Here is a 72,089-nt window from a genome sequence, read left to right as displayed (position 1 = left end):
TATCCATAAATTACTCTCTCAAAATTTTGTCCGGAGAGCCTAGGTCACTTTCATCCTTTGTGATTGATTCTATGAATCTGTGTTCTGATTTCAGTTTGGGCGGATGCGGATACTTGGTTTGAGCGGCAGCAGCAAGAAGAGGAAATGCGTCGTATTGAGGCAGAAAATCGAGCTGCTATGCAGGCTGCAAGATATACACAGAAACAAACGGCCCAGGAGCGAGAAGGAGAAAGGAAGAGGAAATTGACATCAAGGATGATCCCATGGCAAAGGCTGAAGCAGAGGCTCTGAAGCAAAATGGTTCTTAACTAATAACTAAGGAATTCAGTTGATGAAGAAACCCTGCTTTTTATTAATTTTCAACGTCAGCTATAATGTGTGATAACCTTCATATAAGTGGTCACAACTTTCTATTGATTCAGAAATAGGGTAGGCAGGGAACTAATGGGTCTTATCTTTCATCTTTGTTCATTTGTTTGTCTCACTTGTATGAAGAGAATTTTGAGACAAGTGCTGGGTTCTGCTCAATTTTGTGGTTTATCTTGTAACTGTTTGATACCTTCATGAATTCTGGCTGTATTGATGTAATAGTAGACTCTGCTTTGCGCTGATAATATTACAGATACCTTTTTGATGTTCAATAAAATCTCACTCATTAATTAGTTATAACATGGGCCAAACTTTCTTGCCACTTCATTTTACAGTCTACAAAGTAAGCACGGTGTTGGAAATTGAGTTTGCAAGTCACCATGCAAAGTATGTGTAACTGAACAACTGGCTGCAGCATCAATTGGTCAAATTGAACCATTCTCTAATTAAGATGTTGCTCTACCATATCCGTATACAGTTATGCATCCAAGGGCTGTGCAATTAGCAATACTAATGCTTCATACGCCTTGGGGTGATAGGATAATGATGGAGTCATTCCTACTTGTGCGGGACAGAATGAGGTGTCTGAAGCCATTTAGTTGTCAAATGTCCCATGAAATTTCAGCGTGGCAGAATGATATTCATTGCGTCTGCATGGAATAGTATGTTGAAAAACTGCCATCCCGCCCAACGAGATGATAAAAATGCACCCAAAAAAAAAAAAAGATAAGAAAATGATCGAGTGCTAAGTTACAGGCATGCTCTTGATAACAGTGATCATGTTACAAAAATGTTGAACCAAGTTGAAATAAAAGAGATAAATTTAAGGACTGAGTTGATAATAGCACGTTTATGATCTAGCTACAAATATTGTCAAACACTCAATACTTCCACCCCAAGATACTTCAAAACTTAGTTATGCATCCAAGGGCTGTGCAATTAGCAATACTAATGCTTCATACGCCTGGGGTGATAGGATAATGATGGAGTCATTCCACTTGTGCGGGACAGAATGAGGTGTCTGAAGCCATTTAGTTGTCAAATGTCCCATGAAATTTCAGCGTGGCAGAATGATATTCATTGCGTCTGCATGGAATAGTATGTTGAAAACTGCCATCCCGCCCAACGAGATGATAAAAATGCACCCAAAAAAAAAAAAAAAAAGATAAGAAAATGATCGAGTGCTAAGTTACAGGCATGCTCTTGATAACAGTGATCATGTTACAAAAATGTTGAACCAAGTTGAAATAAAAGAGATAAATTTAAGGACTGAGTTGATAATAGCACGTTTATGATCTAGCTACAAATATTGTCAAACACTCAATACTTCCCCCCCAAGATACTTCAAACTTTCTGCTCTATGGCAACGTTCAGTCGTCTCTTTGGACTAGCAAGTAGCGTCACTGAGAATGCTAGCGTCGGAAACAAAAACTAGATCATTGCCTGCATTTTGCGTGATGACTTCTCTGTCTCTGAATTGCATTGCAGAGCTTCACAGCATCTAGGTTGTCTCTAACATTATGCACCCTTACAATGTCTGCCCCCCACCAAGACACCAGCTGTGACACAAGCAACTGTTGCGGGATCTCTCTCATCTGCAGCCGGTCGAGAGCAAATTTCACGTAGAAAACTCTTTCTTGAAGGTCCAATTAGCAAAGGAGCATGAGAGATGGCCAAGCTTTTTCTGGCAATCTCTGCTCTGACATCAGATAGTCCCATGAGAATGTCTAAATTATCTTCAGTTTTCTTTGAGAATCCAATACCAGGATCAATGATCATCCTCCATGCTGGGATGCCTGAGAGTTCTGCCTCTCTAACTCGCGAATATAATTCAGAGGCTACTTGCTTACAAACATCATCATATTGCAGGTTCTCAGCATTCTGCATAGTAGAAGGGTCCCCCCTCATGTGCATTGCAACATAAGGGACTTCAAGATCCGCAATGACCTTGAACATATTAGGATCTAATTGTCCGGCAGATACATCATTTATAAGATGAACCAACCCCTCTACTAACTGCTTCTGAAGCAACTTCAGAGTAGAAAGTATCAACAGATATAAACTTTCCTATTGACTCAGGTATGGCCAGAACAGCTTCTAGGACAGGAACTAGTCTATCCAATTCTTCTTGAACAGAGATCCTGGTGGCTTTTGGCCTTGTAGACTGAGCTCCAATGTCAATCATATCTGCCCCCTCGGCAATCATTTTGCGGAACTGTGAAACAGCACAATCTACGGATTGAAATTGTACCCCCATCACTGAAACTGTCCGTGTCAAATTAAGAATGCCCATTACAGAAGTTCTCTGTGACCAGTTTAGCAAGCCACCTGCAATAGGCAAGACTCTTTTCAAGCCTTCCTCTCCAATAAGGGATTCACCACCTAATCTCTCCCATGCTTCAGCAAATCCACCAGAATGGCCTGAAAAGGAATGCCAGCAAGCAACTGTGTCACTGTCCACGGCTGATCCCAGCAAATCCATCAAAGGAGCTACCACAATGGTCGTTCCAAATTCTTTCATGAGGTACAGTCAGAAGGTTGGAGCTTACCTTGTATTTTCCAAAATAAAATATCCAAGTCAATTAGCCTTGGACCATACCTTATACCACCATCCTTACGGCCCAAGTCCTTCTCAATTTTTTGAGTTCAGCCAATAACTCATGGGGCCCAAGTTTAGTAACTGCTCTAACTGCTGAGTTTAAAAAGTAAGGTTGATCAGTCACATATGCTGGTGCACTCTCATACAAACAAGCATGCCTTGTGATGTTTATGCCTGACTTCCTCATTAACTTCAAGGCCTCCTTGAAGTTCTGTAGCCTATCGCCTACATTACTTCCCAAAGCGATCACAACTTCCTGATCTTCCGAGTGAAGTTCCACTGACGAATTAGAGGCAGTGTGGAGAGCAGAAAAACCCAATGCTGCAATGAAAATTCAAAACAGAGTCAGGTAATTTGGTTTGATCAATTATCCAGAAGTAAAGAGTCTAGAAAGATAAAGGATTTATCTCTAAACCATTAAGCAGTATGCATAACGTTTCAGAACAACCATTGTATCAGCACATCTTTATCCCTAAATATCAATTCTGTGGTCTAAGCAACCACTTCCGGTAAGAAAAACTCAATTCACTGTTAGAGGACTGATGGAACACCAAAGGCCAAAAAAGGTCCATCCGAGTGACTATTAAACATCCCATAAAAGAAAATTCATATTCATAGTATTCTAGTAATAAGAGTCTCTTTTGTGTTTTTTCCCCCATTTTAACACCAAATTTACCTTCAAAGTTCTTTCTGATAGGAAGAAGCTGTTGTCTGGGGGACCGTAGATACTTCAACAGGGTATTCATCATATGAGCAGCTTCTTTGCCAAGTGCAACCCCTATTCCACCCAAGCACTATTTGGTATCCTAGCCATTCTTCAAGATAGAAACAGAAACAATTGACATTTTCTATCACAGTGAACAAAAAGTGATTTCACACCATAGCCTTTGAAATTAAATATTAAATAATATAAGAAAAACTTGCAATTGAGAATTTCAGGTCATATAAGAAAATTAAATCTTAAAATTATTTTACAAGAATCAAATACTAAAAATCTATTCTATGCAAAGGAAATTATATTGAGATTTTTTAAAACAAAAAATTGTAAAAAATAACAATTTTTTTTTTCTAGTATCAAAGTATCAACCAATTTTTGGAGAGCCTATAAATATCTTTGATTCAAAGTCTTTAATAATAATAATAATTCTTTTCCAATATACAATCAACATCAAGGATTCATGGCTAAAGCTCATATGTTTTCACATCATTTTTTTCTTTCAAGACAATAACATGTTTTCACATAGTTGGATTTTGCTTACTTGAGGGGAAGACAAACAGACCAGTCTCTTCGGCATATCATCAAACACCTGGCGAGCGTGAGAAGCATGGAGGGATAGACTACTTACCTTAAGCATCTCTCAAATTGCCATTGCTAACTGATGCATATTGTGGGTATCTAAATTAGGAAATGATGAGAAAGAATTAAATTCAAGAACAAATTCTGATAAAAAAGCAGCCTCGGAAGCATCCACACAGTAGAGAAAAGAATCAGATGAGAGGGAAAGAGGGGAAGAGAGAGAGGGAGAGAAACAAAATTTGTTTTGTCCTAAACACGGCTATTATATCGTCACGCAAAAGGATGAAACGCCAAAAACCCTTGCCGTTTTGTACCATTTCTTTCTTAAACCTCGCAACTCAAGTCTAGCAAAACAGAGCATCATCTTGTTCCGCTAAGCTTTTGGCATGGCTAAACAAACTTGTTATTCTCATCAGTTTTTGTGACTTTGCTCTTTCTATGGCGTGCCTAGCCTACCTTCAGCTCCTCCCGCTTCCCAGGTTCTGTTTCTCTCTATCTATCTCTTTCTCAAGCTGGCTCTTAAAATTTATGTCCTTCTTGCGGTAAATTGAGGATACAAATTTTCTTGTTCTTGGTTTTATTTGCTACTACTGCTTCCTTTATGCTATTCATGAGTTAGTCATGAAATGGGGTTGTAGGAAGTCCCAAAATTACTGTGTCTGGGCTAAGAGCCCGAAATTTAGCTGCTCTTAACAATTCGCAATATTCTTATTTTGCTTACATATCGCTGTAGTGGTTGAATGTGAAGTCTCTAGTCTTTACAATTGCGCAGGTACCACTTGAAGTGGTCGTATTACGCTTCTTCGAACTTAGAGCAACTTCGAGAACTCAGGTCAGGCTGTAAATGGGGTCCTCTTGCTATGGCTAAAAAGGCAGCAGCTTCTCTAGGTTCGGTAGTAGAGGAATCCAATGAAAATGAGTCTGTATCGGGGAAGAAGAAAACTAGGTCAGCTAAAACAAAAAAGGCTGCCACAAAATCTAAGAAAAAATCAACCGATGAGTCCCTAGAAGAGAACGCAAATTTATTGGTAATTAGTGACGGTTCCATAGAAGAAAGTTCATCTGCCTCAAGTGATGATTCCAAGAAGAAATCTCGGAGGACTCGAAAAAAAGGTAATCCCTTGATTATTATGTGGATGCTTCATCGTCCTTTTTGGGTGATATATTTTGCTATTGAGTGCTGAACCCCCTTTTCTGAATAGATGCATCTAATGCTGCTAATGTGGAAGAAGAGAAGAAAAAGAAAAAGGTTAGGACACGAAAAATACCAAAGAAGGAGGTTGTAATTATAGAGCATAAGGGCAGTGAAGCTGAAATCAGTGACCAAGACGAGCCTTTAGTTATCGAAAATGCTGATGAGGAGATTGAGGACGACCTAGAACTGATAAAAGATGATGGAGAGGATATTAGCTTTACTTATGGTTGGCCTCCCCTTGTTTGTTGCTTTGGATCTGCACAGCATGGCTTTGTGCCTTCTGGGAGGCGGGCCAATAGGCTTATAAATTATGAAATCCATGAAAGCATGAAGGATGCCCTGTGGAGCCCAGAAAAATTTGTTAGGGCCCCCGGGGGCTCTGCGGGTAGTGTTGCTATTGCTCTCGCAAGTTTGGGTGGAAAGGTTGCTTTCATGGGGAAACTTGCGGATGATGATTATGGTCAAGCAATGCTGTACTATATGAATGTAAATAATGTTCAAACTCGATCAGTCCGTATTGATAGTAAAAGGGCAACAGCAGTATCATTAATGAAGATTGGAAAGAGGGGTCGATTGAGGATGAGTTGTGTCAAACCTTGTGCTGAAGATTGTTTAACAAGGTCCGAGATCAACATTGATGTGTTGAAGGAGGTATGCTACTTAAAACCTGAGTAAGAGACAAGTTTTAGAGAAGAGAATTTCTGCATCTTATAAGCTCTAGCCTGATTTTTGTTGATATAGCAGTATTGTCAAGCTTGAATTGTTGCATCAAAATGTTTGTCCTCTGTGGGGGACCAGTTTTCTTTAGTAGCAAATTGGAAGATCTAACCTATTTGAATAAATTTTGCAATCCAGATGTTCTTGTCTTTTATCATTCTCTAGTTTGTAACCATGCAGTTGTTCCATTGAATTAATGTATTGTGGGTTGACAAGTAGATTACAATTACAAACACCGAGTTCACCTGGGTAAAAACATGAATTACTTCATACTGGGTTTCACGTCAGGCATTGAGGCCTTTTAGTTTCTGTATATATCATGCTTCTTGCTTACTTAGGTCATCCTTTGATTTATTTAATTTTTGCTTCTTGAGTGACTAGACTAGTCCCATATGCTTGTTCAATGTTTTAAGAACATTTCTTTCAGGCAAAGATGTTCTACTTCAGCACACATTCTCTGCTTGATCGTAGCATGAGCTCCACTGCATTGCGAGCTATCAGAATTTCAAAGAGATTGGGAGGGGTTATTTTTTATGATCTGAATCTTCCTATGCCACTATGGCACTCTAGAGAAGAAACTAAGAATTTCATCCAGCAAGCGTGGAACCTTGCAGATATTATTGAGGTCACTAAGCAAGAATTAGAGTTTTTATGTGGGATCACTCCATCTGAAGAATTTGACACCAAAGATAATGACAGGTCTAAGTTTGTCCATTATGAACCTGAAGTGGTTGCACAATTATGGCATGAAAATCTTAAGGTTTTGTTTGTGACTAATGGGACTTCGAAGATACATTACTACACTAAGGAGTTTGATGGTGCTATTTTGGGGATGGAGGATGCCCCCCTTACCCCTTTTACTAGTGATATGTCAGCATCTGGAGATGGCATTGTTGCAGGTACATCATAGTGAGCTTATGGTGTTGCACTTCTATTATCCTATTTCACTTTTGCGCATGCATCACAATCAGTTGTATTCTTTTGAGATCAATGTTGTAAGGTTCACGACCTTGCATTTTTACCCAATTCAGCGCCAGTCCATTCAAACAATGCGAGCCTAGAAAAAGAAACTTAAGCATAACCTTATGAGATGTAGAAGAAATGCAGAGGCCTGGGATTTTATTGCTGTTTCCTTAGACTTCAAACGTGCTTGCTGTTGTCTTCATGTTTTGAAAATCTGCAAAAATATTCTAACAAACCATGGCATGTTTCAGATAGATGTTCTCAATTGTTTCTTTCGTTTGTTCCATATTCCAGTTAAGCCAGCTGCAAATTTTGGATTTTAGTTTGCATTAGATGAAGTTCTAGGATGAAAGGTGTAAAGTACTATACTTTGTTGCTGATAAAATGGCATCAGACAAAATTTATGTATGAAAACACTACTTTAAGATCATATGTAACCAAATGCAGGTTCGCATTAACACTACTTTAAGATCATATGTAACTAAATGCATGTTTGCATTGGTGTTGAGCTCCCCAACTTTATATCAAAAACAAGTTTGGATGCAGAAGCAACTCTAAAGCCATGTTATTCTGGTTGAACGTGATTCTTTGGGAAAACCAAATTTGGATGGCTTGAATGTCAAACAAATAACATGCACTAAATGGTTTCCCTTGTGAGACTTAATCCTTTAACCTTTAGCATGTATATATCTGTATTCTGGGGATGAATTTTTTTCAGGCTCTGATAACCTAAATAGGTTTCTGAATGTAGATTATTTTTTTTAATAATTTTGCTTCTTCCCCATATTATATATTTCTCAGTTCTTACTGTTTTTTTTTTTTCCAGCTATCATGCGAATGTTCTCAGTTCAGCCTGATCTGATAACTGATAAAGGATACATTGAGCATACCATTAAGTATGCAATTGATTGTGGAGTTATAGACCAATGGTTGCTTGGGCGACAGCGCGGCTTCCCTCCAACTGAAGATATGGAAGAAGTAACTCCTGATGAAAATGGTATAAGGTCAATTACAGAGACAGAACACCGCACGTTAATGCCCGTTAATTGATTGAGGTGATACAACTGGTTAAAATTTTTTTTGTACCCTAGATCTTAACAGCAAGTTTTAATCTCTGTACACAAAACTTAGTGCCTTGCTCTGTGTTTTTGTTTCCCCATTGCTAGAGGTATATATGCCGTAGAATTTTGTATCTTGAACTGTTATGCTACAAGAATGGCATCATAATTAAAGATTAAGAAATTCCATTTGACCTTCCTTTGCAACGATCCTATACTTCTATTAGTCTTGATATTTTTGACAATGACATAACTTCATTTTGAAGGGTTTGGTAAACCAAGGAAGTCAAAATTCTGCGACAATGTAGAGTTTGGATAATGACATGATGATGACATGAATATTTGATTTAAAGAGAGAAAATGCCCTTGCTTTCTTGGAGCATCTAGCTTCTTAATTTCTTACAAAACTCTCCATTTCAATTTCAGAGTGATTGAGAGATATTGAGAGAGATATGATGTTGTAGGACCCAATTGAGGAACCCACAGTGTGTCGTTCACTCTCCAAACCCACTGTCAATCTCAATCTGTTGCGGGATCACTCTTAAACCAGTGGCTTCAGGTCATAATGTTAACATTTTATTTTTTGTGCTCAAGTGTTTTCATTCACATCAACCTTTTGAAGTTTGATTTTGGCATCAAAAGATACCTGACTCTGTTCATGCCACAACCAAATTCCTAGTTCTTGATATTTCCCAGGCTCTTGTAAGGGGGGAAAAAAGGATCTTACCGAGAGCTTGACCATTTTGGTGTCGATCTATTTCACTTTCTTCAAAAGAACACAGTAAGTGATTGATTCCTCTACCGTGTGTAAATTCGAAATGCAATCAGGATACTAGAAATTGAAGAGTGTAATTCTGAAAGAAATGTGCGAGAAGCAGATTCGATTTCATGGGGAGATTGAGTATATTCATGGAAAAGTTTAGAGATTTGGGAGTTATTATTTAACATGATGAAAAAATTGATGAGAATATTGCACATAGAATATAAGTTGGGTAGTTAAATTGATGAAAGATTAAAAGAATTATTTGTGATTGCAAGGTACTTAATAAATTTAAAAGAAAATTTTATCAAACTACTACAAAATTAATTATGTTATGTGGTAGTAAATGTTGTACTTTAACAAAATAACAAGAGCATAATAGTGAAGTAGTAGAGATGCTAATGTTGAAATGAATGTGTGTGCATACACATAAAAATAAAATATAAATCGAGTATATAAAGAAAAAAAATAGATGTAGCATTCATTGAGAAAATAATAGTAGAAAATCATTTTAGATGATTTGAATATTCATGAAGAAGATTGTAGAAAGTATTCTAAGGAAAATGAAACGGACAATTTTGAGCTAATATTTTAATTGCCAATATTGTGTTGCCTGACTCTGTTCATACCAAAATCAAATGCTTAGTTCTTGATATTTCCCAGGCTCTTGTTGAATAATAATAATAATAATAATAATGAATGAATGAATGAATGAATGAATCTTACCGATAACTTGACCATTTTGCTGTCGATCTATTTCACTTTCATCAAAAGAACGCAACAAATGAGTGATTCCTCTACCGAGTGTAAATTCGAAATGCAATCATTATATTAGAAATTGAAGAGTATAACTCTAAAAGAAATGTGCGAGAAGCAGATTCGATCTCCTGGGAAGATTGAAGATAATCGTGGAAAGTTGTAAAGGAATATCCAAGAAAGTGCAGACTTACTTGTAGGGTTATAGAAAGGCTTGCCCCTTGCTAACAAGAATTCTATTTTTTTTATTCAATTTGTTTTTTGAGTAAATTACATATTTTCTAAAGATTTTATTGAAGAGTGTATACAGTTCTTTTTAATTTCAAAATACATCAAAACTCCTCATAAAATAAAGTTATCCTCTCTTTATTTTTGAAGTACAAGTTATTCTCTCTTTTAGTTTAACAAAATTAAATGTTACAAAGAATTTTAAACGAGTTAAAGTATTCATAATTTATTATTAATAGAATTTCTTACAGGATTTTATTAGACACTCTCTCCATGAAAAATTTTAAGGTATTTTTTATTAATTCATATTCCTAATAAATTAGTTAATGACATTAAAATTACAAATTCTTTTCACTTATTTAATATGATGTTTTAATTATAAAACTTTATTTAAAAACCCAAAATGCATATTACTTCAAAAAAATGTCTTATAATACTGAAAGATTGTGCATATGTGTATGTATAGATTACACTCACACTTTAATTTAATTAGATTTACTTTTAAGTTTAAAAAATGAGACTAAATTATTTCACTAGCACTAGTATTGGATAAGTTAAAGGTGATACCTTTTGTTTTAAAAATTATTATCTTTTATCAAAATTAAAGCTATGATCTTGAATATCAAAATTCATTGGTCAAGATGGGTAGAACTATATTAGTGGCAAAGCTCTTATAATGAGTATTTAATATAGCTGCATATTCAGTATCTAAACTTGATATCATTAGTTAAATTAGCACAATCTCTTACTAATTAAGCTACGTGTTCATTGGTAAAACACTTGTTTTGATGGGGAAAAAAAGCATTAAACCTATAAGCCTAAAAACCTTTTTTGTCCCCAGCTATACGTGTGTGTAAAAAGTTAATTGTTTATTTTGGTCAAAAAAGTTAAATGTTCATTAAAAAAATAAAAATTGAAGGAATAATAATTGCTTCAATAAAAAATCTCAAGGATAATTTGATAAAATGTTTAGAGATGTTAATGCCATCCATTGTTTTAATTCTTTTTTAAACTATGTTTGGCGTCCCTTTGATAGTATTTTATAAATAAAAATTTTCAAATATTCCGGCTAAAGTCATTCATTCAGTGCATATATTAACAATTACCAATTGGCCAAAAAAAAAAAAAAACAACAAATGGCGTCAAAGCTTAATTGGATGCTCCAATCCCAAGAAAAGGCTACTTATCCATGCTACTTAATTAATTATCATAAATAAAAAAAATATGGAAGAGTTAGCCCACCATCTTTTTCTATATAGACAACACAACATTGGCAATTAAAAGAGTGGTCTTTATAAATTATTTTTAATATGTTTTATTAAAATATATAAATTTATGAAGTTTTAAATTTTGTGAATATTAAATATAATATAAATGTATGTATCAGAATTTTTCTCACTAATTTAATATGTAGCAAATGGCAAGTTAAAAATTCTATTCATTATTAAATTTATGTTCAAATAAATATAATAAACATGTTTTGATTTAAAAATTTACAATTAAATTGTTAAACAATAATTTCACTTATCAAACCCTTTTAAAGCTAAATTTCACAATGAGATCCTTATAGATTTTAACTGAAAAAAATTAATATAATAATCAATCTCTTTTTAATAAATGAATGAACTGCCTATAATTCAAACTTTTTGACTAGCCATACCTAAACAATTCACAAGTGGATTGGTTCATTGACATTCTACCTAATAATCTAATAATCAATTCAGTTATATGTTTTTCCACAATGAATTAAGTTCTCACAGAATATCTAAACAAAATACAAATTACAACTGAATATTCCTCAAAAAGGGATTAAAAAAAATAATAACTTTAATATTTCATCAAGAGGGAGAGACAATAAATTAAGATTTCAAACAAACCATTTTAAATAACAAGAGACTTGGGGAGATATAAAGGAAACATAGAACCTGATTTGCCTTTCCGAATTGCTTACATGAAAAAGACCATCATCAGAACTTCAGTACTCTCTCTATAAGAAAATAGAACCATACTAAGGCACTTTCAATGACGCTCTCAAAAACTTTATTGGCCGCTTACCCAAAAAAAAAAAAAAAAAAAGGATCATCACACTTCTCCAAAAGACCCCAACGGGAGAAAGAAAGAGAAAGAAAAGGCTAAATGGAGATTTTTTTTTTTTTTTAACCTTTTTCATGGCAGAATCCAAGGATCCACAGTTGTCTTTTTCAAGTTCACTACATACAAACTTAAACCTCTCTACAAGGGACTTCCTCAAACTACTACTTGGACAAGTTGGAAGCTTCAAGTTTTGAGGCAGCCGGCTTATCCAAAAACCATGCCAACTTCCCCTTCCCAGGCTGGACCATCCTCGCCGGTATCAATGGGCTTTCAGGTCCAACATCATCTATTGCCAAGCGTACAGCCTCTGCTTTGCTGTCACCGGTGACTACCACGGCTACATTGGATGCAGAATTTATGACAGGCAATGTGAATGTGATTCTCTCAGGTGGAGGTTTTGGGGAATCAGTAATGAAAGTAACCCATTCTTCCCTCTCATTCAGTGCTGGGTGATTAGGAAACAGAGAGGCAACATGGCCATCTGGACCCAATCCAAGTAGTATGAGATCAAACTTTGGGCAGTCACTGATTTCAGACACGTTGACCACGCGGGTTTTCACCAACTGTCGGATGACAAATTCGTAGTCATCGGCAGCTTCTTCTGCTGACATTGAATCATTTATAGAATGCACATGACTGGGAACAATTGGTACCTGATATCATGACTTAACAGATGATGAGAGGAGGATAAAATAACTACTAACTAAGAAATAAAAATAACTAAACCAGGTACAATGTCTGGGTAATCTTATGAGACTGAAGAACATCATTTTACATCAATGCATAACATACAATTTGTATCCAGAGACTTCCCCTTGTTGACTTTTTTCTTTTTTTTACCTCAACAGTTAAATAACAAAGCAAAAACTGAATTACTTTAATTTTTAACTTTCCATTAATAAATTATTAATCAATAGCATCATTTATATCTTGTAACAAAAAAGGGTGTACAACTCATGATGTCCACAAGGTACATGCCATTAAAAGGTAAAACACACATACACAAAGAAGATGTGCCCTAACATATGAGGAAAATAAAAAGATCCTCTTTTTGTCATTTGGACCTTAAACAGCATATGAGACAGGACAACCTGAATACAGACAACACTAACAGCATGAGAGATGAGCTTGAGGCCTGAATAACGGACATGTCACATGCTCACATGTCAATACACACTGGATTTTTTTCAAGCTACAAGGTACGCAAAGAGATTGAACAGCTTTATCATGTTAATAGGCATCTTAGGACATCTATTCCTGTTCTCTGTTTTAGGCATTTCTAGTATTTCCTGCTTTGAAAATATCTTGTCCTCCAGCAAGTTGCTGATTTCTCTGTTTCTAGTATAATTTCTTAGTCAATTAAAAAAAGATAATAAAAAAAGATAAATTGTGCCATCATGTACTCCCTCCAGTTTTATTTATAGGACAGAGAGAGAAGATTTTTTTTTTGTTCTATTTATAAGCCATTTTATTAAATTTTCAATATAAATTTTGTCTTTTACCCTCCATGGAATATCGGAGAGAGAAAATATATTGTTAAGGTATGTATATTTAATAAAGGCAAAATTGATAACTTACTAAATTTTAAGACAAAGTTAATGAGTCTTAAGGTTTTTTTTTTTTTTTTTTGGTTCTAATAAAACATGTTGGAAGTGACTTATATAAGAGCAAAGGAGTAATTGGCAGAAGATGACAAGAATTACACAGCATGAAGAATAATCCACTCACATCTTTTCTTTTCGGTTGTTTTGTTTTTCTTTTTTTGTAATCATTCGAAAATAACAGTTGGGATAAGAGATTCATCAAATAGCAAGTTTTATGAAAGATTCTACAATGCAATGTATGGCTGGTGCATACAGCTAAATGGGATTGCTCAAGATCAAGATTGCTAGCCCATGAAATTCTGTTATGCACCTCCAATTACCATCCCATCAATAAAGAGGAAAGTATTTTCTTACTTGGCAAAAAAATTTTCTTGATATTTTAAGCAATACATTTGGAAATCTCATAAAGTGCAGAGAACAGTCATGGGATAATCCATGATATCAGTTCGCCAAACAGTTAAATACAAGAAACAAGGGCAATTATGCTTTCCATATGACGTAGCAGATTTGGCACACTATTCCTTTTGGAACAAGTGCCTATCGCAGATTTTAGCTCAAAGTATCTTACAATCCCAAGCACAAATTGTTCATCTCAATTTGCAGGAGTTAGACAGACAGACTGCAAAAGAGTAGATTTTTCCCCTACATAACTAGGCACTCCTTCCTTCCCTAAATGTGCCAACCAACACAACAATCAAGAGAATTCACATTTCAACAAACCTAGAGCATGTAGTGAGCATAAACTTAACAACAGCCTGCCAATGCACAAGGTACTAAACTAACAATCTAGGAATGCATAAAAAAATGAGACTCTAGGAATGGTATTTGCAAAGTAACTAATCATGATTGAAATCAAAACAAGGAGATAATCAATTAACCAGCAAATCAAGGAATCTAATACCACAATATATATGGTTAAGATACCAGACCAGCCTCCTATTAGTCAAATGATTTAATATGCCAACGAGGGAAGCAAGTAAAGAAAAGATCATCAAGCATACAATACAACTGACACAGGACTGCTATAGATCTACCAATTTGCCTTGGATAAACAAGGGATTTTCCACTAATATTTTCGCAAAATAACCAACATGAAATTTGAATATATAATCCTGTCCTGTGTAAAAGAAACATTATGTGAATCAGCCTTTCGAATTCCATGCCCCCCCACCCCACCTTTTCCCCTTCTTCCCCCAAACTATTAACTTGAAAGGGTGAATAAAATATAACTCCCAGTGCAGCTCATAGTTATTATAATATTGAAGAGCCTCGCCGTCAAAATTTGTAACATAAATAACTATAAATAAAGGGAGCAGTGATGAACATGAAAAATTAAAATCAAGGGTGCAACCTTGGATAAAAGGCCATCCTTTGCAAGCTTATAATTGCTATCAGCATGGTTTTTAGCGACAACACGCTCATCGGCCCAGAAGATATACCATTTGGACCAGTCAACAGTCTTGTTATAAGGAGCTTCGCAGAGTTTTCTGTTTGCCAATATAATTTTAAACCAAAGACCAAATCATAAAAGTAAAGGAACATTATGTGGAAAAATACAAATCACTGATACCCCATTAAGCCAATGAGAGAACCACCAGATAAAGCAATGGCAAAGACTCCCCGTTCCTTCACAGATATCTCTGATATTTCAGCAATATAATCAGCCAAATCTGTCTTTAGTTCATCCAAACTCTCATGAATCCTCAACTCTCCTCTATCTTTGTGACCACCAGAGAGAGCCATGCTTCGAAGGAATAGCTCTTGCTTCAAAAATAAATAAATAAGGCAAAGAGGGCATCAGAGAATTCCAATAGAAGACATGTATGCTCCAAGAAAATCCATTCTTAGATTACTGCTATTAGCACTAAGCATATATATAGCTTTGACTTTACCCCGCCTAAACCTAGAAAATCAAATGCCAACCAAAAATTTCCAAGATCATGCTTCACGGATTGAAACAAAAATCTAAACAAAGGGGAACAATATGGACACAGATCCTTTTATGCCTGTGAATTATAAGACTCAGTTGAGTCACTGATAGTAGAATCTAAACATACTATAAACCTACCACCTGATTTGATTCAACCCAAATTTTTCAATTCGCAAGTGCAATCTTTGGGAGAAAAACAAGGCAATTTAACAAAAGGGTTATGTTCATCGTACCGCAAACGTCCAAGGATCGATGAAAAAAAAAAAAATACATATATACATACACAGACACACAAACACACACATACATACACAGGAATCAAAGTTTACACTCTACGATAGTGGAAAAAAAATTTTGACAGGCAGGGGGAAAAAATCAAACGCCTGCAGCGCAGATCATTGAATAAACTCAATTCTCATCCCCGTGAAGCAGAAAAAACGATATTATAAAACCACGAAGGTTAATCATAACCTCATGCAGTTTAAAATTACTGGCAGAACTTGAACCGAGACTGTAATAAAGAACGATCGAAAGGAAGAAGGAAATGCTCACAAGAACAGAGGAAGAGGTGATGGGTGGCAGAGAGAAGAAGCTGACGAAGGGGGAAGGTGGGTCAGAACACGAAATACATGTACACATATATACCCCGAAGACCACAATCCATTGATTTACTGAATCATACATAAAATTTCAAAGGGTAATATTATCTGAGAAGAAATTTTTACCTTGTGAGTTTCCACGTGCAACCAATGATCGTGACAGAACACACACAAACTCTCTCTCTCTCTCTCTCTCTCTACCCGGTAAACAACAGACAAAGAATTTAAAAAGATTAAATAAAACTATGAAGACTCTTTTCTTTATTTTTTTCCACTTGCATTTACGAATGCTGAGGAAATCCCAGGGTCCTAGATCTCCTGCTATGACATCTACGATATAAACAGAAAGATACCGGAGGAACGAATCATAAATTCATTTTTAACTCTTAATTATTGTTGTTGATTTGGATTATGGTCATAAATTAAAAAAAAAATTTAAACACAACTTCTAAGATTTTTTATTAGAATTTTCAATTAATCATTTTTCATATCAAGCGCCTTTTGATAAGATTTAAGTATTGTATGCTAAGTTGTCTTTCTTAACATTGATTCTTTTTCTGTTTATAAGAATATTTTTTTTTTTGCCAACGTAAGAATTAAATCCTAAACTTTACCTTAAAAATTAATTTTCTTTCATTTAAACTAATGATAATTAATAATTTCTAATTATTCAAATAATATTATTTTTAAATTAATATAGCACAAATAATATGACTTTAGGATAACTTCCTTTCTCTTATATCGAGATAAGAGTATTATTGGTTAGGGGGAAAATAATTTAGATTTGTATAGCCATAATAAGCATAGATAATAATTACTCTCTTCATTAAAAAATATAAATTTTTTTTGAAGAGTTAGATATTTAAAAATATAAGACATTTTTAATCTTTCGAGATATAATTATTATCTTTTTTTAAAAGTGTCCCTATTGATAATAATTTTATATTTATTATAGGGTATTTAATAAAGATAAATATAAAAATATAGGGTTAGTTTGAAAATAAATAACTATTTTACTGAAAGTTGATATTTAATTAAAAATACCTTACATTTTTTAACAGAAAGAGTATATATATTCTCCCTCTGTTTAAAACAGGATTACACCTGCCCTCAATATAAAAAAATATAAGTTTTTTAGATTATATCTTAAAAATATAAGAATTTTTTTAATGTATTATTAATGATTTTTTTAAAAAATATTCTTCATGATTAATCTTGATGGTTTTTTTGGGGAAAAGACCAATGCTGTTGGTGTGGGATTGATCTATAGGAATGAATTTGGTGTTTTTTAGGAGGTAAGGGGAAGAAGGTCCAATCTAGTTCTGCTTTTATGACAGTGTTTGGCATTAAAGGAGGCTCTTTTGGTTTCTTCAAAGTTTGTGGGTACTAAAGATTGCTTGGAGATGGATTGTGAGTTCTTATTCATGATGATTTTGAATAATTCTTTGAAGGGTTGTGATTGGAGATGCAAGAATTTGGTGCAGGATATTTTGGAGTTGAAGGCTTCATTGAGTGATATTTCCTTTTACTTGGTTCGAGAGAAGGTAACAGGGTTGCTGATTTTTTAGCAGTTGGTGCTGTAAGGGAGATGTACCATGCTGAATGGCTGGTGTCTGTACCATCTCCTTTGGTTACAGTGTTGCGTGAGGATTGCTTGGGCTGTTCAAGCAGATGTTTTAATAGGAATGGTATTGGTTAGTTTGTTTTACAATTTTTTGCATTGTTCTGGTTTTTTGTTTTTGTTCTGTTGTTTGTATTTTTTTCGATTACTGGTGTGTTAGGTTGTATCTAGATTTTTTTGAGTATTTTTTTGGCTTTGGCTATTAGTATTTGTATTTCTTTCTTTTATTAATAAAATTTTCTTTTTGGCCAAAAAAAATATTTTTCATAAATAAATCACCTTACTTTTTAAATTTTAGTAAAACATCCAATTAAATAACAATAAATATAATCTAAGTGAGTATGGCACAGATAATAGTAATCTCAACCTCTCAAATATCATTTCAAAATTTAATTTTTTAAAATATGTATGGAGGGCATGGAGATGATAAACCTTTAAATGGTAATCAATTTGGAGAGATTGATCTTATGAAAATACTATAAGAAATTAAAAAAATAACACCAAACATAGAAAGTTGTGTGAATTTAAAAATAATTAATTAATTTATTAAAAGATGATATTTTTTAAAATATATTTTAAATAGAGGAAATATATATAATTGAAAAAGAAAATACGATATAAATTTTGAGGAGGGAAAGAGGGAAAATAACCAACGAGGAATATGGGTGTACTTTGGCATTTATGCAGAAAGAGGAAAAAAAATGATAAAGATGAAAGTACAGTCAAAAAGAGGAAATCAAACAGCTGTCCAAATCAAATGCTGACAAATGTACAAAATTCAAACCTTGTTGTGTCTTCCGCCAATTCCACACTGTATTTCACCCATTTCACGGAAGGAGATCCTCTCCGCCGCGCTTCTCTGCATGTCCCTCCACGGCGAAGATTTTCTTTTTTCTTTTTTCATTATTTTTCACTCAGACTAATTTAGATTCTCGCTAGCTATATGAAAGTCATACCCAATCTCATTACTATTTCAAAAACATCTTTATCATATTTATTTAAACGTAACTGCATATTCTTAAACCCAAATTTAAGGTCGCTTAACTTTCTTAATTAGTTAAACTGTTAAAATTTAACTACATAATTTATGAGTGCAATAATATAAATAAAAATTTTTAATTGTAGAAGGTCTATTTAAATAATATTTTAGCAAATTCATTTGGTCGTATTTATAAATCGCAGTATACCTTTTTAAGTAATATTTTAAAATTATCATTCATGAGTGAAAAAAATAATATAATATTAGTTTTAAAATTTGTTATATGAGGGACATATTTAAAATTTTATTTATTTTTATTTTTTATATTTTTTTTATATTGATACTGACAAAGATGGATCCACGTTGTGTATGGAGGGTGCCTTGGCCCCCCCCCCCCCCAACTCTTTCTTTTTTTCTCCTGCAATGCAATAATAGGACATGGAGCTGCATAAACTTGACCGAATGGGTTGATAATGAGATAGCTGATTGGGCAAGCAAAAGAGTGAATCAAAATAACGTCAACATCTTCCTCACTCGATTCCTCTCCTTCTCCAGCAATTTCACACTACTTCTCTCATGCCTCTCTCTGACAATAGATTCTTCTTTTTTTAATTCCAAGTTCCAACACATACACATGATCCTTTGTTTGTGTAAATTTGATGAATATATGTTTGCTCATTATTGATATTTTCATTCCTTACATTCGTTCAATGTTGCACTTATGCTTCAAATGAGTAGAGCTTCCCATATTAGTTAGATATGCATCACATATTCCCACACTTGTATAATTTTTTTACTAATCCAGATATGCCCCAAAACAAAATAAACAGGAGAAGAATTTGCATAATTTCCTACGTATTCATTTTGGGATTTAGGTGATATATGTGGTTAGCAACTCTAACTTTAGCCCCCTTGTAATCCAAAGCTAGGTCCACCCCTGAATATTGATGAAATTGATAGAAATAACTTATAAATAAGATCAAAGGAGTACATTTGTGAATTGTACAAGTTGAATTTTAACAGTTTAAGTTTATTTATTTTTTTAATAAGATATAAAATAATTAAATCTGTTGGTAAAAAAAATTAAATCTCAATTATTGATTTTATTATTTGAAGGTGGAGATGAGATGAGGAGAAGAAAAAGAGAATGAGGATAAGGAGAGGATGCAGACCCTTCGCACCTGATTTCACTTCCCATGCCCCCATTCCCAACCCAATTCAATCCTACTTTTTTTTTTTAACGAAAAGACATGGTCAAGACCGTGCTAGGGTTACAAAAGTTAGGACATATCAGAGTTCAAAATATTCTTACATCCCATAGGCAAAATGTTATAAATAGAGAGGTCGTAGTTGTCATGCGAAGTTTCCTGTGTGAGCAAATCAGCACATTTGTTTGCCTCTCTAAAAACGTGATCAAAAATAACCGTCTAGTTGCTTATAATAAGCTCCCTTATTTTCTTGATGGTTGCCACTAGAGGATGGCTAATTCAATCCTACTTTCAAGCTTGCAAAGTGATGATGGCTCACTTTGGGAAGCTCTTCAATATTGTAATGTAAAAATATTGTATTTTATTAATAAAAAAATTAATCTAGTGGGTAAACATTTTTTATTAAGTAATTATGTCATATTAAAATATTATCAAATTTAATTACAAATAATTATTTCAAAAAAAAATTTATACATTTACACGAACCTGAACTCAATACTTCATATTTGAGCTACTACAATTTCTTCTATTAAGACTAATGCCAATTTGTAGTAAGTTGTTTCATAACCCATAAAAATTGTAAGTTTCAATTTTTTTGTCTGTCTTTGTAATGTCAATATGGTGAGTTATCAATAAATATTTGGATAAGACTTATGTATTTAATTTTATATACTTTAAAACATTTTTATTTGAAGATAAATTGGCTCATTGGTAAAAAAAAAAAAAGAAAAGAAAGAAATATTGTGCCTAAAACATATGGACCAAATTTTTAAAAATTTAAGAATGTGATTAATTTATATGGATATACAAGAGGTTTATCATTGATATATAACAGTATATTATTAATAAATATAATAAATAGGTCATAATGCAAAATATAATAAATGTTAGATTATTTGTTTGGTTTGATATATGAAAAACCCTTTTATTCATTCAAATCATGACAAGTGAACTTTTATGTATTAATAATATTAATAATAAAAATTTATTATAAAATAAATAATATATAAAAATATCCATATGTCTTAACTTAATTGTAAGTAAGTACTTTAAATATATAAATTTTTCCTTAAATATTTCCATAAACATTCTCAACAAAGAAGCGCACGCTAACCTTGATAACTTCTCCGACACAGTTACCAAATTTTTTTTTAAAAAAAAAAACCTCACCAAAACTTTTTGGCAACAAAAAAAATTATATTATTAAATCATACTTAACCCATTAAACTTGGGATTGCTTTCTTAAATTTTTTTATTTAATAGTTTCGACTTTTCTTAATTTAATATAATATTTTAAATGATTTATTTATACGTACATAATTAAAAAATATATAAGGGGATTATGTGCGTATACTAATTATTAAAGAGTTATCTATCAAAAAAAGGGTTTTAGAAATACATTATCAGTAATTTATAAATATATGTTAATTCTTTTGGCCAATATAAATATCCGTTAATAAAATATTAGACTAATTAATAAACCAAAAATAATAGACTAACTAATGGCCCGGTTTATAAAAAAAAAGTTGGAAGTTTAAGGAAAAAAGGACAGCCTAAATAATAGAGTTACTTTCAATTTTTGTTTTTATTTTATTCTTGTCCCAAACCATGATCCACATATATTAGCTGAATTATGGGAGAATGACGACTAAGCTCCAATGCAACTAATTTATTCAATCAAAGTTCTAAGTAATTTCAGAATATCAAATAAGTTTTTGTGGTTCTTAAGTGACCTTTTAATGTATTGGAAGAAGTCTAAAACACCCTTGGTGACTTAGGTGAAAATTCCATAATTTTAAAATTTATTATGATAAATTTATAATTTATTTTCTCAATTTTAAAAAGAAATATAATTTGCAAGTGTTTTGCAATTTATAATTGATGAATTATAATTTGCTTTTAAATTTTAAGAGGGAACATATATGTTAATATTTAAAGTTGAAAAATAATAAAGCCATTATTCTAAGAGTTTTAAAAATTTACAAGTTTGGCTCCTAATTTTATAATTTAAAATTGCTGAATTTGTAATTTATTTTTTAAATTTTAATCACATATATTTAACTTAAGGATATTTAAGTCAGTTAATTTATAGCCAAATTTGTCAAAAAAAAAAGCATGAGATTTTGTTAGTATTCTAAAATTGGCTTGAACTTAAATTAATTTGATTGGTTCCATTAGGACTTGGTTATCATTCTCCTTTAATCATCTTGATCCGAGTCAAATTACACCAGTTTTCTATATTATAGATTGTTCTTATTTATGGATTAGGTCAAGGAAAAATACTTGATCTAACCAATCAAGTGAATATGGCACAAATAATAGTGGTTTGAATCCCTTAAGTATTACTAGAGTTTGATTTTTGGAGATGTATATGGAAAAGCATTAATTAAAAAAGGATAACTCTTTAAATAATATTTAAATTTTTAAAAAAATTAATCTCATAGTTGCCAAATGTGAAAATACTTTAAAAACCCAAGATAAAAAATTGATCTAACCAAATCGAATTTATGAATGCCCTTACCTACAGTTGCTATCCAACCCTAGTTTAATAGCTTGCCATTATTTTTCTTTTTTGAGATAATAATAATTGGCATTTAGGGCTTGACTTTCACACAAGTTGCTTGAATGGACAGCTGACGGTATTTGAACGCAGAGGAAGGAATGGTTAAACAAAAATGTAAACAAAATTCTACCAAAAAAATAATAATAATGTAAGCAAAAACTTTATGTCATGCATGTTATTTCATAAAAAAATAATAATAAAATCTATTTAAATTATATAAATAATAATTTAATTCCTCAAATATTATAATACTAATAAAGTCTTTAATAATTTTTTTTGTCATCAAGAAATTAATATAAATGACTAGATTATTTTAGTTCAAATATCAATTATCATTCACAAGTTTTGTTTTAAGATTCATAATTTTTTTCTTAAAAATGTAAAAATTCAACAGCAATTCACAAGTTTATATTTGAGATCCTAATATTCCTCAAGTATTTTAAATATTAAGCTATTGATAAGTTTTGTTTTAAGATTTATAACTTTTCTTCTTAAAATCGTAAGAATATAACAGTAATTTGCAAGCGAAAAAAGAAATGAATTTATTATCTTTATTAACAATTAATAATAATGAAAGGACTTTCTTTTTTCAGAAGAAGACTGATTTACATCGAATTGATAAAAATCTTTCATCGGTAAATTCACTAGTATAAATTATAAAAGTGTCTTTTGAGGAATGGGCTAAACCCGATCATTTCCCAAGAACAATAGCTAAAGGACCTGATATTACTACTTGGATCTGGAACCTACATGCATCCATTCAAAATTCTGAACTAAGGGTAATTTGATTATTTAATTAATTTCTTAATGATAAAAAAGTTTTTAAAAACTTTATTGATACTATAACATTTTAAGAAATTAAATTATCATTTATATAATTTTAAAAAATTATTATTATTTTTTCTTATTTTATTGTGTTGCCATTTAAAGGTATACCATGTACCCATCATTTTCTCGAGTTCCTCTCCAAACTCTGAGTCTTCTCCACCAATGAAACCAGAAATGGATCACCTTATCAACGTTTTAAAAAAATAAAAAATAATCTCTAGATATTTATTTGGTAAATTTTGTAATTTTTTTCCTTACATTTTATTAAAGTTATGTGGATTTATTTATTAATTCTTAAAATTAATAAAAAATATCTTTTGAATTAATTAAACCAACTTAATTAGCCATTTGAGATTATCTAAAATGGTAAGATGGGATGAGAGGTGGATAAAATTCTCAGGATAATGGATTAAACCTTTTGGATATACCAAACAACGAACTACTTTTCATTTATTTTTAGTGTGTACACACACATATTTTTCTTGAAGTAAAGTATGAATTAGATGACCTCTGATTCACTTTCAAGATATACACAAATGACCTGTGTGATTTTGATAAATGTAAATAAAATTATATGCAATTTTTTTTGTTGGAAAGAACTGGTAGAAATTTTGAAAAAATAAAAGAGATCTCTATGTAACTTCAGCAAAATTAAAAGAGTATGTATAATTTTTATAATTTAAAGAAAATTTGTTTTTACTCTTATTTGATACAGTCAATATTTTATTCTAGCTCTTAGAAAGTGAAATAATTTTCGTTGATAACAAAATGTTACTTTCTTTATATATATATATATATATATATATATATAATGTTAATGTTAGATTTTTTTGGCCAACTGTCAATGTTAGATTAAACTAAAAGAAGTGTTGGAAATCCCACAACCAAAAAATCAAGGCCCCACATTTATGTCAGATGAGATGATTGAGACTTGGCTTTGCCCTTTTTGAGGAATCTTGGGATTTTTTTTTTCAATTATAAAAAAAAATTAAGGCTAAAATGTTGAATTCTTTATTTATATATATATATATATATATATAAAGTTATCTGTACTTACATATACATAGGATGAATTTTCTATTGGTTCACAAAAATCTTGTATTTCAGAAAACATAAATTAAATTTTTAAAAATTTAAAAATATAATCAATTCATATTGATATATAAAGAGTTTATTATTGATATATTAAGGGTTTATTATTAGACATTTAAAGATTTAAAAATAATTTATTATTAATATACAATGATATATCATTGATAAATACAATAACTTGATTATAATACAAAATATAATAAATATTTAGTTGTTTATTTAGTTTAATCATATAATATAGGTTATACCTACAAAAGTCTCTTAAATTTGTAATTATAGTGAATCTAGTAAATGGACCCTCTAAGTTTATTTTGTTAGTAAAAATAATATTTTTTTAATAAAGTAACTAACTTAAATTATACTATCCATGTTTCAAATTTACAAATTCTAAGTAAACTCAAACGAAAACAACGAATTATACGTTGATATGTTAGTGTGACCTACTCAAAACTATAATCAACTTAATTAACTTGTACATAAAATTTATAAAAAAAAACAATTAGGTTATTAGACATATATATTATATATATATGCATATATTAATATGAAAAATAAAAAATTTATCTTTTGAGAATTTAAGTAAAATTCATTAAACTTTCTACGGGTTTGTTAACATTTCTAAGACATCACTTCTATTTTAAAAGCATATATAGGCTTGTATTAAAATTAAAAATTATACCATATAGATATTTTTACTATTTTTAAATTACAAAAATACATTTAATTTATATTTTAAATTAAATTATATGTTTTAAAATGAGAAAATCTAATTCTGCCAAAATAGAAGGGAAGTTAATAAATTTCATCATTTTTTAGAGCAACAAAACTAAAAAAATTACTATAAATTACAAATTAGATCAAATGGGCTTTTTAGGCATCTAAAAGTAGATATTATCTCAAGTTGATCCTTTAGGCCTTCCTGGACATAAAAAATCAGTGAGGAGTCATTAAAAATATAGAGGTATAAAAAGGGAATTTTTGTTTCTGAATTATGGATGATTTACCAGTCAAGAAGTTGAGTTTTTAATATATTAAAGTTTTTATAAAAATTATTGATAAAAAGCTAAATAAAAAATTATATAGTAAAAACATTAAAAGCAAAGTCAATATACAGCGTTTAATCAATACGTCATACCCTTTTTTTTTTTGTATAAATCAATGCACAATACTAAAATAGAATAAATATGAACTTGTTGGTTAAAAAAAAGAATAAAATATGTAGTTTAGATTTACGGTGGAATCAGTATTTATTTTACTTAAAGTTGCATCCCAAACCATGCAAATAAATTTTAATAACCCTACAAGGGCCTTTCCTTAGTTATTATCATGCATAGTATAAAAAACTGAGTAAATCCAATCTATTGAATTGGTAAATCGTTTAATTAGTATTTTGATTAATATGATAAAATGTTTTGTTTATGATTAATTTAATTACAGTTTAATTGTAATTTTGATTATTAATTTTTAAACCAGCATCTTCACTATTAGTAACATTTTTTTGTTTAAAAATTTCTTTTTCTAATTCTAATTTATTACATAAAAATCATTTGTTGGGCCAAAGGTTACAGAAAAATTATTCTAGTTATGTAAAGTTGTCAATAATTCACAACTCGATGATGAAAAAGAGTAAAAGGAGTGACCCGACATTATTAATTATTACGTTATATGTCATTTTGTAGTTTAGCAACCAATCCTTTTACTTAAATTCAAAACTCTCATTTGAAAATTACATGTATCCATACACATGAACACCAAATTAGAATTTTTTATATATTTTATAATGAGTTTTCCATTCAAATATATGCAATAAAAGGTAGATTTTTTTTTTACCAAAGAAAAAGGTTACACAAATTTAACTTGGAATAGCATTTTACATGTAACAAATACAACTTAGTTGGTCAGGATGGAATGGGATGTACTAAAAGATTTATAATTTAAATCTTCTTAAACAATATATTATAATCATCAAATTATATTATTTACGCAAATTATATTTTTTACAGTAAAAATTATTATAAATTTACTATTCGCCTGAATTATGGTACGGGGAACCTTTTTTCCCCCTTTCCATCTTTCAAAAGTATAGTCATTTAAATTTAAGTTTCATGCGTTATACACATGGACGGCGCTATGTGTATTTTTTTTTGGGGGGGGGAGCAAAATGATTATATATTTTATTATTTTACACTTTTTAGTTTAAATATTTTTCACCTTTTAACCCATTTTCAAAGATGTCTGAGTTTCAAAAAATTTTTAAATATGTTCAATTGAAGTTTAAAAAAAGGTTGCACCCTCTGATTCAGGATCCTAATACTGCCACTGATTATGCAAATAACATATTATATGCTATGTATTAAAATAATAGTGTAAATTATTACATTTGTAATGTTGGTATATATTATTCTTTTTGAAATGCATGCTTTTTTCTCAAAGGGGTTTAACGACCCCTGTAGAGAGTACAAGGGTAATGTAATTTAAACTTCTAAAAATAAGTAAAAATGTAATTATATAAATGAAATTTAGTGTGCACTATTATATATTCTCATCATATATAAATTAAGACCGTATTATTGGCGAAAAATTGTTAAAAAGGTGCTATTTTGATAATTTAAATAATTTAAAATATAATTTATTTTAATTTAGAATTTATACTTGAAAATTTATTTTTTTATAATTTTTTTATCTTTTTTAAAATAATTTTTAAATTTTGTAGATCAACTATAAATAATTTCAATTTATGTATAATTAATTATTTAAATTTTATATCCTAAAATGTTTGGGCAGAAAAGACAAAAAGTAGTAGTTGAATGTGAAAAATCACGTGGCAGACCTAACTTGATGAGTGACAATCATGTCTAGTCCAGTCTTATTCTTTAAATTCAGACAATATTTTCATTTATTTTCTGTCACTTATCCAAAAACAAAAAAAAATAATATAAAATAATCTTTGGGGGAATAAAAAGTATAAAAGTATATAGTAATAATAATTATAATGACGGGTTGGCAAAAAAAAAAAAAAAATATATATATATATATAATGACTACGTAAACATCTACATAGTTTAAGAAAGCAGGCAATTTTTTGTTAACCACGAACATTTTGGAGCAAATTCTTACGAATCCAATTCATAGTAGTTTTTTCGACCAAAAAAGTAATTAATAATATTTTTGGCCAATAATTAATAATAGGTTATATTTCATGTAATTAAATGAAAGAAAAATGACAATCAAATCCCTCTAAAATATATAAATGATAATTTAGTCTCTCAAAATGTTATAATTCTCCTAAAATCTCAAGAGACTTTTCTATTATTAATGAATTTATATAAATTATAAAATTCTCTTTGTTGAAAATAAATGATTCACAAATTTTATTTAAATATTTACAACTTTTTGTTTTATATACGCAACAATGTAATATCAAATTACAACTTTACATGTTAAATTTTTTATTTGTTGTTGCATTGTTGCAAATATAAAAAAATTTATAAATATTTAAACAAAAATTATGAGTCATTTATTTTTAATAAGGATAATTCAATAATTTATATAAATTTATTAATAATAGAAAAGTTTTTAAGGATTTTAAAAAAATTATGATATTTTAAAGGATCAAATTATTATTTATTTATTTTAAAGAGATTTATTGTCATTTTTCCTTAAATGAAAGACCATGCTCTTACATATACGTACATATATATATAATCGATATAAATAATAAAATATTAAAAGAAGTATCAACTTTAAATAAAGTATGTTTGTAGCATTTACTTCACACACATGGCATAGTTGAATAATTCAACTCTCAAATGAATGATATCTAGAGCTGATAAATGGGTAGGCTCGACCTTTTAAGAGCTCAAGCCTTTAAGATTGATTTTTTTAAAATACCTCATTTTTTAAAGTTCGACCCTTATATAAAAGGTTTAAAGCCAGACTCGTAAGCCTTTATTATTATTTTTTATTTTTTGAAATTTTTAAAAATTAAAATTTTTAATTTTAATATTTCATATATTTTTAAAAAATACAAATTATAATGTTTAAAAATAAAACATAAATAATAAAAATTCTAATTTTAAAGTTTAAATTCAATTTAAAAATTAAAAATAATTTATTTTTTAATGGAAAAATAAAAATGGGCTTAAAAGAGCCGCCCGAGCCTAAGCCTGATCCTGTTTTTAAGGCCTATCAGAGCCAGGCTTGAAAGCTTGATTTTCTTGAAAAATGTCATTTTTTCAACCCCTAACTCTAATAAAAATGGATTTAAATGGGCGACCTTTCAGGTCTGATCCTTATTCCATAATTCTTGCAATTCTATAAAATAATAATGCAAAAGGATATAGGTGTATATGGATTTTATTTTTTCTCTTTAAATTATTTTTATCCATATAATAACACTAAAAGAACATAATCACTTAAAATTGATATGAGTGATAGGTGTTCCCATCATTCTCTCAGTACTTCAAGGAAGATATACTTGACTGTCAGTGGAGCATATTTCTTATACTTAAAAAAAATAGCATATTCCAAGCCAACATAATTAATAGTATTAAGCCAATTATACATAATATTTTAATTTTGGATAACGTTAACGTGTGGATAACTTGTTTTTGTTTTCAATACATAATGATAAATCCTCTAAAATTTTTAAACTTCTAAAAGCAAGCAACTTGTATTATTAATTATCTACTCCCTTTTTTTCAAATAGAAGAAAAAAAATAACCAACTAACACTATTTAAGAACGTTAATTAATCATAATAATTATATCTGAAATAAAAAATTTTGGACTAAATATTCTTATAATTATTGTTTACTTTTTTCTCTAATTTAATGATATATCCATTTATGAGGGGTAATTTAAAAAAATATAATGAATGACTCTTGAAATTTATGTTTTGCCTTATAAAAAAACAATGAAGTACTCTTCCAGTTTAGAATATACTAATATTTTTTCTCTCATTAATCTTGATGCAAAATATAAACATCTTAATATTTGTAAAATTGTTTTTCCATTTTACTGGCCCCTTGTATTTATTAAATCTAGTTTCTTGTGTCATTGAATTTATAATCTTCTTCTTACTCATTATAAATAGAAACTAAAAGTAAAATGAAAAACAATATATATTTTTTATGAGAATAAAAATTTTATTGATATACAAATTATTGTTTCAAGCTACTTATATTTTAGACTAAAGAGAGAATGTAATAATTTTCTTATAATAAAAAATGAAGGGAGTGTTTTTGTAGTAAAATAAATTGATTTTTTTTTTCAATCCATATTAAACCCTAATTGATTTAGATTAAGGGGGGGGGGTGGTCTGATCTAGTCACATTTGTGTAAAGGTCTTTTTGTGTGGTCAATGGACATTTGTGTAAAGCTCTTACTCCCTTCATTTAAAAATATAATATACTCACTCCATTTCAAATTATAAGATATTTTTATACAAAATTTCACATATCAATAAAATTCATTAAATATACTTTATAACTTTACTTTCTTAAGATAAAAATATAAACTTTTAAAAATACCCTTCATTTAATATTCAATTGATGAAAGAATATTAAAGAGATAGAATATATGGAAAGAGTTAATATTGAAAAGTATCATTAATGAAACCTTATTTTTATCAAAATGTCTTATATTTTGGGACATTGAATCTTTTCTAAAAGTGTCTTATAATTTAAAATGGAGAAAGTATTTTTTTTTTAAAAGAGCTGTATGTTAGAAAATATAAAGTATTTTTAACATCTAAAAGTATAATTAATGTGTTTTTTTTTCAAAAATACCTTAATAAATGAATCATTTTATAATTATTTTTAAGTATAATACCTTATTAAATAATAGTAAATATAAAAATATAATATTAATTTAAAAATAATTAACTAATTTATTAAAAATAAAATTTAGTTAAAAATATCTTACAATATTTCAAACGGAGAGAGTAATAGAAATTATTTTTCACAATTCACACTTCATCCACACAACCAGAATTTAAGGCCCTCGAATCAATTACGATTTATGAAGGTCATTATGAGCTTATTATTTCATTGATTAATAGAACATGAGATGGTAGATGGATGACATTAATGAGGCATTTAATTTTTCTCAATATGATGAACATTGTTTCGTTATATGTCATCATTATTGAAACGCAACAATTACAGTGAGCTATAATCACAAGCAATTGACAACTTTTGAAAACGACACCAACCTATGACAATAATTGGAAGATATTAGCAAAAACTGCAAATACAAAATCAAAGAAGTAAAAAATTTTAGGGACAAAATTAACAAATAGCAGAATACATGTTACGTCTAAAATAAATTTGTAATATCAATATGCATTAATGTTAGTGAAATGAGTTATGACTATTTAAATATGAAGTTGTGTACATTTGAATCCGTGTGAATGAAGAAAAAAATTCAATAATATTAAATATCTGATGGCTATGTCAAAAAATAAAAAAAATAAATGTGTGAAAAAATAATAAACTATTAATTTGTACTACCAATAAATGTTTAAATAAAGTGAAATCTCTTTAAACAAAGTCATTTATAAGTCATTTTTAATATTTTTCATTAAATCAAGAAAAAATTTAAAATTTATTAACTCTATTTAAAAATTAAAAATCTTTATCAGTTTGTGCATATTAAATACATCCTTAAAAACATAGGATACTTTCTTTATATTAACATTGAATAGAGATACAAAGGAAAAATTGTAACAAATAATCAATTTAGTTCTTTATAAAATGACCACAAAACCCTTTTTTTAAGTCTCTTATAAATAGGGCTACAGGAAGAAATTTTACGTGCAGAAACTTCTAATTGGAATCAACAATATTTAACTATGATTAACAAATACCAAATACTTTCGGTAAAAAAAAAAACCAAATACTTTTATATTTATATAAAAAATGATTGATTGGTACTCATTCTAATTAAAAATTGGGAGCAAGTTGTCATTTTTGTAATCCTTATGATGATAACGAGAAGAACGTAGAGGGATGAACTGTTGACGTCACTGATAGGCTCATGATAGCATTGGAAGCCGAAGGATTTGGTGACCTAATAACCTCAATGTCAATTGTTTGATGAAAATGGAAAATCCTAAGATAAAGACTCATACTCTATATAGGCTAAATTGTGTATGACCCTGAACCACAAACCCTTTAAGAGTAAATAAGCAAATTAACTTTTAAATTATAAATTTAAAAATATTTGAACTTTAAATTTACTTTTTGTATAATATTTCCCTTCCACTTTTGACATGGTGCTTGTTCTTGTTGTTAATAGAAGTTAATTTTAATCATTAGTTGACATGAAAATGATAAAGACTTCAAAAATTATAATTTAAATGTTAATTTACTCATTTACCCTTAAAATGTTTATGGTTAGGGTTATACACAATTGTTGGCCAAAAAAAAAAAAAGGGTTATACACAATTTATACATTGAATATCAGCTTCTAACCCAACCTCAGTTTTGAGCTTTGATCCAAAAGTCATTCTCTTGTAATCTTTATCCAAACAAAATTAAAAGGTACTGCACCGACTTTGGGGATGCAAATTGAAGTTTGGACCACTCAAAGTGAGGTTTGGGTTTAGACCAAACACACCCTAACACCAATGGTGAGAGAAAATAAAGTTCGTGTCTGAAAAAAGTATGCTTGAAAATAAAGCTTGTATTTGAAGTTCACATTTTTCACTTAAAAAAAAAAAAAAGGTGTATGAAACATTTCTAAATCAAAACCAAGCAAACACCGAAGGACATGACAAACATATCAACAAATTTAAGAAAACAACCCAATAAAGAACAAACATTGTCATAATAAAACCAGAGAGCTTCTCGACATCAAGCTGTCTTATCACTTGTCCTCTCTAAATTATGCAGATAACTGTAGAATGGACTGGTTAAGCATCTTCCCACATCAATGAGGGACCACAGATCATTCTTCTTCATATTGCCAACGTAATCAAGCTTTCAAGTTAATTTTTCACATACCTTTTCAGAATGACAAGCTCACCAGTGCTTTGCATGTCATCAACAATGTTCTGTACAGAGAACTTACTGTACGAGAATACAAAAGCAAGTTAAGCACATTAAAAAGTGAGACCCACCTATGACATGCTTATATATATATATATGCATTTTCAGTTTATAATTGGAATGGTGAGACCCACATGTGACATATTCAGACAATGTTAAGCCATTTTTCAATTGAATCAACCCCTTGGTTGAATACGGATTGCATGTGGTCAATGGTAAACCCATTTGTTTGTTTTGATCTAATGGCTATTGTTCTGTCATGTCATTGGCTGTGTTAAATGGGATACTGCTGCTTTGAAACCAACAATGGATGACCATCAGATCAAAATGGATGGATGAGATTTTTCCTAACTGTGTTGAACTAAAAACCCACATGTTGCACAGGACCTGTTTTGGCCTCCACTCATATGTCAATCATGGGCTTGGTGTAGCTATAGATGTTTATAACCAGACTCTGCAATCACTCTGAGCAAGCTAATGATTTCAGGCAGATGCAGAGGAGAAAAACACAGAGAACATGACTAATAAGAAAAAGCAAAACAATTGTGCAGCTTTACACATGGGTGTAGAAAGAGAGAGCAAGATGAGATCAATCCCAAGACCTCCAGCACCAGATAGTTAAAAAGAAACAGAACTGAACTGGTATACCTATATACTACAAAATAATCATAAATCAACATGGTCATTTCAAATCTCTATCATGTGGCAGTGTATGTCTCTTGGTGAGTGTGTGTGCTCATTATTTTCTTTCAAAATTAAAAGACAGGAGGAGGGGACAAATGTGGGAAATAAATACACATGCTGCTAACACTTGATATGTTTAAACGCTCCTTTCCAGTATATTTTCTGCTGAAGAAAACAATACACCTCACAATCATCTATTTGCACTTGCTTGAAGTTAGATGAAACAGTTATATTTAAGGTTCTGAATTAGACATGCCAAATACTTAAAATGAGTCCCTGCATAACACTGAAAAGATAGAGTTGATAAACCACCAAAAGATCTAGATATCAATATTCAAATTGACATATAGACATTTTCTATCACAACAAGTACTGCTACAAACATTGCATTGAGTTAAATAAAAAGAAAAAAAAAAGAATGATATGATGAGATTGAGAAAATGATTGACAAAGCAAGCACTATGTCGAGATTGTGGTCCTGCTGCTCAGACCACCTTCTTTATCATGTATCATTGCAGCTAACAATGAAGGACCACTAACTAGAAATTATGCCCAAGGGAAAGAAACACAACTAACAAACTCCTCCATGGTCCATGGATGGTAACATGACATGATAAATGCATCCCTTCAAGTAGGAAAATAAAAAGATGAAAACTTCAAATTATCTAACAGCTAAAGAAGAATTTTAAAGCAACAATTTAGTCAGGAATAAGCGAGAATATTGTTCTTTCTTTTCTCGTGTTTTTTTGAAAAAAGCTATTCATGGGCTGGTCACTGCATGTATGGGAGCCTCTGCAGTGTGTGAGAAAGAAGTGATCCATAAACAGCTTATTCAAACCTATTCTATTCAAAGAAAAACAAAAACAAGAAAGCCAAACTGCATCTACGACATTCAACAGAACCCTTGAAGAAACTTACAAACCAAGAATCCAAGTGTATCATATTGAAGAATGCTAAGAGTGAACAAGACTGGCAATATTACAAATGAAGATTTTATATATATATCCAGTGTATTGAAAGAACAAAGATTGTTGTTCCATCAATAATTTTAATTATTACCTCCTGCTTAAAAAAAAAAAAAAGAAAAGAAAGAATGTCTGCTCAATAAATCTGAACTACAACGTAGATGTTAAGCATGAATTTTGAAAGAGACTCTAATCATATCGTTTATGTTTTAAACTTGAGAAAACCAAATTGCAGCAAGAAATACGTTCTTATGATTATTTCATAGTTTTTATGCATTCAAGTATAACACATACAATAGCACTTGTGACTAAGCGACTTCATGCAAGATGGCATGCACAAAATAAACATAAAACACAATGCCAAAATTGATCGAAGCTTCATCTTTGAACTTCCAGGAGAAGGGCTTAGATTACAATGTGCCTCAAAAGACAAGGCTACTAATATTTCAAGGATATAAAAAAATCTCATTAATCTTTTGGGAACAAAAATACCGTTCAGCACTACACAAGGCTACAGAAATTTCAAGTGTATATGAACTGTAATACAATTACAAACTCAAAACTGATTTTCTCTTCCACAAAGAAGCTAGCTACAGGATTCAGATATGCTCGTCTTAAAAAGAAAAAAAATAAAGGTAAGAGACGAAATAAAAGCTCTATCTTCCTGATCTTTAACTAAAGAATATAACATTTGACTAGAACTCGAGGTACAAAGTTACCCTTCTATGCATCTTAAACGGTAAGTTTAATCTCCAATCCTTCTGTTTACGACTTAAAGGCCTCCCTTTTCTTGAAGGATCTCTATTGTCTTTTACATCTGCCAACTTCCACACACAATTCTCAGAATCTTTTTCAACAGAAACTAGCAGGAACACTCCTTCCTTTTCTAGGTAACTGGACTCTGCATCTTCTGCGTAGCAAACTCTCATAGGCATGTCTTTAAATCGATTCAGGTCCTCAGGAACTTTAAGCATCCTCTCAGCACCTGGGGATGATACCTGGAGAACAAAAAATCATGCTTTGTTTGGAATGAAATAAGCCTCAACGACATTATGCTTGACTTTCAGTTGCTATTGAATAAAATCCCATCATAACAAGAAATAGGATATGGCTTTGATGAATAACCTCAAGAGCTAAATTATCAGGTATTTCTCCAAGTGTCCCAACTTCTTCTAATCTTTTTTGTATTCTTGACTGTAGCTTTCCAGCTCTTCCATGCTTGGACACCCATATCTGTAGAAACAAGGTAAGTTGCGCCGAACAAACTGTACAGATCAGGTACCCACCAGAAGAGAACAGCATCATAAGCTCACAATTATATCATGCATCACTGATGACACAATTTGCTGAGCTCAAACTCTATCATTTAGCATATGGCATTCACACAGGGCAAATATCTAGCACAAGGAGGGTAGAGACAAAATGATAGGTGAAATTTATAAGAAAAATGGATGGAATTAAAAATGTGGCATAGAGCAGAGTTGGGCAGTCATTATCTTAGGCTGGAGACAGATGACTTGAATTTTGAATTTGATATTGATTGAGATTAAGGAAGCATAGAATGCTATGTTGTGATATTTAAGTGGATTCGTTCTCCCACCTCAATAACTAGATTTTGGGGGAAGGTTTACCTTCACACTTCATCAGATATTAAAAGAATCATTGAACAGAACTGATGTCAGCTTTCTTTAAGCATATATGCTTATATGTTATATCTGTTGTAAGAAAAAAACAACCTTCTTCATTATTGTGCCCACATTTTGCAAAAAGATGAGAAAAATTTTCTGATGTTCTTGCCCCAAGCAAAAAACAAATGAAGTCTTCTAGTAACATTATAATACGATACATCCTACAAAGGAAAGGGTCAGATTTTGACATAATAAAATGCACAAATAAACTTCCGGATGTTGTATCTGACATAGGCTGAACCTTACTCATGAGTTAATTTGTCCAATCTCACAAAACATATCCACGAGGAGTGGTCTTGAAAGAGAATAGTTCCATGTCATCAGTGAACTTCATCAGGACCTCCTGAGCAATAGAGAGGGCACGCTGTCCCCAAGGGACACCTTGCAAGTTAACTCCACCACCATCACCCCCATCACCAACCTACAAAGAAAGACAACACTAACAATCATGTATAATTTAATTGTAAATTTGAAGCAGACATCTTATCATTGAAGAGACAACCGACAAGAATGCCTGCGTTAAAATAACATGGTACCCTAGGCTCAGCTTCATCTTCCTCCTCCCATCCATCTGACATTTCACCTTCTTCACTGGCCTCTCTTGCAAATTCTAAAATTCATGAACATGGATATTATAGTGAGATCTTATCAAGATACATCAACATGCTGCTTGAAAAGTGAAAATAAACACCTAGTTATGTATGATATCAAATCTCATGGAGTGACACAGAATAAATGCCATACAAGTAGCCAGCTAATTTTATAATGGACATTTTTAAGTGTAAGTAGCAATATTATTAAAGAAAAGGAGTACCAAGAAGATGGCCAACAAATATCTTAAAGGATTTGTGTGAGATAATGATTTCCAATTGCTCTACATATTAATCAAGGATACTCGCTAGAAAGAAACCATGGGCATAACACCAGACTGGAGCCATATAATAATTCTATTCATACAAGATTTAGAGACAAGCCTGGACTTTGAACCCTTGAAGGTATGACCATTTTATTCCAACCAGATTTAACGCGGAATAGCATAAAGAGCACACTTCCATGAAAAGCATTTCTTTCCTACTCATGCCAAAGCCATTGAAAATAGTCAAAAGAAACTGCTCCAAATTCTAGGGACAGACCTGAAGTTCAACCAAAATCGTAAATAACCACCCCCTCAAAAAAAAAAAAAAAAAAAAAAAAACTGGATGAACTGCTTGGTGAGAGACCAAATAGAAAATTTCGAACTCAACCTGGAATAATGCATATGCATATGCATATTTGTAGAAAGCACCCTATGAGGTAATCAAAGTTCCAAATATATATATATATATATATTTACTCGTGACTCATCAGTATCCCAATGTAAACCTTAAAGCTAGCTGTAGTATTGTTTGCAAATGAAATTATTTTTTTAAAAAATTCCGGCTACCATACTCTGGACTACTGCGGGAAAGAGCAGCAACTACTTTAATCCAATTAACCCACGAATCATATGACACCCAAAATACCCAAATGCAACACAAAAAGCAACTTGAATAAACCGCAAAGTAAAGCAAAAAGAAGGGAGAGAGAGTCACGTTGGAATCGATCTTCTTCATCGGTGGAGTCATCATCATCCTCAGAGGATGCGGCCGTGTTAACAAACCGAAAAGTAGTACCGCAAAGTGAGACCTGTGGAAGCAAACGTGTGTTTTGGAAGGAAGGGAACTGAGGAGGAGGGAACAGAGGGATTTCCTTTGATTTCAGAGACAAAAAAGACGAAGAAAGTGACAAAAGGGACCTCCGATTTCGTAGCAGAGCTTGTATAATCCTAATACTGCTCATGGCTTCTCGTATTTATTCTACTTGATTTTTTACCTTTCACTACCCCAAAGTGCAAATGCAGCACAACACTTCAGAGACCAGAAACTCAATCTTTCTACTTAGGGCGGTGCTTCCTATTTGCGTTTTGGAATTTGCTGACATAGTATAGTCTTATAATACTCTTTTCGCATAAGCTTGCATCAAGCCATTAATCCTTGTCTTCAACGTTTTTTGGCCGCCAAAGAATATCCCGCCGTGCTCAGAACTAGGTAGGGACAGTGATTCAATTTGATAGCAAAAAAGGCTAAAGTTTATTTTTACGCCCTAATTTTATATAAAATTTTAGTTTTGTCTCTTAAATTGTTTTTTTAACAAAAAATAAAACTTATATAAAAATAGATAACAAACTAAATACAATATTTCTTTCATTATATCTACCACTTTAACACAATAAAATGGAAGTTGATCAAATATAACAAAAATACTTTGAAACATTGAGAGCTTATATGACTAACAAGTGAGTACAAGTATTAACTTTTCTGTACATGAAATTCAAACTAATATTACAATCCCCATTCAAGAGTAATCTAGCTTGGTTCAATGCTGAACCAGATCATAACGAATTATCATATCAATTGCCTCTACATTGTTAGTGAAAATTTGGACATTATTGAAATTCTTATCCCAACATAATTGTAGGCAATAAATAATTCCAAACACTTCAATGTTAGCTGAGGATTGTTACTTACGTTAGCATTAAAACCACAAATCCAAAACACATTATTCTCTCTAACTACACCACCACACTTACCAACATCATCTTTGAAAGAGCCATATGGGTCTTATCCAACAATCAAAACTGTGTTTTATTGGTCTCCCCATCATATAGGATTGCGTCAAAGTAAACCCTGAGACCGTCCTGTCAATATCTTCATCAAAGAAGGCTTGCTTGCATCTTGAACATCATATTTCCCACAGTAAACATACCAAAGTAGAACATCCCAAGGAATGTGTTGGGTGAAATCTTTCCCAACCTCATTCCTTCAGTATTATTTGAGCCAATCCTCTCTCTCTATTCAGGCTTTTGAAACTAGTCCCAACCTCTAGCTTAAGTAGCTTTGGCCCATCTCTTTTCAGCACGTGCACAGTCTCTAGGCAAGTGAAGCACACCCTCCGTGTTCCTGCATCCTAAAGGGCAGAGATCTGTAGCTGCTAGCCCCCTCTTTGCACGAAGCTCTGCAGTATGTAGTCTATCCTCATGCAGTATCTCTTCAATTCTCTAACCTTAATATTATTAATCTCAAATGAATATTTTTGTATCAATTATTATTTTTTTAAAAAATTAAAATTAACATGTCAATATTTAAGAATATTTTTTCAATATTTAAAATTGTGAAAATATAATTTTAAATTTTTGTACTTTGCTTATATTTTACTATAGGTCCTTGCATTTTCTTTTTGTAATCTAGATCCCTATGCTTTTTTTTTTTTTTTTATGTTTTAAGTTTCTCCAAGGTTCTTATATTTTATTTATTTAGGGACTTAAAACACCTAAAAATAAAAGTGTAAGAATCTAAAATAATTAAAAAAATATAAAAATTTATAACAAAATGTGAGTAAAATGTAGGGATTCAAAATTATATTTTCTCTTCAAAATTTTGATGTAAGAATATTTGTTGATGAAACTAATAATGTTTATAGGATTAAAAAGATTCTTTATAAAATTAAAAGAATAAAATAAATCTTTGTGTGAAAGTTAGAAGGGTAAAGTAACAAAAGAAGGGTCCGTTTGTGTGTCTCAAACGTGCTTTTCCCAAAATCCCCAATTTGCATACAACAGTAGCATTGGAAATCCACTAACCGTGAAAAGCAAAATGCATTAAGTTAAAGAAAAACAACCATGAACTGGAGTTATTAGTTATTACGAATTCCTTGAAAATAAGTTAGATTTGATATTCTGACAAAAAAAAGAGAGAGTTAGATTTGATATTGAATATTATATTATTTTGTTTATTTCATTTTTTTATTACTCATAAATATCTTCCTACTAAAAATAATTCTGTTTAAAATGTGGTTGGACACTTATTTCACATTTACTCTATTTAGTGATTAAAATCCTTGTTTTTGGTGATGTTTCTTGTATAGAGAGGGGTTATACATACGCTTCTTCAACTCGATTGTGGGTGCTGCTCGTGTTATTACTCATGGTATCAATATTGCCTCCGGCGAAAATAAAAAGAACAAAAGGAAGAGCAAAAACTTCATAAAATTTATCTTTAACAATTTTTTTTATTAGTGTTTATGTAATTCATGTAATTTTTTCTTGGTGGGGGGGAGATTATCTTAACGCTAACAATTCACGTAATCAAATTCATGTAAATATGATGATAATTAACAATAGAGAAAACTATTGATTCAAAACCATGTGCATTGATTATGAGGCACGATTCAGAATTATTGACACGTAACATATTAAATTTTAATTTTCTCATTTTTTATATGTTTAGCTTTTTATTCTTTTGAAGTAAATGAGTTTTTAATTTCTTCTGCACTTTCATTGATATAATGTCAATAAACAAAGTATACATTTAAGATTTTACTATAATAATAATAACTCAGAAGCAAGTTAATATTAATATTTGAAAATTAAAACTTTTTATTACTAAATTACTAAAATAAGGAGAAAAAACAGTTAAAAACAAATCAACCATCTAACAAACTAACCCTAACCAACTAGTAGAACAAATTAAAATAATTGAATCAAACTACTTTCTTTACCGGGTGATGATTCAACCACTCTAACCATCCAAGTCCCGAAATATTGATCTCACAATCTATGATTGAATAATCGCAGTCAATCACATTTCTAAAGACACCAACGAATCTATGATTTAAATTTGCATATCAAGCTTCTGACTAAAATTTTGATATTATGATTGTTCACAATCCAACTTTAGGGTGTTAAAATTAAATCTCCTCTGCCTCTCCTTTAAGACAAAGATAAATTTAAATAATTCGAATTTAATTCAGACAGTTCAAATTTGTTATTTTTTATTTATATTTTTAAAATAAAAAATATATAAAAATTATAAATTTTTTAAATAACTATACTTATTAATCTGATAGTTCAAATTTAATACAAATGGTTCAATTTAATATAAAAAATTTAAATTAACTTTTTAAATATATTCTAAATAGTGCAAATATATTCTGAACAAAATAATAAATTTATTAAAAAATTGTAACATTAAACTTAAATTATCTATATTAAATTTAAACTGTCAAATTGATAAGTATATTTATTAAATTTTTTTATAATATATATATATATATATATAATTTTAAAAATATAAATAAAAAATAAAAAATTAAAAATATTAAATCTGAACTGTCCAGGTTAAGATTAAACTTCTACTTCAAAGAGAGATAGAGGAAGCTTCTCTCTTTTGAGAGAAGCTGAGTCCGCTAAAATCTGATATAACTTTTGTTCTTTGCATGGTCTTTCAATGACCTTCGTAAGTTCTGACCACAAATAAAAAAGACCTTTGTAATAAAATAAAGATAACAGAAGTCGTTTAGAGTGAAACATAGAAGTTATTTTTTAAATACATCTAAATCATTTTTAGTAAAAAAAAAAACATCTAAATCATTCAAATTAATTAAATATTCAAAAGCCGCACACGATGATATAATTTTTTTCTCATCCAAAATTGAGAATCCTGAATCTGGGTTATTGAAATGGAATATTTTCAAGTCTCATGGTTGATAAATCTAACACCAAACATTTTTATCAGAGGATCTCAAATTGCTTACATGCTGAGTATTGTTTATCTGCTAATCGTAGAAAAGCTCCTTCAACCAAGCAAAATAGAAGCAACCACTGTGACTTGCGAGGTTCTCAAACGAAATTTCAATCCAGAGGAACACAACTTAGCTACACAAATATACGAACGTGTGACACATCATAGCAAGATATAAGCAACTGCTACGACACACTATCTCACATAATGAACCCCGCTTGTGCAAGAGCCACACTACTTATAAAGAAGATATAAATGCCACAACTTGCTGGACCCCACTAAAAACCCTATCTTTCTAGGGTTTACTTCAAATTTACATAGATTATAGCTGAAAGAAGAAGCAAAATTTTATATGGGGAACATCTACCTACAACTACAAGCGAAGAATAGTACGAAGAGTGTCGCAGAGGTTTTGAATGGTCTGCTCCTCTTGGGTTGCCTGCAGCTCCTGCAGCGGCATATCTTCATAACACCTAATAAGGCATGGATATTGATGTCAAAAAGATTAATCACAAGCAGACAGAAACAGAATCCTATACGCTATACTTTCCTCTAGTGTTTATAGATTAACTATATGACACGTCAGAATCCCCCATCGTTGGCAATGTTCTCCCCTTCATGACCCATAGAAGAGCTAAATGAAATAACCAGATACAGTATATCTCTTGATGTTAACATAAAGAAATGAAGACAACCATGCAGATCATTAATTTATTTCTTAATATTTCTTGATCCTAAAGAGATGGAAGATCTAACCACATGCTACCGTTGCTCAGTTTTGAGATTTTAGGAGAATTAAGAAGAATAAAACATACTTCCTTTGAATCACAATATAAAGCATCTTCTAGAAGCCTTACATGGTCCACGATATATGACATTGAGTAACTTTTATAATTGTTCTTCCAACTATATCCACACTTCATTTATTATTATTATTTTTTAAATGATGTATTGAAATTTCAATTGTTATTATCAAGGCACTTATATAAGATATTGAATGAGAGTATAATTGGAAAGATGGATTTTTCTTTTTCTTCTTCTTTTTTAAGAAACTAAGGTTTTGACTAACATTTTTGGAGAACCGTAAATTAATTACCAATGCCCTATATTATGATCCAGAGGGAGTAAATCAAAACAATAATATAAATCCTTGAGAAATAGGAACAGAAAATAACAGAATTAAATGAAGAGGTAGCAATCAGATTATGACCCTTATGGGATAGCATGTAAGGCTCATTCATATCGCCCACATTGCTCAAATAGGCGACTATAGTTTTTGTCACAAAAGTGGCAGATTATTGCCAGGCGCAAGTGCAAGTTGGAGAAAAGAACATACATCTTGTGATAAGCTAGAGCCTGTGCCAAATTCAGCAGAGTAGAACTCGATGTCAGTCGCTGATAGATGCTCGGAGGAACAGGCATCTGTTGCATGTCAATTAGAATACCAATATGAACGACTGTTCCAGACAAGAGAATGCACAATCATGCTAATATGCATGTATGCACATATAGATACATACACACCTCGATTTGTCCTCTGCGTCCCCTTTTGGACGGTCCATCACCACTAAAAAGCTCCTGCAATGCTTCTACTGTAGCAGTTCCAGTTGAATCTTGTTGCAAGCCACCAAGCACATTGTCCGATAGGAGAGCAATAGGTGATATATCTGTTGCCCTTAAGAATGGAATGGGTACTGTACTACCAGCTGCATAAATTGACCAAAGCTGCAAATGGCAAAAATTTTAACAGGATATCACTCTGCAGACTGGAGTAGCAAGAGATGAATATCACAGTTGTCCTAGACATTTGCTGAGCAGTTGTCCAGGGACCTTGTCATTATCATTATTCTTTATTAAAGGCTGTAAGCCTCTTAATTTCAAAAATGGCAGATTTGTCTAGGACTCTTGGGATTAAACTACAGGACTTGCCTCATTTTAGATTATATATTCGGCCATTTAATGATAAAAGTACTTTTGCCAGAAGAAATGAACAAAAAAACAAAATAGCGGTAGAAAACAGAGACACCTTACTTGAATGGTGTGATATACCAACACTAAGCAATATGTTACTTGTATAACATCCAAATCATATACAATATTACCTTATCCTGTAAAGCAAATGCTTTTCTGCTGACTGTTTCATTCTTCAATGTACTATTCCTTCTATCACTGCTGACTCCAACTGTTTGAAAATCACCTCTTGCTTGTGTTTCAGCTCAGCTGAGTCATTAACAGGAGATAAAGATGATTTTATGGTATTAGTATGAGCACCCAAACCCCCAACAGAGGCATCACTTGAGACAGCAACTTTCAGACTCTCCACCCTAACAAGTTATCCAGGGTAAAGGCATCAGGAAACTTCGATGACAATGAATAGAATGGGAGGAAGAGGTAAAGAAATGCTATGAAAGGTAGAATAATAAGTTCTGCACGTGTTAGCAAAATTAAAGGTATGAATGATAGAGGCAACTTTCTTGACAAGATACGCAACATTTCCACAAGACGACTCGTATTTACCATGTAAAATAAAATATTTACCATTTCTTTAATTTTAAGGAGGGGGCAAAATGCCCAGTATATCAGCAATAAAGAGAGAAGTACCGAGAATCAGCCAATCTGCCTCCTGTTCCACTAATGACGGAAGCAGAGGAATCTGCATTATCTGCACCCTGTGACCTAACTGCCGCTGTATCAACCTCATCCTCATGGACGACTACAGTACCAAAGTTACCTGTTAAACAATACACGTGAATTGCAATATCAATTTAATGTGAAAACATGTTGAAATTTGCCAGCCAAACTTAAAATCCACATCCATGTTTGCCTCTCTTATTATACTCATGCATACATTGTGACATTAGGATATACCCAACATCCAAAGAATTGTAGGTCATACTACAAATAATATGCAAGAAACACAAACCTTCACTCAGTTCCACACTTGCCAACCTATTCAGCTTCCTCGGAGTTCCATCTGAAGAAAGACCACCTGCCCCTTGAACCCCAACGTTAAGAGGTCTTGAGGGAACAGTGTCTCCATAGTCATCATTCAGTTTTTGCTCATTTGACTGCTTCAGACCAAGAACATGAATTACACAAAATATCTTTACTTTTCGCATCATCCCCTCAGAGGGGAGATGGGATAACTGAGTCTTTGCCTGTGTAAGAGTGTCAGAAAGTGGCTGACGAACTCTAGTCATACCTGATCTTCTAATGCAGCTGGAGCAAGAGTTTGTGCTTGCAAAGCCATTGATTTCCTGATTTGCCTAGCCTTTTCAATTTTTGGCATCATTGCTGTTGATCCAGTTTTCCATTTGTCAAAGAATTTGTGCTAGGACATTGAAAAAACTTGAACTCAATGATAGTGCAACAATCAAACAAAATATGCAAACACAATGGCATAAACCAATTAATTTAAAGTTAATAAAGGCATTCTTTAGAAGTTAGGAACTTAATAACCATCCATCATATGCAGTTGCCAACTCATGCCAGCTTGGACATCAAAGGAAAAAATTACCGGGGGAAGGGGGAGCTTATTTTGTCAGTGAATTTATCAAAGGAAGACTTTCAACTTCTGTATAGGAGTAGTCTGACATCACAAGAAAATTATTACCTGGGCTTGCATTTGAAAAAAAATTTATTTTGTGGCATAACTTGACCCAAAATAAAAACACTCCAGTCAAAAGTATTTTGGAGAGTGGAATGGATAATCTTAAGCCCAATAAAAACAAGCAGGGGAAGACCAAAGAAAACGCTTAAAGAAGTTGAATGACACATCTTAGTTAATAATATTCCTAAAAGCTTAGTTGATGATAGCTACAATATAGTTGTGCAATCCATATAGCCAACTCCACTTATTGTGATAAAGCTTGCTGCTGCTGTTGTTGTATAAGAGACATCAAACTATAAATTATAATCAGGAAGTTATTTTTTGATAATATTACCAACTAAATAAGGTCAACTGTTTATTAAAGGAGAAGTAAGTTAAAAAGTGAGAAAGACACCATGAGGACTTGTATGTAGAAGGACAAAGTTCATGGGAGTAAAATTATATGGATTAAAGGCTAATAATTATCTGTATGATCATTAAAGGGAATGGCAATCAGTTTCATTTCATTCATTAGATCCTATTATCAACAAATTTGTTGTCTCATAAATACCAAAAATGAATTTCCCAACTTCTTTACAGAGCGCCAGCGCAACAAAGTGAAAATTTATAACTCTTTAATCCCTGTCCTATTTAGTTTTACAAAGCAATAAACCTCATTAAAGAAAAAAAAAGTTGTACACAGGTTTTTTTTTTTTTTTTGGCCAATACAGAGAAGGTTAATACATGTTATCCTCATCAAAACACATGCAAAAATAAGTCATCAATGCAATGAAGCCCTCTGACCCCTCTCCACCTTCCATGTTGCCATTTGTCACCTTCCCTAGACTTCAAAGACCACACAAGGAAGAAATGTTGTCTCCTGTTTTCCTCTCTAATTCTTTCCTTTCTCAATTCCTTTTAAGTTGCATGCACAGCTCTGAATAGTTTATGTCCTCTAACCAGCAGTCAATTTCATATAATATTCAGATTTCATATCAGAAGCAGTGTTACTTAGCATACCTTTAACATCTCTGATGCAGTAGGCCGTAAACGAGGTTCCTTAGTAAGGCACTTAGCAACAAAGTCGTGAAAATGTAGAGACCTACAAAAGCAAACCATCAAATTTGTATCCTCATTTAAAGATATCAACTTTTTTTTAATAACAAAAAAGTTACAAAAGACAAGGGAAGCCTGTCACGAACAAAACAAACAGGGGTTTGTCCAATACTATCCTGTTCGATACAAGTAGCTAAACGGGGTGGAGGATGCAGTAGAAATCAGGACTTGAACAAGGAAGCACACAATAGCACATTAACAGTAACTTAAACTAGTACATGTGAGGTGGGTAACATCATTTTGCACTTAAAACTATTTGTTGAAAAGCAAACATAAACTGCTTTAGGTTTGAATATTGATTTCTTGTATTTCGAACTCTCCTCCCTGTGAAATTCTATTGATTCTGGAAGAAGAATCGGGTAGGAGATGCCTTCATTGTACTTGACTTTGTTAGCTCTGTTTGATATAGATCTCCGCTCATTTTTTAAAGAAAAAGCATGGATGTTAAACCAATAAATTAATAAAATAGAAGAAGGAAAAGCAACCATGTCATAAATATCTCAACCTATTTCCCCACTGACACTACTGATGACGTTGGGATGGCATCTCTTCCCCTAATCAAACTCACACTGAAACCAATCCATGCTTCTAACTTCCCCAAAATGTACAAAGCCAGAATCAATACATTAAAAGATGGATATGAACGTTGATATCATGCCATGTTCATCCATAGGTGGCATTAAAAAAATAGTACAATAATAGAGATGCATCTAAAACAAAACTACTTAATGACAAGATTCATTAGTTTCCCTTCAGATGTTGAATCTAAACTGTACTTAGTTTTACTTGTAACATCTTAAAAAAAACTCCCATCCCTATATATAAGAGGTTTTCTAGAACCTTTTATTGTCTCTAAATATAAGAGGTTGCTAGCATATTTTTTGATAAATAGACTATTATACCCTTATAAATTGGAAAGAGAAAAAGATAAGTACTCTCATTAATTTACTTTGAAAAAAATTCATTTTTTATCTACAATAATTAGGGGTAAAATTGGAATGTTACTATGCTTTTAATTAGATAACCAACTTTTATTGGTTTGAGTGATTCAGATAAAAACATCTGATATATAGGGATGGAGGGAGTACATTTTAACAACAAACGTATGGAATGCATTTTTCAACAGAAAACATGACTTTTTCATTCCCATTTGCCTTAGTGTGTGTTTGGTTTTCTGTTGGACAAAAGTCAGTTTGTCAAAAGTTCATTTCATAAAAGTCAATTTAATGAAAGTCAGTTATTGTAATGAAATTTGTGTTTGGATATATTTTTTAAAAGTCAGTTTGACAAAGTAAAAGTTGTTTGGATTATGTATAGTGAAATGTGCTTTTGAATGTATAATTACCAACAAGAACATTGACTTACAATAATTTATAATTTTTATTATACAAATATAATGTATTAGAAATGTTTAAAAAATATGATAAAAATTTTAAATAACATAAAATTTTATATGTTGAATAATAAAAAGTAGAAATTAATATGAAGTTTGATATATTAAAATATATATATTTAATGTTCATTAAAATTAAAAATTTAACTTTTTTTTAATGGTACTATGTGAAACTAAAAAGATACAACAAAAGAAATTGAAAAAAAAAGGAAACTCCTGTTCGAATTTTGAAGCTTAAAACTGGTGACCGTATAATGAAAATGAGGGTATTATGGGCAAAATTTTAAAATGTTTTGAAAAGGACTTCTGAAAAGCTACTCTTTTTTACTTTTGAAAAAGCACATTTAATAGGGGTTTAAAAAGTACATTTAGAATGGACTTTTTAAAGAAAATTTATAACCAAACAACACTTGGGTTCAAATTATATTTGAAAAGGACTTTCTAAATGATAAAAGTGAAAACCAAATGGGCCCTTAATTTTCCAACCATACACATTACACTAAGAGATCATAGTCCACCAGCCAATTCATGACACAAATTTTTCATTTCATGCACTACGTGGGTAAATTTAATTTCCATCTCTCACCTAAATCTCATTTCTCTATCACTAGAAATATTTCTCATGTGATGCATGAGATCACATGGGAATATGGGATGCATAATTACATGAAAGTTTATGGACAATTATACTTGTTTTCTTTTAACATTTAAACATTGATAAAATGCATAGAAAAATGTCAAGAGGATACTAAAATGTAAAATATGAATTAACAATGATGGAAAAACCTTATTTTAATTGCGGAAAAAAATCATCAATAAGGAGGAAGAAAGATATACAACAATACAAAAGCAGAAGACAAAACATCCTCCCTAAACGAACAAAAGAGAAAAAATAGAAAATGTACCAAAGTCAAAAGATCCTTTATATGACATTAAAGAACCACAAGATACAACCCCTTAAAATAGAAAAAAAGCAATGAGACCTTATCCCACTAATTGAAATTGGCAACGTGAATTGCATGCTGCCATTATGCTCTATTAGCAAGCAGCACTTGAAAGAAACAGTTGAATTGAAATTTCAAACAGAGTGACTAGACTTTTGAATTTCAAGCTGTAAAAGTAATTGCATTTGCATAATCACATTAGATATAATTGCTTTTAATTCATTAGCAACCTTTGTATACTTCGAAACCAAGCCTCCTTGCTCATAAACTATAGTCAGCTCAACGCTCCCACTTTTTTTATTTAATCCGCCTTTATCTATTGATTCTCTTCTAATTTTGTCTTTTGGATAATTCTTTAATACAAGAAATGAGTGCAGATTGCCTGTATTAGAGTTATACAAGAGATGTACAATGAGGCAACAACCAATATAAAAACATCTGGAGGTAAAACGAAGGACTTTTCCATAAAGATTGGACTACATTAGAAATCATCTTTGAGTTTTTATTTGTTTGACCTGTTCTTAGATGTTTTGATTGAACATATTCAAGAAAAAATCTCTAAATGCATGCTTTTTGCAGATGATAAAGTTTTTATTGTGGAGATAAGAGAAGAGATTAACTGTAAACTTGAATTATGAAGAGATTAAGATGAAATATTTGCATTACAATTTTGATAAGAAATTAGTTAGTAGTAATTTGAAAGTGAGAATGAGAGATCATATTATACCTCAACGGGAAAAGTTTGAATATTTGGAAGCTATTATTCAATATGATGGAGAAATTGATGGCAATGTTGCACATAGGATACAAGCTAGGTGGTTTAAGTAGAGAAAAACTAAAGAAGTTATTTATGATTGAAAGATACCTAATAAACTTAAGGGCTAAAGGTTAATTTTACTTCTAAATTGATCACAAAAGAGCACAAATGACTCTAAACTTAACCATGGGTCATTTATATCCCTGAACCACTAAAATTTTGAAATCTATCACCCTACCGTTTGTATTGTCTATTTTTTTCATTAGCTAGGCCCACATATGACTTTTTTAATATTCACTTATTATAAAATATTGTATTGTGGGTCCCATCGATATTTTTTATATTTTTTAATAATTTAAAAATTTCTTTTCTTTGGGGTTGTGACGAATAGCTTTGTCTCTCTGCCTTTGGAGAGTTTTATCTCTCTTTCACCCTTTCCTTGCCGCCACTCCTACCACCTCTACTTCCCCTTGCTTTTCTCTTCATCACTATCTTCCATTACTTTAACTAAGCATTACCGACTATTCTTCCTCTGTTCTTGTTGCTTTGCTTGTTGTTGTTTTGCTTTGTTTTTTCCTGTTTCTGTCTACTCCTCCTTCTCTATCTTCATCTTTGTTTTTAGTGTTTTCATTTGTCCGTTTATCTTGTTTTTAGTTTGTCCATGCCCACCTATTCTCCTGCTTTAACAGAATCTAGAGCATACATGCATGCATGCATGTAGGTGGGTTGTTGAGAGTATGCCTAGGAGGATGTCAGAGCAGTCACCAGATTTCGTGATGATGGAAAGTTCCATCCCTGTTTCTAACATAAAAAATAAGGAAGAACAGGACCCAAGTCAAGCATCATCATTTCAGTCTTAAGCTACTGCTTCACCACGCGTAGTGTCACCTTTACTAGACCCACCATCTCTGGCTGACATCGATGAATTGTGAACAAAAGACTTGATAGTGGTGCCATTATGGTATATGGAAATAATCTAACTTTATTTTTGCATGTTGGAGGGTAAGGTAGCTATAATGATAGGAGGAGCCACACCATGCCGATGGAGACGGAGAGAAGGCTAGAGGGTAAGGTGGCATTGTTATGTGGGCTACTTGGAGATGAAGATAGTGGCGGGAAGAGAGAGAAGGAAAGACAGTGGGGAAGAAAAAGAGACAAAGAAGGTGGGGTGGAGAGAGAAAAGGAGAAAGATGGAGGATGTTAATATATTCTATCATAAAAAAATCAAAAAAATTTAAGTGTGGGACCCACATAAAGGGAAAATAACGTCAGGGGCATGACAGACTGAATTTCTAAAGTTGAGGGGCAAAATTGACCCCAAGTTGAGTTAGAATCATTTATGAACCTTTGTGTACAATTCAAAGGTAAAATTGACCCTTACCCTAAACTTAAAAGGAAGTTTTATAAAATTGCTATAAAACTAGTTATGTTATATGGAAGTGAATGTTAAGCTTCAAAGGGATAGCAGGAGTATGAAGTTGGAGTAGTAGAGTGCGAATGTTGAGATGGATGTGTGGGCATACATGTAAAAATAAAATTCAAAATGAGCATATATGAGAAAAAGTGTGTGAGCATCTATTGAGGGGAAAATGTTAGAAAATCATTTCAGATTGTTTAGACATGTACAGAGAAAACTGCAGAAGGCATCGGTGAGAAAAGTAAAACAGATAATCATAAGCCCTGTAAAAAGGGATAAAGGAAGGCCAAAGAGAACACTTATAGAAGTGATTGAATGAGATCTCTCAGTTAACATTCCTAAAACCTTGGTACATGAAAAAGCATAAAAGCGTAATGCAATCCATGTGGTCGACCCCATCTAGTGAAATAAAGGTGGTGGTTGTTGATAACTCTTTAATATATGCCATACACTCAACACCAAAGAGAGGCCTATCGACGTTTATGATTATAGCGAATGAATCCATGTTGACACCATACTAAATAAAGTTACAAGCCAACCTTTTAACATCGATGTCCAAGGGATAGTAGATAGTGTCAAGGAGAGCAAGAGTTTCTATTTCAAATTCACTAACATATACATCAATATTCAATAAGAACCCATGGAAAATTGAAAACACCTATTCCCTTGAATTTAATAGAAGTTTTGAAATGGATAATTAATGCTAGAGGAAAGCAACTGAAGATTCCAAATAGAGTTAAAGAAACATATTTCCTTCCTACCTATATATCCTCCCAAAACTTGATGAGATCCATCACCAACTCTTGGAGAGAAAAAGGACTAAAACAATCATATTAACAAGACTAAAACAATCATGTATGGAGGAATTGGGTATGCCGATCCATTACCTCTGCTAGTAGAAAAGGTGGAAAAACCTTAAAGTTTCATCCAAAAGGCCCTCCATTTCTCATCTCTTCTTCTTGCTAATGATCTGTTACTTTTCTTTGAAAGTTCCGTTGGTTAGGTGACGTTAATTAAACAAGTCATGGAGGTATTTTGTAGAACTTCTGGTCATAGAATGAACCTTGCTAAGACCAAACCCTTCTGCTCAAAGAGAGTGTGCATCCAACACGCAATTGGATTGAGTTAAACAATTGGAGTGGGCCTAACTCCTAACGTTGGTAAGTAGCTGGGTGTCCCTTTATTACATAAAAGGATTCACAAAGGTATGCTACATCCTTCAGAAGGTTCAACAAAGACTTTCCTCTTGGAAATGTTCTTTTTTGAGCATGGCTAGTCAGATGGTCCTAATTAAATTTGTCCTCTTGTCCCTCCCCTCTTATTTCATGCAAACCATGCTTATTCCTAAGCATGTCCTCAAGGAGATTGAGAAGCACAGTAGAAATTTCCTACGGACTAACCATGATGATAGGAGAAAGATGCATTTGATTTCTTGGAACATGGTCAAAGGGCACAAAACTATGGGGGGAGGGGCCTTGGGATTAAAGACCTTGTGCTGCAGAATCAAGCTTTCATCTTTAAATTCTGCTGGGGGCTTATCCCTAGACCCAACTATCTACGGGTCCAATGCATTAAAGCCAAGTACAAATGTGGTGAAGATGAAATTCCTGTGGGGGAAAAGAAGAATGCAGCTTCTCATGTTTGGCACAGCATTTTAAAACTGTGGGACACTTTAAGCAGAAGTGTGTGCAAGAAAATCAACAACATCACTACAAAATTCAGGTGGGATTATTGGACTCCTCTTCAGCAACCTCTTATTTAGTATGTGACTACACATGATCAATCCTTTGACCCTGAGGCCAGATTTTGTGACTTCCTACACCCTTCTAGTATTTGGAATAGGCAGAAATTGGGGAGATATTTTCCCATGAATATCATTGATAAAATTGTCTCTGTTAAACTTCAACTGAACCATCATAATGCATTCTAGTGGCAGTTTGCTTGTGATGGTAGGTTCTCAGTCAAAGCGGCTTATAAATTTCCCAAAGGTAATGCAATTGTTACTAATAGCAGGATTTGGAGATGCATGTGGAGGTGGTCACTCCTGAAAAAATTGAAAATTTTCTTCTGATAGGTCCTTCATGAGAGACTTCCTAATAACCTCCTCAAAGTGAAGAGAGAAATCACTGTCGATGCCCAATGCCATTTCGAGTGCAAATGTGATGAGTATAATACATATTTTGAGAGATTGTGTGAGAATGAAAATAATATGGAAGGATATCATAAACCCTGTATATTATGACCAATTTTTCTCATACAACTTGTAGGAATGGGTATGATGGAATGCCACACATCAAATTAATGGTGGAAATTTCCAACATTGGCCCTTGACAAAAGTATTTGGAAATATTTGTTGGCTTATCTGGACTAAAAGATGCAGAGATATCTTTGAGAGAACTAATTATAGTGACAGTGACATCATTCATGCTTTGTCAAAGGAGATTAGCGGAAGAATGTGACTTTGGACATCTCACAATGCATGGACCTGATATGGGAGATTCCTCTTCACACAGGTGGTCGCCTCTTCCCCCTCACACTGTTCAAGTCAACGTAGATGCATCCCTCAATCTGTAGAATAGTGCTTCATGTGATGGTCTGGCCCGATATGACTCTGGTGAATGGGAACGTGGATTCATGGAAAATTTAGGATATATGCTGATAGCCATAGCTGAGATCAAAGCCATTAAAGGTGGTTTGAATTTATGTCATTATTTGAACATAGAAAAGGCTAGGGTTTACACGGACTACCTGGATGCAATTAACCTCATCTATAGAGTTGTTAATGGTGATCATCCCTTTTCCAAGGACATATCTGAAGTATACAAGCTTATTAGTGTTCACTGTGACTATTGCATACACTATGCTCCTCGGGAGGCCAATGCTTGTGCAAATTTCTTAGCTAGACAGGCTCATGATCGGCCAAACAAATTTATGTTGTTAACTGACCCCCCTAGTGGGTGTGAATCTCTTATTTTGCTTGACCACAGTGGGGGTTTGTCCCACTTGCATTAGACCTTGTTAGCTCTAGCTGATTGCTAGCCTACTTGATGAGGGGAAAAAAACAAGATTATCATATTTCCCTCAGAAAACCCAACGCCATAAAGAAGTACATTTCTAGCAGAAAACACTTCAGCTACTGCATTTAACACCTTTAGAACCATAAGATCTCAAGAAGTGGCAGCACCTTTAGGGTTACCTCCAACAAGAATTCCTAAGAGGCCAATGAAAGAACCCCCCCCCCAAATTAAATTGAAATAAAATTTTCCCCTACTTTAATTGTTCTATGACTAAAAATTTAACAATAAATAATCGAACAGACTTTGAGCCCTTTATAGCAAAGAAAATTGCAACAAACGATCAAATGCAGCATTAACATTGTTATACATAGTAAAACTGAACAAGTGCTTTTTAACATAAAGTTATGCACTAAAATTAATCTTATACCCAGTACTTTCTTGGGGAAACATCTGCTTAGCACTTTCAAAAACAATGTATAAAATTCCATGAAAATAGGAAGCTCAAGATGAACACCATGACAACCTCAACTAGACTTCACTTTGGAACTCAAATTACAGATATATAGCACATGGTGACATAAGCAAATAGTTAACCATGATTTAGAATGTAACACTGGCTAGTTAAGCTACCAAGAATGGCACTAACATTGAAGGCTTTATGGTATGGTAATTAAGGATATTGTGACAGAATTTATTAAACCTAGTTGAAAGGAATGGTCATGCCAATTCTAATACAAATTAAAGACTTATGTTTAGTCAAATTCTACCAACAAAACGATGCACCAAACCATAAAATACAGAGCCCAGAAAAACAAAAGAATTGTGGGACTAGGGAAATTATCAAACTCAAATAGCAAGCTAAATTTACATCAACCAACATGATATCAGGTAGCCAAAGAACTGCCACTTTAAACTCATGGCTTCATATAGCAACATAGAGTTGGACATTGTTAAAGACAAACCATTTTTCTTTATCCTCAAGCATTGGTGCTGGTTCAATGGATATCATAAACAAAACCTGTAAAAAGCAACAGATATCTTCTCAGATATTTCACTAAATACCATAAAGGATAGACATATGATAGCTTTCAAGATGCTGCATAAACAAGTTGAGCACCAAATAGCTGAAATGTTATAAATTATGAGCTAATTCATAAAGCCATGATTCTTGCAACCATGGATCAAAATCTTCTCAAAGGCACAAGGCAGCAAAATTTTTTGCAGTTTATGTAGGGTAGTATCATGGAAATAGTACATGAAAATCTTGAATGGTGCCAGTAATGAACAACAACTATAACAGAACAGGAAAGAAGCAGGCATTATAATTACTAGACAAGAAAAAATAGAGCACCAAAATTCGTTGCACAGTAATTCTTAAAAAAAAGGCTTTTCAAGGATTAACTAGTAAGTACAAGCTTCAGAATTAACTAAGTAGAAGCATCTACATGGATCCTACAATACATTCTCTCTCACCCTTAACCCATTAGTTGTTATTCCCATTCACCTCACACTTGCTCTCCCTTTTCTCCCACTCCAATTCTCCCCCACTTCATAATTATTACAGTTCAATGGATGAAATCATCGTAATTTCATAAAATTGCAAACATATATTATAGTTGAAGACTAACCCTCATTGGATGGACAGCTGATCTTGGAGGAAGGCCCTGAGAATTGCAGTAAAAGATTTTATCCAAAGCATAAGAATAATAAAACTCTTCCATCTAGAATAAACATTAAGAATAACACCTAACATAAAACTACTACCAAATTAAATAAGATAATATCATGAACAACACTATAAGGAAAATTACTCAACCTAACAAAAATATCTCACTCATTAACCCAGATAAGCTTATAAACTTTCCTTCAAGAAGGAAAAATTTTGCTAAAAAGGAAATTCTTATATTTACCTCAGAAACACCACCGAAAACAATAAACAAATTAAATACCAAACATCCTATAGAGCAAAAGCAATCCACATTTGGTATAAGTAACAGTGATAGGATGCTTGCAATTATAAGCACAAGTAATAGAAATACCTCTGCCATTTCAATTGCAGACACACCAAGAGCCCACACGTCTACCTGAATGAACATAATATATATAAAACGTACTATATTATCTATCACAAAAGAATTCAACCAAAAATTCCATACATCCCCACCATTACGCCGTAAATGGATACAGGAATAAATTAAAAGATCTGTAATGCTTTTGCCATTTAAATAAAAAATAAGCAACCTCATTTAGACCTTGACATCATATAATTCATTTCTAAATTAAATTAGTATTATCAAGTAATAGGGAAAAAAAAAATTCAATGGTTCTAGACTCTAGCGATCCACCAATGTGATGAATTTAGATCTCCATTATTCTCCATCAGTTCCATATTTGATAAAATAATCACATATTAATATATATGCGGTCAAATACCTCAACACTTTTCACCTCCAATACTGTTATTTTTGCCAGTTATTATTCCTTCAAATGCACTATTCTGCACTTTTCCCATATATCAAACTCTATATCAGCATATTCGTGTTTATAGATAAAACTATATATATATACATATATTCTAATGCAAAAAACCGTCGACTCCTAAAAGAGATAGTTTCAAGTTTCAAATAATAACATTCACAACCAGTGATGAACTGTTCTGCATGTAGTCCAGCTGTTATTTGCAATCACTCCCATCAAGACTATTCACTTTCTGCTTCTGATAATCAAATCAAAACCACTAATGCACTTACAACGCATGACATCCATTATTTATCATCATGTGTTCAAAGGTTAAAAATGCAAGACTAGTATTTTATTTTTTTTAATAGAGGTCCATAGGTAGCAGAGAAAAAGATCCAAGATTAAGAAAAAAGAAAAAGAAACTACAGCGAAGTAAAGAGGGGAAATCAGATTTAAAGTACCTTCCCATCATAGCGACTTTCCTGAATAACTTCTGGAGCCATCCAATGAGGTGTTCCAATGAACTATAAACCCATTAAAAAGAATCCTTCAGATCTCCGTTCATGCTAAGAAAATAAATAATAATTAACCACATGATATTGATATCACATTGAGCTTTAACAAAGTCACATGCCATAATTATTTACAGGGGGAAGTACTTTGCAACAAGTACTTGCAAGCAGCAAATAGTTATGTTGACTGAAAAAATCAAGTTAAATTAAAAAAAAAAAATTGTGACAATCGCATTATTACATCTTATTGAACAAGCAAAAAAGAAATACATGACCAAAAGACAGGCTGAATATGTCAGAATCAATGAAGCTACCTGCAGCCTCAGCCAATCCATGTTAATGATATTGCTGGCAGAAATGCCACACGTCACTTTAATTAGAATCACCTCAGTTAGTGATGATAAAGAAAACATACCATGAGTATTACTTAGTAGCTTACATTCCTCAGTCAATGTGAAGCCTGTTCACCCAAGCTTTGCAACGGAGAAGCTGTTTACTTTTCAATACAATACTTACTTTTGGTTTTCATGTGTTTGGCCATGCTTTTGAAAAAATAATTTATTTCTAAGTGATAGTAGGAACAGCTTTTCCTTTGCGGGAAGAAAGAAACTAAAGCATCTTCTTAAAAATAATCAGATTTATTTTCTGAAGACAAGCCCTCACTTAAAATCACAAATTACCAAAACTATCCATAACCTCTACACTCATTTTTCGCTCCCTCTTTGTTGTACCCAATTTCACACCATCTTCTCTGTACTGACCAAGCAATGCCATCAAAATAGTAGAGAGAAATGAAAGAAATTTTTCTCCTTTTCTTTTTACTTAGTATTTTGATACATCTATTTCAATTGCAATATACACACTATATATAAACATATATATTTTGATTAACATAATTAATATATTTCTTGTAACTGTTATGGTGTCTTCTGAGGAACACCGTTAGGGAAAGAAGTTTGAAAAAAAGGCAACAAGCTGCATTCTACAACCACTCTCTTAATTAAAATTGAGACTCAGCACAAGGTTTGGCCAATACATGATTTGTTCATGTCATGGAATTTAGATGAGGAAGAGAGAGGAAAAGAGAGATAAGGAGAGCAAAGAGAAATTTGAAGAGTGCAGATCTCATTGGAAATCAAAGTCAAAAATTAAGCACACTACTGCCTCTTGTTTATAGGCATTATTCTCATATAAATATACCCTAAACTATCCAAGTCATTCTCTAGATATCCTAATCTATCAAAATCCTACACATATAATAATATAATTAAATATCAAATCCAATCTAAATCCTATTTAAATCAATTTAAAATCCAAATAAATCCTAATAATTAATGAATCTAATGAAATCTTATCTACATTCATAATTTCATAACAGTTCACACCTCAAACCCAAAGGACATTGGTTGAAACAAGGGTAAACAAAGAAAATAATCTACTAACTTTCTCTAAGCAAGTATCCCACTCAAAGAAAATATAGCCAAATCAAGGAGAATCTCCAGAGACTGAAAACTTTATCAATTCTGAATGTCCTTCTACAAATGGGCAGACCAAATAAATAGACTGAAAAATAACTGAAAAACTCTAAAAACACTACCCACTTCCTTAAACTTAGGACTTAGTGCAATAGAAAGAGAATTCATTTCCACCACTCTAACCACATAGAATGAAATATGGCAGTAGCAACACGCTCATCACTTCAGACTGCAAAGAAAAAGAAAAGAAAAGAAAAGAAAAGAGAAGGTCCATATGCATAATTAACAGAAATAATAGGTTTGCAAATTAAGTACCGTGTTTCGCTTGACATGGTCCTGGTAAGCTGTGCAGCAACACCAAAATCCCCTGCTCACATTGTCAAACAGCTTTTCTTAAACAGCCAGTTGATTGAAGTCAAAGAATTCTAATGCATTAGATATTAATTTCAATTTCAGTTAACAACACATAAAGATAGAAAATAGGAGCAAACAAGGGAAGGAGGAAAAAGCACCACGAGGTTGGGGCACTACTTTTCACACAATCCTTTCTCACAATCTCTTCCAAGATTTTAATTGTTGGATATATAACTCATATTTTTGGGCCCTAGGCCCAGTAATATCTCAGATTTAATTTTCCTTTTTTCTCTTCTCATCTTGTAACGTTCTGTTTCAGAGTCTTTAATTAGATGTATATTATTAGAGATTTTAGGAGAGTGTTTAGGGATTTAATTAGATTTACTCTCTCCTGCCCCTATCTATATATGTATCGGGTCCCTATCAATAAAATACAAGCATTATTCAATCCAAATAAAGTTTCATGGTATCAGAGCAGCGTTTTCAGTCCTCTCAGCTCTCGTGTCGTCCTCCTTCTCTTCTTCCTCTGGTTTGATGTCGTTCGATGAAGCTCTCATGAACCGACCACCACGAGCGTATCAAAGCAACGGAAGCCAGAAAAGCTTGACTAGTGATGATGGGTCAAAGAGCGTGATTGGTGTGACCAGGTCGAGTGGAGAAAGAGGGCCGACTGGCATGATTACCTCAGCGTCCGAGAGCTTTACCTAGATCATAATCACGCACCAGCTGAATGGAAATAATTACCTTTAGTGGTCTCGAAATGTTTTAATGGTTGTACAGGGGAGAAATAAGGAGAAGTATCTCACGGGTGTTCCTCCTCCTCCTTTACCCAATGATATCCAGTATAAAATCTAGGTTGCTGAAAACAACATGGTGATGGCTTGGCTCGTGAATTCTATGACAGTAGAGGTAAGTGAAAATTACCTACTTGCAACCACTGCCAAGGAGATTTGGGAGTCAGCCAGGAATACTTATGCTGTTCATGAAAATATAGCTGCCATTTTTCATGTAAAACGTTCCCTTAGAAGCCTTCCTCAGAATGAAAAATCTATAACTCAATATTATACTTTCCTAATGAAATTTTGGCAACAAATTGATCTCTATGAGATCTATGAGTGGTCATGCCACAGGGATGGACTTTATTATAAAAAATTAGTTGATAGAGATAGATGCTATGATTTTCTATTGGGCCTCAATGATTCATATGAAGATATTAGAGGCAGAATCATGAGCATGAAACCTCTTCCCATGCTGGAGGAAACGTTTAATATGATAAGATGCGAGGAAAGTAGAAAAGTACTGACTTAAAGTCCCACTATCCTAACTTCTCTTCCAAAAGATGCTTCTGCTCTTGCTGCCCAAGGAGAAATGAAGGGAAAGAAATCAGGAAAGTGGTGTGATCACTGCAACAAAGGTGGTCATATCAAGGATGAGTGCTAGAAGTTACATGGCAAGCCCTCAAACTTTAAACATAAGCCCAAAAGTGAAGGGAAGGGGTTTATTGTGACTGCTACAGATTCACAAAGTGGATCATTGAGTGCCGAGGAGTTGTCAACTCTCCGGAAAGTATTAGAAAGACATGCTTCTTTCGCTGCTGGTGATGTGTGAAGCAAAAACCCCTTCTGTGACCTTGGCTCAATCAGGTACTGCTCTTACCAAAGCTCTAAATGGGATCGTCATATCTAAAAATATTTGGGAAGTGGATTCTGGTGCAACAGACCACATAACAGGATTCAAGGAATTATTCTTTGATTTTTCTGAAAATTTTGAGCATGAATTTGTTGAGGTAACTAATGGTGAATATGCCAAAGTCATGGGTTCTGGAACTGTTGTTATCTCTGAACATATTATTTTGAAGAATGTTTTGATTGTTCCGACTATTAAGTGCAGTTTGTTATCTGAGTCGAATTGTGATTCAAATGAATTGCATGGTTATTTTTGATAACAAGGGCTGTGGTTTTCAGGATTTTGCCTTGAGGAAAATGATTGGCAATTCTCCAAAGTGATAACGGAAGAGAATATTTGAACTCCAATTTTCAAACCTATTTAGAAAAACATGGCATACACCATCAGACATCTTGTGCCTATTCTCCCCAACAAAATGGTGTCTCTGAAAGAAAAAATAGACATTTGCTTGAGGTTGCTCGTGCTCTTATGATTGGTGGTAATGTCCCAAATAAATTTTGGGGGATGCTATCCTTACATCTGCCTACTTGATTAATCGTTTACTCTCTAAAACTCTAAACTTTCAAATCCCTCTTCACAAGTTTCTTGAGATCTATCCTAACTCCATCTCACAACAACCATACCAAAATGGGTCTTTAGGTGTATAACATTTGTGTACAATGAGGTTGGGGGGAAGCTAGATTCTCGTCAATGTTCTTAAAGGTGCTCACCTCAGCGCCTAAGGCGCAAAGGTGAGGTGCTGAAGATGGTCATCGCGCCTCTTCATTGAGAGGTGCTGGGTTTAGTCAGGTGAGCACCTTGTGCGCTTTACATAGCCAAAATGCGCTCGCTTGATAGTGCCTTGGAGCAGTAGAGAAGAGACAAATCAGTAGAGAAGAGAAGATGGTGACTGGGACTAGGTATTGCAGAAGAGAAGACGAGGAAAGAGGACGATGCGGACTAGGTATAGAAGAAGAGAAGACGATTTGTCCACCGACTGGGTATTAGTGACCAACTGGATATTGCAGTGTCTTGAGTCACACTTTTTACAAAAATGGAAGAGAACAAGATTCAACCATGGACTCGTGACTCATGATCGTGACTGGGTAGTGGGTATTTCTATATTTTATATCATATTTATTATTAAAATATGATATAAAATATAGAAAGTTATTATATGATATAAAAAATAAGTAAATTTATATAAAAAAAAGGAAGATTTAAATTTTAAATAAGAGAAAACAATTACAGAATAGAAAAGATTTTAATTTATTATGAGAAATTATCTATGATTGGATTTTTAAATATGATAGAGAACACAATTTTATATGAAGGTTTAAGTAAATCTATATTTATCATTTCATCTTTCATTTATAGTTAGTTGTTTATATATTTTGCATTTTCACATGATAGCATCTTGCTTCATTTAGGCATGCGCCTTTCTAGCACCTATGCCTAAGGCATTTTACAGACTTTGCACCTTGAGTGCGCCTTTTGCCTTTAACAACACTAATTCTTGTGCCATCAAGTGTGTCTTCTTAGGGTACTCCTTTACTCAAAAAGGATATAAATGTTATTCTCCTGTTACAATCGTGTTTATGTTACCATGAATGTCAAATTTGTTGAAAACCAACCCTTTTTTAACAAATCACCTATTCAGGGGGAGAAAGGGACAAATGAAAATGAATGGTCAATTTGTTTACCTGAGAATGATCATCATAACAATTTGCCTAACTTTTCTGGATAACCACATGAACACCACATATTACCAGAACTGACTACAAATATCTCCTCTACTCACAATGATTCCACCTCTGAGCCTTTAAACCGGTCTGACCCCATTGAAACAATAACTCTAAATTCTGAAAATTCCTCTAGCAAATCCCGCTTCCAAGATGTGAATCCTTTTGAGCCCCTTAATATGTTGTCTGATTCTAAGACTCAGGTGGAAGAACCTAATAGTGCTATTGAACAACACTAGAGTGGACAAGACCCCATTTCCACACTAATGCATAGCCATGAATTTGCACTTGAGGAAAGTCTTCAGCGCTTACATTGGCCAATTGCTTTGAGAAAAGGAAATAGGAATTGTACCAAATATCCTATTGCCAAGTATATTTCATACAAAAGTTTATCTCCTCATTTGAAGGCTTTTGTAGCTAATGTCGAAAATGAAAATATTCCGAAGAACTTTGAGGAAGCAATCATAGATTCCAAATGGAAGGAGGCCATAAAAGAAGAATTGAGGGCTCTACATAAAAACCAAACATGGGAAATCACCGAGTTGCCTAAGGGGAAGTCAATCGTAAGTAGCAAGTGGGTTTTCACAATAAAGTATAAGGCTCGATTAGTTGCTAGAGGCTTCACTCAGACTTATAGGATTGATTACCAGGAAACTTGTGCGCCTGTTGCCAAGCTCAACTTTGTAAAAGTTCTGTTGTCTCTCACTGCAAATCTAGATTGGCCTTTACATCAACTCGATGTCAAAAATGCATTCCTAAATGGTGATCTTGAGGAAGAAGTTTATATGGAAATTCCATTGGGATTACAAGATTCTCATAATTCTCACAAGGTTTGCAAGTTGATCAAGTCTCTGTATGGCTTGAAACAATCACCAAGGGGTGGTTTGAAAAATTTACTCGGGCTATTAAAACTTGGGGATACAAACAGTGCCAAGCAGATGACACTCTATTTGTTAAACAATGGAATGAAAAAATGACAGCTCTCATTGTGTATGCTGATGATACAGTTTTGACAAGAAATGATGATAGGGAAATTGTCAAATTAAAGGACAACTTGGCAACTGAATTTGAAATCAAAGATCTTCGACCTCTAAGATACTTCTTGGGCATGGAAGTGGCACGAACGCATAAGGGGATTAGTGTGTCCCAACGAAAATATACTCTAGATTTGTTGAAGGAAACAGGGATGTTAGGAGCAAGACTTGCAAACACTCCCATGGAACTGCACCAAAAATTGACAATCAAATCTGATGGGATAGCAGTAAATAAACAAAGATATCAAAGGCTAGTGGGCAAGTTGATCTATTTATCTCATACTAGACCTAACATTTGCTTTCCTTTGAGTGTAGTTAGCCAGTTCTCAAGCTGTCCTCAGAAGGAACATCTAGCTGCAGTTTACAGGATACTCAGGTATCTGGAAAAAACTCCAGGACTGGGACTGTTCTTTGTAAAAGGTGATATTAGAGGCATAGAATTATTCACAGATGTTGGTTGGGCTGGGTCAAAAATAGATAGAAGATCTACTACTAGCTATTGCTCTTATATGTGGGGCAACTTGGTGACCTGGAGAAGCAAGAAGCAACCTGTAGTTTCAAGAAGCTCTGCCAAGTCCGAATATAGGGCTCTTGCTTTAGGAACTTGTGAAGGAATGTGGATTGTTAGACTTCTAAAGGAGCTCAAGATTGACACGGTTGGACCCATTAAAGCATGGTGTGATAACATGTCTGCAATCAAGATTGCCAACAATCCGGTACATCATGATCGTACCAAACATATAGAGATCGATTGGCATTTTATCAAGGAAAAATTAGATACAAAGACTATCGATCTATCCCACATCCCTTCAGGAGAGCAAATTGCAAATGTGATGACCAAACCATTGAGCCAAGAAAAGTTTGAAGCATTCAAAGGCAAGCTGTGAATGATAAACATCTACTCACTAGCTTGAGGGGGAGTCTTGGATATATAACTCATATTATTGGGCCCTAGGCCCAATAATATCTCAGACCTAATTTTCCTTTTTTCTCTTCTCATCTTGTGATGTTCACTTTCAAAGTCTTTAATTAGATTTATATTATTAGAGATTTTAGGAGAGTTTTTAGGAATTTAATTAGATTCACTCTCTCCTGCCCCTATCTATATATGAATCGGGTCCCTATCAATAAAATACAAGCATTATTCAGTCCAAATAAAGTTTCACCAATCAAAATCAGGAATAATTACTATGGTCAATTTTAACCTTGATATACGTAAAACAAACCTAGTTTATAGGATGATTTAATAACTTGACAGAAATGAAACTGCAGAATGTTGTAGAGCGATGTCACTACTCGCTAGTTGATTTTTGAGAAGTAGAAGACACTTAAATAGCTTCAATATAGATTTGTCATTGAAAATTTGAGTAATAATCAAAAGGAAACATATGAAATTTAAAGAAAAAGAAATAAATCAGAAAACCTTCATACAATTGTAGATTGATGAAATAATTTTTTTCACCTTCAGTTTTTAAAGCCATCAAAATTCCAGGCACAGATGTCATTTTGAATCTTGTCTAGGAAGTAATACTAATAAAAAGTAAGGAACACAGAAAACATAGATCCTTTGGCCTCGATTGGTTTGCTGAAATTTGAGAGGGAAAAGAAAAGAGTGGGAAATGCCATTTTCCCTAGTTTGGCTGGGATGAATTTCAACTCTTGGAGTTCAAATTTTCCTGATCAACCTTGAATTTGAATTATTCAGCTGGACCCAGATTTTCCTTGGAAAATATTTCTACGCCATACTTTGTTCTCTAGACTACCGAGATCTCTGTTAACCTTCACCTCACCATCATCATCGTCCTTCATCCTCCACCATACACCCGAGCCACCCCTCAACCTCTGCACTTCATCCACATCGCTCCTCTGCTGTCTTTGATGTTGTTCTCAAACGAAGAAGAGTCTGATACAACCTTTTATCATCCAATGTGCCCACAACTTCATCACTTGCAAGTCCGTGCGCCTATGGCCTTGTCACCCGCTGCCATGCTCCAGATGGGATGTCATAGTCATCTCCATCAAACCATTTTCTCCCTCCCTCGATCTGTTAGCCCGCTCCCTCCCTCCCTCAATATCTCCCCTTGGCATCCAGATGGGATGTCATGGTCGTCTCCATCAAACCATTTTCTCCCTCCCTATGGCCTTGTCACCCGCTGCCATGCTCCAGATGGGATGTCATGGTCGTCTCCATCAAACCATTTTCTCCCTCCCTCGATCTGTTAGTCCGCTCCCTCCCTCCCTCAATATCTCCCCTTGGCATCCACTCTCTTCCTCAATCACTCCCTCCTCCGATCTCTTCCTCCTCATCAATTTGATATTGCTTTGAAATCTGGGTTGCTATTTTTTTTTTTTAAATTGATGAGATGATTCAGGAATTTGTTTTTGTTTTTTCTTAATTGATGAGATGAACCAGGAATCTGGTTATTGCTGGTTCGATGTTTATGATTTAATAAGGGGAGAGGGGGAGGGAGAGGAGGGTTGTTTTGGCTAATTTTTGTCTAAGGCCATTATGGTCTTTTTAATGTTTCTGGGCTCCTTTCCATGCCTAATTCATCCCTACCAAACAAAAATCAAATCAGGATTCCATTCAAATTTACTATCATACCAAATGTACCTTTAAAGCCATTTCCAATTTCATTCCCATTTCCAATTCCAGTTCCATTTTTGATTCTATTTCCATCAAAATGCTCCGGAACCAAACAGGGCCTTAGAGTAACAGAATTCTCATAATGCTATAGTTATTTCCATTAAAATCAGAAATAACTCAAATTAGAACAGGGAGTTAAATACTATAAGATATTGAACTCTATCGAACTGGGAGTTAGACAGGTCTTCAAGAAATGAAGGTTTTCATTTTAAGCTAGGAACAGCTCCCACAGATGACATGACAATTAGACAGAAACACAGACTGAACTTAATCAAACATGGAACAATGTGCATCAAGACAGAGAATACAAAAATGTAAGAAGACTCAAAATAAGAAAGATGGAATCATAGGGCATATCATTTCAATAGAAAGAATCAAGTAAATAATAAGGCATGCGAGAATGACTAATAATTCAATGCCAAGAATTCTAGCTAGATCTTTCACTAATTTCTAGAAGAGTCCAACTACAGATAACTTTTTAGCTGAGGTAATTGTAATTTATTTAAAAAAGTCTTTGCATGGAATCACTAACTCACTCATTCATGTTGAATTGCGGTATTGGGCTTGGCCCATAAAGGCCAGATTACCTTTTAGTTATCCATATCTGATTGTTATTATTCAGATAAGTTTGTTATTATTACTTAATGCTTTTTATTCTTAGGAGATAATATTAGGATATTAAGGGATTATTTTCTGATATGCTTTGTAAACCCTAATATCCTATATATGTACCTGGTTTAGGATGAATAATATAACGGCAGAGTCAATTTCTCTCTGCAATTAACATTGTATCAGAGTGATTAGCCCTTCAGCTCTTCCTCCCTCCAATTCAGTCGTTACACGGCCAACATGACCAAAACCCAGAATGCAAATGGATCCCATGATCATTCAACGAACACTCACTCACATGGTCCTTCTTCATATTCTTCTCTGTCAAGCGACATTCCCTCTCTCATCACCAGTCACAAACTGGATGGAGATAATTACCTCTGGTGATTGCAGTCATTCTTAATGTTTAACATAAGAGCCTCTACTTCCTAGAGGTATCTTAAAGAATACTTCAACAAATATGGTTGTTGTTTCTAGTAGCCCATATCACATTATAAACAATATGATGACTCTATAAATATTCAAGAATAATGAGTAGCCTGAGGTGCTAGTTCATCAAACATGCAATCTAGTGGAGTGCAATAAAACAATAACATCATCAAAAACAAAATATTATAATTAAATGAGGATCATTAAATAAGCTCGAGACTTCAGAAGATCTTACACACAATTCACATAGCACACTTTACCTAGCTTGACATCTCCTTGTTCAGTTAATAAGATATTCCCACCTTTAATGTCCCTATGGACTTTGAAAATGGAGTGCAAATACTCAAGTCCCTACGCAGAGTAAAGGAAAAAAAAAAAAATAGCAAGAATAAGTAGAAAATAAACTAAGGAAACAATTGGCACATATATAAAACAGCAAACTTGGTGCCCAATGCTTATGTTTCAGAACTTTGTTTTACAAATCTTAAGCACAGGCATCATATTTAAATCAAGTATACTTCAGGCTAGCGGAAGTTAAAGGGAAAATCAATGAACAATCGATAATTGATAAATGAATATTCAACCAGCTCAATCTAGAATACCTTCAGTGCCTCCCTACAGATATATGCTATCTGACCCTCATCCAGCGGCTCCTCAGTTACATTCATCAAATCAGCAACACTACCACCACCACAATATTCCATAACTATCTGCCCAAAAAGAAAAATGAAAAGCCCTCACATTAACAAGCATATACATATGAAATTATAACCTTTAAAGAGCTCCACTATTGTTCCACATATGAATGATGATCTAAGGTCAGAGAGGGAAAATGCTTCTATTTTCGTTCTTTTCATTTAATATCTTCTTACCCAAAGATACTCTTCGCCCTGATAGCTTCCAAGGTAGCGGACCACGTTTGGATGATTACATTGCTGTAACATCTCAATTTCACCGCGGATTTCCTCGTATCCCTCCTCCTAAGCACAGGAAGCATTTAAGTTTGTTTACAAAGCTTAAACTCACTCTACGAACAAACATGGTTAGAGGACGAGCAGGTGAATAGAAAAGAAGAGAAACTTACCCCTTCAGAAAGGGAAATGACTTTGATAGCGACAAGCTCTGAGGTTTTTAAATCCCTAGCTTTATAAACTGATCCGTAAGATCCCTTCCCTGACATTTTCCCGAAAAAGACCAATTTTAGGATTAAAACAAACAAACAAACAATAAATAAAACGATTTACTTCCAGAAAACACTACTATTAACTTCAAAATTCACTTAATTCCCTTGAAAGAAATTCACGAAGGCGATTGTTTGAAATGTATCAAGCAAGCAAGGCGAAACAAGAGATAGGATCAATGAAAAGGGGAGGAAAGTGAACGTAAAAAACATAAATAAATAAACAAAATTGCCACCCACCAAGTTCATTGAGCAATTCGTACTTAGTTGTAGGATCCTCTCTAGTGACGCTTTCCGGGATCGAACTCGATGAAACCTTCGTCCCTATTGACTGCCTACCCTCGTCGTTCTGCATAGGCCCGCTCCCCCTCCTCTGTTTCCCAAAGCCTAGTTCACCCGATGCCTGCATACTTGCCACTGCTCTTTCCATTGTCGAGCCAGTAACAGTTCCACCACCACCAGCACCGGCGCTTGTCCTACGCACTACGGTTCCACTGACAGACTCTCTCTCACTGGACCTTGCCGTTTTACGTACGACGAATGTTGAAAACCCCTCGTCACCCTCATCATCTTCGTCATCCCCACCGCCCAGTCCCGCCGTTGGACTTGCCTGCCTCAAAGGAGACTTCCGAGAATTCCAGGTCGAACCCATGGGCGACGAAGAACGATTTCGCTCCCGACTTCGATCGGTCTTAACGATCATGGTGCCAAAATCGCCGGCATCGTCGTCAGGATCGTCTTCGTAGTCCATCGAGGCTCCACCACCGAAGTCCTTGGGCAAGCGCTTAAGAAGAGGTGGGAGGGAGGAGTCGTCATCTTCGTCTTCTTCATGGCCATTGTCTTTGTAGACCATTGTTGCATATGGATCGTCCTCAGGTACCGAGCTTCTGGCATTCCGTCCGCTCCGGCTTTGGTCTCGCTTACCATAGCTGTTTCCGCCGCTGTCGTCGCCGTCGCCGTCGCCGTCGTGCACGACGACGGGGGAATACAGGTCAGACTTGGGTCTGGCTTTCCGGGTTCGGGCGGAGAAAGTGCTCTGGTCCATTTCACGGCGACGCACAGTGAATGAATCAGTTGGCCACAGCTGGAGATCGCACTGACTAGTGACTACTGAGGCAGAATGCGTTCGATTCTCATGGGCCTAATGGATTTTGGGTTAAGCCCAAATATGCGATCTGATTTTAACTTTTTTCCAACCAACGATCTGATGTTCCAGTGAGAGGAATCCACACCAGTAGCCCCCGCAAATACCATAATAAATAAAGAAAAACTACTATATGGGGAGTGTGTAGTAATTAAAAATGTCTTATAATATTAAAAAAATATTAAATATAATTAATATAATTGTTATTAATGAAAACGTGATATTTTTTTTCCTTTAGGTATCAAAACATCTTAATTTTTTAGTTTTCCAAAGTAACTTTTAACTTTTATTTGCAAAATCCATAACATTGAAATATATTTTCAAATAGGTTTTTTCAAATAAAAAATTGTTTTAGAACATGTAATCAAACAGCCCCAAGGTACCAAAAACTAGATCGTTGGTTAATGAAATACTAGTCAAGCTACTAGTTCAAGTTAAGCGTCAGGAGAAAAATTTATACACTTGGCCTTATATATATTTTAAAGTACGTATTTTCAATTAAATTAAGACATATAAATTTTTTATAGATTATTTATTTCATAACAAATTTTTGTAATTAATATTATTAATACATTAATCAACAAGCATATGGCTCAATTGGCAAGGAGTTGTACTAGCTTAACCAATGATTTCAAGTTCGAATCTTCGGCATGCAATTGTGTTAAACACTTGTTTGGAAAGTTTTGTGGTAAATGGGATCCTTGCCTAATAGTCAAAATTATAGTCAAACCATGATTAAACTAGTTATAAGCAAATTGTTTAATTAAACTGGTCAAGATACTAGTTTAATGATTTACTTGCTTAATTGGACAGGCTGAACTGGATTTTATTCTATATCTCATTTTATTTACTCTTCTTCTTTTATTTTTTCCCCTTAATTTTGAACTCCCATGCTCAGTATTTTCTCCCTAGCTATCTCATTGTTTTTCTACTCCCATGAGTAATGGAATTTCTTTCCGATTTTGTCTTTGGTTCCTTTTTTTCAGAGTTATATATGTTCTTTTTCTTTCCCAAGCAATTCTCATGATGCAATGAGTCAACCTCCATCACCTATACCAAAAGAATATAAAAAAAAAAATTACTTTCATAGATGCTACTTCAAGAATAGGATGCATAATGGTTCATCATCGTTATTTGAAGTACAACAAACAAAAGTTAAAAAGAGCTACTCGTTCACACCCAGCCAGGTAAAATCGTGATCTTCCTTGACTTTGAATTCCTCATCATGAAGAACATACAGCTGCTGAAGGAAATAAGGCTACTATTATGATGCTGTAATAGATTATGATAATTACCTTGAAACAAGTTGTTATCCATGGAAGCTCCAGATTAGAGTTTGGTGGAGAGAGAATAATATATATACAGGTTGAAGAGAGAGCAACTCACTTAAAACACATACTGATAGCAAGACAAACACTTGCTGGGGCAAAGTCTGTTTAAATTGCTTGGCATAAAAATGGAAAGATCAAAATGTTCCTAACAACTTAAATATGATTATTGATAAGTGAATGTTTTTCGAGTTGGAGTCTCTTCTGGTATATCCAAATTGAATATTCCAACTTATTTTGGTTTATTCAATTAGACCTCAATCCATTTCCATATAGTGCTTTAATATAACATAAGGACTACTATTTAATATTCACAATATTATTTTAGCTAGAAATTTGTAGTTGATTAATGCTTATCCACAAATATGCCGATATTTGCATCGAGCTATCAAGAAAATTACTGATATGGAAGAGCTTAGGGTACTTGTTTTAATTTTCAGATATATCTCTGGTCTTTATTCATTTATCCCAAGCAAATGAGATTTTATATACAAGATATCCACAAGCTTCTTTACAATTTTTAAATCTTCTATTGTAGAGATCCTTGATCCCTAGAAGTAAAATGGTAAAGTGGAATAGTCTTTTTTAATTTTTATCGTTCTCCTTCCTTATTACATGATCTTCTAATGAGTCATGTAATATTTTTATAGATGTTCTTAACTTAAAAAAAGAAAAGAAAAAGAATAATCTAAATCTTTCTCATTTTATTTTGGATTCTTTTCTTTTCATTTTCTGTATCATGCATGGATTCTTTTCTTGTTTTATATAATATATATATATATATATATATATTAAAAATAGCCTTTGCCGAGAACAATGAAAGAGCAATTCTTTGCGGCAAATTGACTTTCATACTATAAAAAAAAAATTATTTCCCATAATACTACACTTTCAATAATATTTACCTAGATACCATAAATTTAAAAGTTGGCTTAATTAGCACTGAGTTTCAAATTTTTTTTTTGTCAAAAACGTACATGGAACTTGGCTTCTATCAAGCCAAGTTCTATTTAATATAACAAAAAAATCTATCCCATCATCTCTCTCTTCAACCAATTTTTTTTTTGTCAGACATTGAACTTGGCTTCTATCAAGCCAAGTTCTATTTAATTTAAAAAAAAATTAAACATATATCTCATCAACTCTCTCTTTAGCCAAGTTCTAATCAATTATTTAGGCAAAATCTAAATCATACAATTATTATTCTGACATTATTAACTTCATTAAAAATTAAATAATCAATTGAAGTCTCTAAAAACTCAAAGTACATCAAACCTTAGGTTTTTTATTATCAAGAAATCAAAAACCAAAGAAAGTATGTGATTAAGAAAAATATTTAACACTTATATAGTCTGAAAACGTTTGAGATCATGCTCAAGGTATCTATTATGGAACCCCATCTTTAAAATTTTGCTTACTCTTTATCTTAGTTTCTCACCATGCACTGAGTGAGAGGAAGATAGAAAGAAAGAAAGAGGAAGTGATGCGCGCAAAAGAAGAAATGAGACTGGAAATAATAAAGTAAATTAGTTAGCTCCACATTTTGGTATCCATTCTCTCTTTCCTCTTTTTTTTTTAAATCTTCTTTCTTCTTTTCTTTTCAAAAATAATAATCTATAAATAAAACCCTCCCGCCACACACATATTATGTAATTTTTATAGTACTTTCTTAACATTTTAAAAATTAAACTCTACTAGTGTATTTTAATAAACACAATTTCTTTAATATTTATATGATTATAAATTTTTTATTTAGATTTGAAGAGTAAAAATAGAGATGTTATAATAACTTTGTGTCATTCATAATATCGTGATTGACAATTTTAGAGATCC

At 32.7% G+C, this 72,089-nt stretch overlaps 5 protein-coding genes and 1 pseudogene across 7 annotated transcripts in view; 2 read left to right on the top strand and 4 right to left on the bottom strand.

The window, feature by feature from the left end:
* Window positions 1-691, top strand: part of LOC129322996 (uncharacterized) — a 2,143-nt gene extending 1,452 nt beyond the window's left edge. Inside the window, 2 exon segments of the mRNA XM_054969488.1 lie at window positions 95-229; window positions 232-691. Coding sequence (XP_054825463.1) covers window positions 95-229; window positions 232-308 — 212 coding nt within the window. The 3' untranslated portion in view covers window positions 309-691.
* Window positions 692-1,535: 844 nt separating this feature from the next.
* LOC129322281 (folate synthesis bifunctional protein, mitochondrial-like) lies at window positions 1,536-4,454 on the bottom strand. Its single transcript, XM_054968513.1, is given in 8 exon segments — window positions 1,536-1,913; window positions 1,915-2,373; window positions 2,375-2,873; window positions 2,875-2,931; window positions 2,933-3,005; window positions 3,008-3,289; window positions 3,645-3,783; window positions 4,315-4,454. Coding segments are annotated over 7 exon segments (1,551 nt in total). The 5' UTR covers window positions 3,718-3,783; window positions 4,315-4,454; the 3' UTR covers window positions 1,536-1,805.
* Window positions 4,455-4,605: 151 nt separating this feature from the next.
* Window positions 4,606-9,162, top strand: LOC129322280 (fructokinase-like 2, chloroplastic). Of its 2 annotated transcripts, XM_054968511.1 has the most exons (6): window positions 4,606-4,744; window positions 5,038-5,378; window positions 5,468-6,111; window positions 6,605-7,076; window positions 7,967-8,195; window positions 8,625-9,162. In XM_054968511.1, exons 1-5 carry the CDS (start codon window positions 4,704-4,706, stop codon window positions 8,188-8,190), a joined length of 1,722 nt encoding a protein of 573 aa, XP_054824486.1. In that variant the 5' UTR covers window positions 4,606-4,703; the 3' UTR covers window positions 8,191-8,195; window positions 8,625-9,162. The 2 variants fall into 2 exon arrangements, with proteins under 2 accessions (XP_054824486.1, XP_054824485.1); XM_054968510.1 differs by lacking the exon at window positions 8,625-9,162 and having other exon boundaries at window positions 7,967-8,392.
* A 2,589-nt stretch (window positions 9,163-11,751) lies between these two features.
* Window positions 11,752-16,233, bottom strand: LOC129322863 (probable 6-phosphogluconolactonase 2). 2 transcript variants are annotated; one of them, XM_054969299.1, is made up of 4 exons: window positions 16,123-16,233; window positions 15,211-15,404; window positions 14,992-15,127; window positions 11,752-12,689 (listed from the first exon to the last, which is right to left on the bottom strand). In XM_054969299.1, the coding sequence occupies exons 1-4, from the start codon at window positions 16,207-16,209 to the stop codon at window positions 12,198-12,200; spliced, it is 909 nt and encodes a 302-aa protein (XP_054825274.1). In that variant the 5' UTR covers window positions 16,210-16,233; the 3' UTR covers window positions 11,752-12,197. The 2 variants fall into 2 exon arrangements, with proteins under 2 accessions (XP_054825274.1, XP_054825275.1); XM_054969300.1 differs by lacking the exon at window positions 16,123-16,233 and adding an exon at window positions 16,042-16,058.
* Window positions 16,234-34,611: 18,378 nt separating this feature from the next.
* Window positions 34,612-37,909, bottom strand: LOC129322991 (uncharacterized; annotated as a pseudogene).
* Window positions 37,910-41,406: 3,497 nt separating this feature from the next.
* LOC129321904 (serine/threonine-protein kinase 1-like) lies at window positions 41,407-68,877 on the bottom strand. The gene is given in 20 exon segments (XM_054967868.1): window positions 41,407-41,917; window positions 42,781-42,866; window positions 42,969-43,169; window positions 43,547-43,659; window positions 43,662-43,768; window positions 44,046-44,175; window positions 44,368-44,512; window positions 44,647-44,775; window positions 46,054-46,135; window positions 54,640-54,695; window positions 55,306-55,341; window positions 55,717-55,761; window positions 56,599-56,661; window positions 58,440-58,453; window positions 58,456-58,491; window positions 66,865-66,955; window positions 67,207-67,314; window positions 67,477-67,584; window positions 67,689-67,777; window positions 68,025-68,877. Coding segments are annotated over 20 exon segments (2,544 nt in total). The 5' UTR covers window positions 68,830-68,877; the 3' UTR covers window positions 41,407-41,817.
* Window positions 68,878-72,089: the final 3,212 nt, after the last annotated feature.

This window comes from Prosopis cineraria, unplaced genomic scaffold, assembly GCF_029017545.1.
Source record: "Prosopis cineraria cultivar Desert tree isolate PC_DT_omini unplaced genomic scaffold, ASM2901754v1 PC10, whole genome shotgun sequence".
In the NCBI taxonomy this organism is placed as follows: domain Eukaryota; kingdom Viridiplantae; phylum Streptophyta; class Magnoliopsida; order Fabales; family Fabaceae; genus Prosopis; species Prosopis cineraria.
This window is presented reverse-complemented; position numbering and strand designations above follow the sequence as displayed.

Excerpts from the sequence above, each read along its gene's own strand:
- LOC129322280 (XM_054968511.1), top strand. The coding sequence starts at position 4,704 with ATGGCGTGCCTAGCCTACCTTCAGCTCCTCCCGCTTCCCAG. Across the intron at positions 5,379-5,467 it reads TCGGAGGACTCGAAAAAAAG|ATGCATCTAATGCTGCTAAT; the intron begins GTAATCCCTTGA and ends TTTTCTGAATAG. Across the intron at positions 7,077-7,966 it reads TGGAGATGGCATTGTTGCAG|CTATCATGCGAATGTTCTCA; the intron begins GTACATCATAGT and ends TTTTTTTTCCAG.
- LOC129322863 (XM_054969299.1), bottom strand. The coding sequence starts at position 16,209 with ATGTGTACATGTATTTCGTGTTCTGACCCACCTTCCCCCTTCGTCAGC. Across the intron at positions 15,405-16,122 it reads TCACCTCTTCCTCTGTTCTT|CAAGAGCTATTCCTTCGAAG; the intron begins GTGAGCATTTCC and ends TTATTTTTGAAG. Across the intron at positions 15,128-15,210 it reads TCTCTCATTGGCTTAATGGG|AAAACTCTGCGAAGCTCCTT; the intron begins GTATCAGTGATT and ends ATTGGCAAACAG.